At 34.5% G+C, this 72,089-nt stretch overlaps 1 protein-coding gene and 1 pseudogene across 1 annotated transcript; one reads left to right on the top strand and one right to left on the bottom strand.

Annotated features, from left to right (window-relative positions):
• Positions 1-14,055: 14,055 nt before the first annotated feature.
• Positions 14,056-24,351, bottom strand: LOC149557304 (uncharacterized). The gene is made up of 8 exons (XM_089785964.1): positions 24,178-24,351; positions 23,920-24,039; positions 23,453-23,763; positions 22,390-22,544; positions 16,878-17,872; positions 16,496-16,771; positions 15,636-16,313; positions 14,056-14,855 (listed from the first exon to the last, which is right to left on the bottom strand). Exons 1-8 carry the CDS (start codon positions 24,343-24,345, stop codon positions 14,244-14,246), a joined length of 3,315 nt encoding a protein of 1,104 aa, XP_089642090.1. The 5' UTR covers positions 24,346-24,351; the 3' UTR covers positions 14,056-14,243.
• Positions 24,352-27,810: 3,459 nt separating this feature from the next.
• On the top strand, positions 27,811-43,990 carry LOC149557303 (uncharacterized; annotated as a pseudogene).
• The last annotated feature ends 28,099 nt before the right edge of the window (positions 43,991-72,089 follow it).

The following is a 72,089-nucleotide window of genomic DNA, read 5'->3' as shown; positions in this document are numbered from 1 at the left end:
TTGGATACTTGAGTGGTCTGAAATTGAACATTAAAGAAGAGCTAAGTTTTTGGACACCTACTACTATTCATAGATGCCATCAATTAGCCCTATAGGTGGATTAAAAGAATAGAAAAAGGGGTACTCTAACTTAAAAGATAGAGGTAGAGGAAGAAATCATAGGGGTCAAAGAGGAGGATATCAAGGTAGAGGTAGTGAGGAGAGGAACCAAAGTGAGACTAAACTCATTGAACAAATTATTGAAAGCACTCCAAGAGGGGGTTATAATAGAGGAAAAGGTAATCAAGGAGAATCTATTAGAGGTAGAGGGTCAAAGAGAAGTAATTCTTACTTTCCTAGAATGAAATACTATAACTATGGTCAACTAGGCCATCCAACATATAGGTGCCTTGATAAACCTACTTCTTCGAACCATGACAAGAGAATTGCATATACTCAAGAGGATAACTCTAGTGTCAAGGAACCTAAAGTGGACCACATAGAATCAAAGAAAGGTGAAAATCTCATTTTTAGAAGGGTATTGATCAAACAACCAACCCAAGATGAACCTAAGCATATGAGAGCTTTGTTTAGGATCAAATGAAATAATCTTGGAAAGGTTTGCAAGGTGGTAGTAGACTCTAGTTCTATAGAAAATATAATATTAGAGGAGGTAGTCAATAAGCTCAAATCGACCAAGATACCCCATGTGAATCCATATAAGGTAGTTTGGATCAATAAGGGTCAAACTATTTTGGTGAATGAATAGATTTGGTTTGAGTTCTCCATAGTAGGGTATAAAGATAGATTATTGTGTGGCATCTTACCAATGGATGCTTGTCATTTACTTTTGGGAAGACCCTGGAAATTTGACAGAGAGGTAGTGTATAATGGGAAAGAAAATTCCATATCATTTAAGAAGGGTGTTAGAACTTTCAAGATTCAGTCTTTGTTGGAAGGAGATGAACCATGGTCTAAAAATCCTAGCATATTTCTATGTAGTGGGAATGAGTTTATTAAGGATCTCAAGGACAATGGGAGTCAAGGCTATGCTATTATGTTGAAATCCAAATAAGAGGAAAAAATAGTCAAAGAACCACTTCCAGCAGAGATACAAGTATTGCTTGAGATGTATAAGGACATTGTAAGTGATGGAACCCTTTCCATCTTACCTCCTAGTTGGGTGATAAGCCATCATATTGATTTTGTCCCTAGTGCATCTTTACCAAATAAAGTAGCCTATAAGTTCACTTCTGACTAGAATTTAGAAATAGAAAGACAAGTGCAAGAACTCTTGTATCAAGCCCTGATCAAGAAGAGTATAAGCCCATGTATAGTCCCTATTGTAATAGCATCCAAGAAGCAAGGAAAGTGGAGACTATTCAAAGATTCAAGGTCTATAAATATGATCACAATCAAGTATAGGTTTCCCATACCTAGGGTTGAAGATCTCATGGATTGTCTTGGAGGGAAATGTACTTCACAAAGTTGGACTTGAAGAGTGGATATAATCAATTCAGAATTAAGGAGGGAGATGAGTGGAAGACAACATTCAAAACAATAGATGGGTTGTATGAATGGCTTGTGATGCCATTTGGCCTTAGAATTCTCCTAACATATTCATGATGCTCATGAATGAAGTGCTTGAGGACTTCACTAGAAATTTTGTGGTTGTATATCTTGATGATATGCTGATATTCAGTAAAACAAGAGAGGACCACATTAAACATGTTGAGGCTATATTGTAGAGATTGCATGAGGAGAAGCTTGCTATTAACCTTGACAAATGTGACTTTTTCAAGCAAGAGCTTTTGTATTTGGGCTTTGTAGTGTCCAACATATCCTTGAAGATGGATCAAGAGAAAGTTGTATCTATCCTCAATTGGCCACCATCTACTAAGGTAAGAAGTTTTCATGGTTTAGCCAAATTTTATAGAAAATTCATTAAGAATTTGAGTGGTATATGTGTACCTTTGATAGATACCATTAAGGGTGGGGTCAATTCTAAATTCAAGTGGACTTTGGAAGAAGAGAAATCCTTTGAGTTGTTGAAGAAACAAATAGCAACCCAACCTATCTTACAATTACCTAGTTTTGAGAAACTGTTCACCATATAATGTGATGTAAGTGGATTGGTAGTAGGGGGTGTATTGAGTGAAGAAGTTAGGATAGTAGCCTTCTTCAGTGAAAAATTGAATGAAGCAAAGAATAAATATTCATCTTATGATCTAGAATAAGATGCCTTAGTTTAGTCTCTTAGGAAATGGAGACATTATTTGTTGCCCAAGCAATTTGTTGTATTTACTGATAACCAGACCCTAAGCTATATATACAACCAAGAGAAGTTAAGTAATAGGCTTTTGAAATGGATGGAATACTTACAAAAATTTACTTTTATAATGAAGCATAAGAAAGGGAAAATGAACGCAGTAGTAGCTGCATTAAGTAGGAGGTTGTTAACTTTCCAAGAAGTTTAGTTACATAGAATTGGGGTAGAGAGTATCGTGTTAATTGTCCAAGAAGTGTAGAAGCATATAAGGTATGTTCTAATTTTGAGAACTATTTCCATAGTAAGTTATTTGAATTTACCTTGCAAAATGCATTTTTATTTAAGGGAAATCAGTTATACATTCCAAGAGGATCAATAAGAGAGAATCTCATTCAAGAAAAGAATAATGGGAGTTTAAGTGGTCACTTTGGTGTGAACAAAAATTTAGAGTTAGTCCAAATATTTTACTATTGGCCAAAAATAGTCAGGGATGTGACTAGGTATGTTGAGCAGTGCATGATGTGAACAAAAACCAAGGGTGGAATAAGATATGCAGGTTTATACTAACCCTTATTAGTCCCAAATAGGCCATGGGAGTGTGTGAGCATGGACTTCATAGTAGGTATACCCAAGAAAAATAAGGGTTATGATAGTATTTATGTAGTGGTTGATAGATTTAGTAAAATAGGTCATTTCATACCATGCAAGACTACCAATGATGCTATCCATATTGCATACTTGTTCTTTAAGGAGGTTGTGAGGATTCTTGGTCTCCCATTGAGTATTATTTCAGATAGAGATGTAAAGTTCATGAGCCATTTTTGGAAGATGTTACGGAGTAGAATAGGTACAAATCTTTCATTTGGTTCAGCCTACCATCCTCAAATAAATGGCCAAACTGAGGTGGTTAATAGAGTTTTGGATAATCTATTGAGATGCCTAACTAAAAAATATGGGAAGACATGGGATGTTGTTATTTCTCAAGAAGAGTATGCTTATAATAATAGTAGGAACATGAACACAGGAAGAAGCCCATTTCAGATTGTGAATGGGATGCATCCAAGGGGTGTATGTGAACTAAGAGATATAGGAGTGGTCATGCTGAGGACTTCACTCAAACTATGAAAGAGATCCAAGTGCAGGTGAAAAGACTATCCAAGATAGTACATAAACGCTCAAAGCCAAGGTAGATGAGAAGAGAAAAGACGTTTAGTTTTTAATAGGTCTTTATGTCATGGTGTACTTTAAAAAATTGAGGTTATAGAAAGGGGTATAGGCTAAACTAAAAATGAAAAGAGTGAGACCTTGTGAAATCATAGAAAAATATAGAGCCAACGCATATAAGGTTGATTTGCCATCAAATTTGGGTATTTTTCTTATCTTCAATGTACAAGACTTGGTCAATTTCAAAGGTCCATTGACTAAGATTGCTCAAAATAATTAGGAAGTAAGTACTGATCTAGAACCTACTGTGGCACCTTCCCCAACCAAGTTAGAAACTGAGAAGGTTATGGATTCAAGAGTCAAGAAAACTACTAGGCATAAGGTGTACATGGAATACCTCATCAATTGGAGGCATAAACCATATTCAAAGGCACCATGGGTTGCAGAGGTAGACTCCAACAAGGTGGACATCCTAAAAGACCTACTATCCACATGAGTGACATAACTTTCCTTTGTGGGGGAGTATGGTATAGGAACATCTAGGTAGGGCTTATGGAAGACCTAGGGTTCCTAAGTTGTTTTGTCTTGTAGTGGTCCTAGCCCCACCACTAGTGTAATAAGGGGATGCCTAAGGTGAGGTGTGTTAGAGTAGGAAGCCTTAATACTTGTCCTTAGTGAACTTAGTTGCCAATATGCCCACATCAGGTCAAATATGGTATTTTTGTGGTTTTGGTGATAAAAAGGACTTGAGGTCCCTTTTCAATGTTTTAATACCTTAGATAGGCATTTGGTGTAGTTTGGTGGACTTATGATCAATTTTGGATAGCAAATAAAAAATATATAAAAGTAGTCAATGTTGTCATTGATAAAATTTGTTACATAAGTGCAAATTCGAGAAATGGGTTTCATAAATATCTAAAACCATTGGTTTTGAGCCTTGGTCAACTATTTAAGGCTATGCTTGACTTGGTCAAGGGGTTGGTTTAATTTTGAAGAGTGTGTAAAGATTGGACAATAACAAGAATATTCTCAATTTTTGTTTTTTTGAGCATTTGGTGTTTGAATGGATTGAATCAAGCACTATAACCAATTGAAGTGTTAGAGTAGTTCATTTCAAGAATCTTTGTTGTGTCAAATTTTCTAGTTAGTTTTGTAAATACTTTTGTATTCTGCCAATTCATTTGTCTAGACCAAACAACTAGTGAAGATGGGGTCAAAGGTCCTCTTCCCACTGTGGCACCTACATGGGATTTTGGGATTAGGGAGGTGACTCCATGTTCATATTGTATAGTGAAGGATGGGCCCTAGAAAGAAAGGAAGGTATTTTAAGGTGATGCCCTAGGTGAGCCAGAGTTGCATGACTAGGGATCACAATGAGTTGCAAAGGAGATAAGATGGATTGAAGGCATTGATAGCTTCGGTCAAAGCTTGGAGAGAGGTAGAAAAATGAGTATTGAAGTCCCAAGTTCAATGGGAAGTGCTAGTGAAGGATTCTTGGGAGAGAAAACCAAGTTCTTGTTAGATAGGCTTTGAAAGCCTTGAAACCCTAATTTTTAGGCATGTTTGTAGGTCATACTGTACAAATAGTTTAGAAGCCAAATACCTTGGGAATCTTTTAGGTATCTAAAAAGGGTGTATGGATCAAGGTTTAGTTTTCCTCCTTGTTAAGGACTTTTTCAAGTTATTTGGGGTTTTGAGAAAATGTAGGCCAAATTTCTTGTAGCCCTATTTGGGAAGCAACTATTGTGTTTCTCGAAACTCAATTAGGGTTCCAATGAAAAATGTGGTTGCAGGCCTTATGAAGGATCCTAATGAACTCCTAGAAGTCTATATCTCTTGGTGGGGTGATTACTAATCGTGTTGGGGCAGATTGTGGAATTGGTGAAGAGGGAGCAAGAAGGGTGAATGCAAGCCTAGGAAGTGGAATGTGGAGCTATTTTTGTATCCATTTGGTTTTGACTTGTAAAGGATCCTAATGGCCTCTTATAAGTCTATATCTCTTGGTGGGCTGATTACTGATCATGTTGGGGCATATTGTGGAATTGGTGAAGAGGGAGCAAGAAGGGCTAATGCAATCCTAAGAAGTGGTATGTGTGGCTATTTTTCTATCTAATTAGTGTTCACTACTTGAAGGGAGTAGGATCTCATATATAGAATTCTAAGGAGAGTAGGGTCAATGAGATAACCTATTTGGTCAAAAGAATGACCTAAGGAGACCCTAGAGAAAGATAGGGTAGGAGCAAGACTAGTGTTACATCATAATAGGTTGACTTGTAGGGATAATCTAAAATTGAACATGTATCTCTAGACCATAATATTATGTAAGGGGTCCTTGATAAGATATCTTAAAATGGAAGAACCTAAAATCAAACCTTAATCCATCACAATTTTCTAAACTAGGTCATCTAAATAGTTCATACATGTGTATACATGTATAAAGGGGCCCTAATATGATGGCTTAAGTTCAATGAATGTAAAATGGAACACCATTCTATATTAAATAATTTTCTAAGTCAAGTCTTGGTCTCTAGTACATACATGTGTGTTTATAGGGGTCCTAAAGGGACCAATTAAGGAGAAAGCCTAAAATCAAACATCAGTCTATCATAATTTTGCAAAGGACCCTAAAAGAATGGCTCAGGAGGGGAACATATAAAATCAAACATCATTCTAGATCATGTTATGCATGCATAAAGGGATCCTAATAGGATTTATTAAGGGGAAAATATTAAGAGTAGAACTTATAAAGATGCATGCTTATAGGGGCCCTAATAGTCATGGATTAAGGAGAAAGCCTAAAATAGTCCTGGATATAGGGGTCAAGGTATCTCTAGTTCATGTATGTATGCATGCATAAAGGGGTCCCAATAGGACATGTATAAAGGAGAAAATCTAAAATAGAAATTAAATATAACATAATGTTCAAAGGGGTCATTAAAGGATGGATTACTTGGGGGAATACTAAAATTAAACATCAATGTAGATCATAATTTTCCAAACTAGGTGATGATCTCTAGTTTATACACATGGATATTTATAGGGATATTAATTTAGGGCATGACTTAAAGGGATAATCTAAAATTGAACATGTATTGATATCATAATAACAAAAGTGGGGTCTAAAAATATTTCTTAATGGGAGAACATAAAATCAAACCTTAAATCATCATAATTATCTAAACTAGCTCATCAAGAGCTAGTTCATGTACACATAAATGTATAAAGGGGCCCTAAGAGGACCGCTTAGAGAGTGAATGTAAAATGAAACATTGATAAATAATAATTTTGAAGGGATAATATAAAATTGAACATCAATCTATAAATTTTTATTTTCTAAGCTAGGTAGATTGGTGTCTAGTACAAACATTATTGTTTATGGGGTCCTAATAGGATGGATTAAGGAGAGAGCCTACAATCAAACACCAATCTATCATAATGTTGAAAAAAACCCTAGAAGAATGGCTCAGGGGTCATTACACACACACACACACACACACACACACACACACACACACACACACACACACACACACACACACACACACACACACACACACACACATCATGTGTTTGTTTAAAAGGGTCTACACTATATTTTTTAATCCTAATATATCTATGGCATATGCATGTTCAAAATTGAACATCAATCAATCATGAATTTCTTAACTAGGTCATGGTCGAGCTAGTTGATACACATGTATGAGGGTGAGGGATGAATTTAGAATTATGAAGTATGGTGTAAATCTTAATTAGATTTGATTGGGTTTTTTTTTTTTGTTACTAAAAGAATTGAGGTGTGTATGTATATATATATATATCTAGTTGGGATAAATAATTTGATTGCATATTTAATAATGCTAGATATGGTAACTCAATTAGGTTTGGTTTAAAAGTTATGATTTTATTTAGCCTAATCCAAGAGTATGGATTTAATTTGGTCTTGATTATGGTTTGAGATCCAATTTGAATTAGATTTAGATCTAATATGTTGTACAATTAATGTTTAACTTGGTTTAGCATTAGAACCAGAGTTTATTAAAGTTTAGTGTTATAGTTTAAATTGGATTTGTGTTATGATTAGGATTCAATGTGGTTTAGCGTAGGTCTATTATTATAATAAGAATACAATACATGCATATATATACATACATATGTTTAAATGTGTATACATATATCTATATCTATATATATATATATATATATATAGACACACACACACACACACACACACATGCATGGTATTTAAATATATACACATGTGTATGTATATATGTGCATGCATATATAAACATACATGTATATATGCATGCACATATATGTATTTATGTACTTGCATACACATATACATACACGTGTAAATATTTAAATACCATGCATGCATGCATGTGTGTGTGTGTGTGTGTGTGTGTGTGTGTGTGTGTGTGTGTGTGTGCATATTTAAACATGTGTATACATATATACATACATATATATGCATGTACCATAATCCTAAGACCTCTAACCCTACAATTTAACTATAACTAATAAATTGACTCTAGGTCCCTTAACTATTACCAAAACCATAGAACCTAACCATGTGATTTACTAGATCCACATTGTAATATTAAATATATACTAAACCACAGTGAATCCTAATCATAACACTAATCCAAGTTAAACTATAACACTAAACCTTTAAAAACTCTAGTTCTAATGCTAAACCAAGTTAAACACTAATTATACAACATATCAAATCTAAATCTAAATCAAATTGGATCTTAAACCATAATGTATATTTGTGTGTGTGTGTGTGTGTGTGTGTGTGTGCATGGATATATATATAATATTAGACTAAAAACATATATACATGTGCAATATCATAAAATCTAAACATATATTATTTTTTTAAAAAAATTACATGTGCATACATAAAATCTAAGCACACACACACACACAATTGAAATATATATACATGTTAAAAAAGAAAATATACACACACACATGCAGACACACATGTATGTGCACACACACACACACACACACACACACACACACACACACACACACACACACATAAGTGTATATACACAAAATATGTGTCTATACATAATATATATACACATTGTATGTGTATAGAAATAATATATATGTATATACACATACACATGCGTGTGCATATACATACACACACAACATATGCATATATACATGTATATACACACACATATGTGTATACACATATATACATATATATGTCATGCCTGACCACTACTTCTATTCATCAACATTTTAGACCTTTTTGTTTAGAGTTCATTTCTATAGATATGTTGTCTTTCATTACAGAACTTGGTTATATTTTGAGTCATTTGGAACTTGAGACTTATGATGAACACATTTTTTGTTCAAAACTAATTGTTTAGTTTTGAAGGTTACTTAGGATGTTACGATGTGAAACTATAATTGCAAGCTATTTGGGTATCGATTATGTTTATTATGTTTCAAACTTGATATAAACTGCATTTTGAGTTGAATAGATATTAGAAAGAAAGTTTTAGTTGTATGTTCAACTTGTTATTGCAAATACTATTGTGTGTTCATATGCTCTATGTGTTTGAATTTGTCACTATATTTTCATATGTGTGACTGAGAGGGAGTTGAATTATTGCTTTAGTTTTGATTATCTAACTTATATTGACTTATCATTACTAACTACAGTTGGCATTGCATATAGATATACTTGTTTTTGAAAGGGTTTAAATACCCTAAATTGAGATTGGCAAAAACATTTTTCAATTTTCTTATTTAATTTTTTTTATTTTTTATTACCTCTTATTATCAAGTAACCCTAAGTGGGTGTTGAATGCTATGTTTAATGGTAATATGTTCATTGTTTTGAAAGCCAAAATATGGTGGTGGTAATGGGTTTGTTATATGTACTCAGTCTGTGATGTGTCACAGATGGATTAAATGCAAGTAAATGACGTTTTAATGGCATTGGAGGTTTTATCGCCATACTTTTTCAAGCATTGGCTCTGTGGAAGCAATGCCGATAATTTGGCCTCATTGCTCTGCATATGCATTACATTTGTGTTCTGTTACTGGAGTATCAGCATCATGAAGGGTTTCAGTTGGAAAGAAATCCTTGCTTATGAAGTCGAGCAAGGAGATTTCTTAGGGGGAGTTATTTGTTGTTTGATGTTTGATTTTTCATTATTATATTTCATTGTGGAGGTCAGTTGTGAGTTTTGTGTGGTAGCTCTATGGAGATTGCTTTCAGTTGGACATTTTAGGCTTTTGTATCAAGTTTATTTGGGGTTTTCCGCCTACTGTGATTTAAGGTAGGGGGCATTTTCTAACTTAAATCCCTTACTGTTCTTGTAGTGTTAGTTTGTTGAAGAAAATAAGAAATCTGTGGTTAAAATATGCTTATCGATACCCAAGTATGGGTGTATGTAGGATTGGGCAATTGAATTGCCAAGTTCTGTATATATTCATATTTGGATATGGGTAATACATATATTTGCATGCTTTATTGTTTGCATCTAGGTTTAGTTAATGTTTAATATACGGGTTTCCATTTTCAGTTTTAAAAGTCTGTGGTTCTTTGTGTGTTTTGTTTTCGTGTATGTTGTTGATATTTTGTCATACACATAGCATACGATATGGGACACAGTTAAAATAAGAATAGGTTTTGTTTGAGCTTGGTCTTTGGGTAAAATGGTTTATATATACAAATATAAACATACTTGTGTATTCCTTAGAGTCGAGCTGTGTGAGAAATACATGCTCATGACAGTTAGCATGCTCGTGGATTGTGTAATAAAACTTATGTTTTAAAACTTCTATCAAGCTCTGTGAGCACCAATGAATCAAAACTCTCTTATACGATAAAAGTGTGAGAGGCTTGACCTCAGTTTCGAGTTCACTTAAATTTTGAGCTCATGATAGTAATCAAGAGCCGAGGCATTTTATCGAATAGTTAGCATGAAATCTAAATTATGTTAATTAGCATGTAACTGTAGAATGTTATGATGTGATTGTAATATTGTCACTTAGTTGATATCTGTTGAAAAACACTTGGGGTTGTGAACTATCATTGGTTCGGATCTATTTCTCTGACTTAGCAAACTTGTGGAAATGTGAGGTAATTTAAATGGGTGTTTATGAACAAAGGTCATGGATTGAATGACTTGTCGATTGTTATGGTGTTCATATGATATTTGGAAAATTAGATGGTTGCTATTATTCGACACCAGTCTTAGACATTATGATTGTAGAATTTTTTTGCAATTTAAAACATAGTTTAGTTTCTATTTTGTCAACATAGGTATTATGGTTATCAACATATAAGGAGTTGGCAGGGGAACAACCGATACCATGTGTAATCGGGCATTTTGATATGATATGTTTTGGAATTTCTTATGTTGTTGGGATTTTAGTTATCTTATGTTGTTTGGTAAATTGGAACTGGGCAGTAGTTATGTCGAACATGTTTATGTATTAGTAAAAATTGGTTAAAATTTGTAAGCTGACCGTACGTAGAATTTGCAATTTTGGAATTTGAAATAAGATAAATAAAAGCTTAGCATTATTGATTAAGTTATATTTGTATGATAATATTTGTAATGATTGAACAGTTGTTTATTAGAATGCTGTAGGAAACTGTTATATGGAACAATAGGTGATTTTTTTTAACAGTAAAATATAAGTCAGCAGAGGTTGAAATAAACACCATTATATACTAGAACTGAATGGGTTTGAAATATTAACCATATGGAATTTTTATATATATATATATATATATATATATATATATATATATATATATATATATATATATATATATATATATATATATATATATATATATATGAATTGGATTTATTATTTTGATGAAGTTTTGTTTTTTTTTTCCATCTATTATTGAGTTGGAAATTGTTTTCAAATAAAGTTAGTTTTATGATTTTTTTTGATGAAGGTCGTTTAAAACAGGAATATCATATTTACTCTAATTCTATTATCTTAGTCATTTTGAAGATTAATCTAGTTTATTACGATAGCAAGGTTCAATTGTGTAGTATTAAGATTTAGTGAATATCATTAAGGTGATATGTTAGTTAATTATATTTATGAGATCTTAATATTAACGTTTTGTTCCGGTTGTTATAGTAAACTAGGTTACTTTTGAAATTGGTAGAATAAGATGTATTACGACTGGATTAAAGGATGTAGTATCATGTTGTATATTGATTTTATATCTGTTGCATGTATATTCTTTTGTAAATATGTTTGATGTGTATTTTAAGAATAGCTATGATGAACATATATCAGGGTGGCTGAATTTGGTTTATCTTATTTAGTTAATTAATTCAACGATAACTTTAAAGTGAATTGGGTGGGTTAATTACATTTAAAAAAGATAATTGGACTTACCCATGACTTAAACCTATATGGTTAAGTATGGAGAACAAGGCATATCTCTATTCTGCCATTGACAAGTATAATAGAGAATACCGTTATGTGTTGACTATGAGCATACCATACATGGATGCAGAATCTTAGTGCCATAATGATGACACCTCAGTAAATATATGATTCATTTATGGGTTATTCTTAGTGCGAGTTTAATTTTGCATTATTAAGTAAATGTTTACTTCTTGCATATTAATTATGGAACTGCACTATGTTAAAGTGAATCAGATATCTGCATTATGGTTATGTATATATTTGTTCTAATGTGTATACAGTTGGATTATGCTTTTCAACTCAGTGTGTACTAAGCCCCCTTTTGCGTTGTGTTGCATCTCTGTGTGTTTTTCCAGGTGCTTCAAGTTGTTTAGTGAGTAGCTAAGGATGACTGTTGAAGTTACTTTTTGATACAGCATTTAGGGTCCCTATGTTGGACATAGGTGTTTAAGAATGATGTTGTACTTCATTATTGTACTGAACTCTATATGTATAAGCATATTAATGGAAACATATTTGGATGATATCATCTTTCATTTTGAGGTTTCTAGATTGAGAGTGGTTCAATCTTTGTACTTGATCTTGTAATAAGTTGAATTAAATAAAAAAATTATTGCATTCATTGTACTTGTTATTGGTTTCAAATTTTTTTGTTTTTTTTTTTTTTGTTAGTGGTAGTGTTACAATATATGCATATATACACACAATACTGAGGTTTGGGGGCCCCAATATTATATAAATCTTGTTGATGCCTTAGTTTTTCAAAAAGTGGGAGAGTTAGGGCCTAGGAATTGGGGGGTAAACTCCATGTATTTGTATATAAGTAAATATATTAAAAATACTTGAAAAAAATAAAAATATAATTAAAAACTTTACAAAACTCAAAAAAATGAAAAACACCAACCTAGATGGGTAGCTAATGTGTCGTATGGTTGCTCATGTCTACTTCTAATTGAAACTTGTAGGGGTGACTGCAACAATGACATGTTGTGGGTTAAAAAATTAGTTTTTAACCCTGACTTTGCCCTAAATACTTTTGATTGAAATTACCTATATCAGTTACTTTTTGAGCATTGTGAGCATTGTGAACTTGCAAGTTATGTGTGCTTGATTTTTGAGTATTAATAACTAATTTAGTTTCGTATGCTCAATTTGTAAGTACTCAAGACTTATTTGGTTATGTGTGCTCAAATTTTGAGTGTTGAAAACCTTTTTAGTTAGAGATTTAACCATATTGAGCAATATAGCATAGTTTTATAGGGTTTTCACACTTTTCCACAAGGGCGGGCTCATTTCAGAGGTATAAACAAGGGGGACATTTTAAAAACTTAAAAAATACTATTATAATTTTTTAAAAAAATATTCAATAGAAATTTTAAAAAAAATAAGTCATGCTTGTGATGGAAAAATTAAAAATCACATTTTAAAAAAATAGCTATTAAGAATTGGGCAACAATAGCAAAATTTGAAAGAATGAAGAATGATAACCTAATAATTAACTAGGAACTAGGTCATCCATAGAGTGTGCATAAGTTGAATTACATGGAAAAAAAATTGACCATTTAATAACAAAAATGGAGTTCATTCTTCTAATCACCTAAAATTTAATCACCTTTGCATTAGATGTGTTTAAAAATAAATGGTGTTCATGAAAAGATTTGTGAGATTTGTGTATGAGTATCTTTTCTATCGTCAAACCTCTACACTTGAACTAATAGTTTGAATAATGATCCTAAAACATGCTAAGTCATGTAGTATGCTTATTATCTCATCATGATATTTATGCTAGCTAGTGATGCAATGGTATACCATAATGTTTGTCACATAGTCATAAAAATAGTTAATAAAGTATTTTAGATGGATAAAATGACTTTTACTTTATCACTTTCTACAAACTCTATTATGTACATCACATATTTTCAATTAAAGTCAATAATTGTGTTGGGCCTAGATCTAAATTTGAATTTGAGAATAAAAGATGTATTTTGAGACCACTTATTTGATTCAAGTTCATCTCTATGTGGCCCACCTTAACTAAAGATAGCAAATGTTCAACCTATAAGCCAATTTGAACTCTCTAGATATTTGAAAATTAGATCAAGTTAATTGTTGACTAACTTACCAACTTTTATATTAAAACATGTACAAATTATTATGTTTAAAAGAAATATACAAAACTAGATTTAAAAAAACAAACAAACTTCAAACTGATCATTTATTAAATAAATCCAATGCAATTGGAGAGGGACATATAAAATATACCTAAATATGCGAGGTCTCACCATGTTTTATTTTTCAAGTACCTAAACCCAATTATCCATTAGAATGGAATCTTAGGCATCAAAAGAAACTTTACTTGCGAAATTCAAATGTTTCTAGAAGTGTTTCAAGGAGACGAGTTGAGCATATGGCAAAGAGTAAGGGGAGAAAGAAGTGCGGTATGGAAACTTCCTCCCTCTGTGTAATCTGTGAGAGCACCAAAACAATGTTGATCCGCACCGTTGGGGTGTATCAGGCGTAGCCTTTCCACACACTTTCGGCCCTCCTCGTTTACCCGCATGCTTGTGCCCGCGATGAACGAATGGCACTCCTCCAAAAGCACTGGTCGCTCTTCTCCAAACCCAGCATATGCACAGTACCCAAACAATTGCCTCGTTTTCTTGTCAGGAGCAATCAATGCAACTGTGCCCGGCATTAAGCCTTGGAGTGTTTGGCGGACTGTCTCATCGGTTTGCTCCACCGCTCCCACATACACGTAGATGATCTCGAAGTTTTGGCCTATGAGTTTTTCACTCTCTTTCCTGAATACCTGTAAAGCCGCATTGTTACAGGGCAAGGATAGATTGCACATTGTCAACAAGAATGCCACTTTTGCACCAGTGGGTGGAAAAGAGGATGGAGTGGCGCCTTCCATCAGCCTCCCCGCCTCATCCACAAGGACTAATCTTCTCTGCCCATGAAGCAATGTTGTCGATATCATTTCATTCAATTCGGACCCCTGCAGTGCAGCGTAGCACAAATATTAACTATAAACTCTTTTTTATGCTACGGCCTCAAGAAATAATAAAGAGTGCATTCTATTAAACAATAGAGAAAATTCCTAAACAATAATGGTGTTAGATTATAGTAGTAGTGATCAATTTGATAAAATTCTTTGGAACAAAGCGTATATAGTTTTGAAAAAAAAACAATCTTTTAGAATGTGAATGGAGTGTATGTAAATAACAAAAATAGATAAAAAATGATATGCAGATATACAGATTTTTTTAGAATGTTAAAACCTTCTTCTTTCACTTGTGATTTACAATGATCGGATATATTGAAGACGGCATTTTCTGAAAACTACTACTCATGGCTCAAAGATGATTTTTTCTAACAGAGATACTAAAACTATTAAAAATTATTTAATGTAGTATAATTAAGTAATAAAAATTGTTTCAACCAATACGATATTTTAATGAATTCATCATTAAAAAGGGCGCTGGCTAATCTTCAGACAAAATGTATCATAGATTAAAAAAGTCAAACATGATTTTTTTTCAGATTCACAAAAACACAATGAAAATTTTTCAAAATTTTTGTTGTTTTCGATCACAAAATATCTAGATCATGAAGATCAAATGTTAAAAATTTCAAAAAAATTCATTATGTTTTTGTTTTTTTGAAATTTAGTCAATGATATGTTTTATAGAGAGGATAGCCACATCCATTAAAAATTTGGTAGAAGAAGAAAATAATTTCCATAACTCATTAAAATTGTGTTCATTGAAGAGCTTACCAGCTTGTTGCTGGAGTAGACCACCAAAGAATGCTGCTCCTTTATTTGATACCATCGATGTTTCAACTTGGGAGACCTTCGTATATTCAGAAACATAAGGCTCTTCAACACAACAAAGCTGTCTATTGCCTCTCCTACTATTTCTGAGCACTCGAAAACATCTATTACAGCCAGAGACTGCAGACATTCAAAATTATCACAAAGCCTCTTGAGATTTTGACATTTCTCTAATGAGAGATAACTAAGGCTCTTCAGCTTTCCAAACGATTGAGGTAGGATTACCAAACTTGAGCACAAGCCTAAATCTAGGTTTTCTAAATTAGACAAGTTCCCAAAGCTTTCTGGCAAACTAGCAAGCTTTGAACATCCTCTCAGCTTAAGGCGACGCAGGCATTTAAGCTTGCCAAAGTTGTTTGGAAGATTTTCCATGTCACACCAGTAGATTTTCAGCTCCTCCAAGTTAGCTAGATTGCCAAAGCTTTCAGGCAACTTCATGAGATTTTTGCACCCGTTTATTGTGAGATAGCGTAAAGATTGAAGTTGGCCAAATTGAGTGGGTAGATGGCTGAAGGTCGAACACTCTAAAAGCTTTAACTTCTCTAATAAAGATAAGTTGGTGAAGCTTCTGGGGAGTTTAAATGAGCTATTCAGCTTCATTAGACGCACAGATGGTGGCAACTGCAAATATGATTACCATTTAAGATTAGCCCAAAAAAGTATAAGTAGAACAATTCATGGAAACAATAAACTTTGAGCATTATTAAATTTCCCTGCACATTGTGCTAATTTATTATAATTTTGCATGGAAACAAAAAGCTTGAGACCCTTCAGAAATGAAAAATGAATTCCCATCTACTTGCCTCAAAATCATCATTATCTTCATTTGATAAGTTACCATGGAAAAAGGCCAGTCGCTTATACTTGCTGCCATCGATTGGCAAAAATGAATCATCCTTGTTGAAGAGGTGGAGAAGCCTTAATTCTTTAAAACTTGCCTTGCATTGTCCTTCCACTATCCAACTTTTTCCCAAGCTGAGAACTCTTAAAGACTCACTCATGAGGTCCAGATCCCCTGCTGCAATTTGGATTTTCTCCTCGTTATCTGAAAGATATATACCTTTAACATGTCGAAGCCTCTGCATAAACATTTGCAGTCACACACAAAACAAGGAATGCACATTCAACTTGTTATGAGAAGAAAGCAAGCAATCCCAATAAAGATGACTCATATAACACAAGTACCTGTTTATCTTCGAAAACTTCTTTTAATGACTGGACAGATGTAATTCTCAGGGATTTGGATAGCCATCTCGCCCGTGCTCCAATAATATCGTGCATGGTCAATTTACCTTCCTCGGAGCTCTTAACAAGTGCAGCATCTTGCAAAGCTTTTAGTTGTAGCTCTCCAATAATGTAACCAACCTCCTGCGTTTTCCAATTCTGAAAGAAGTGAGCAATGTCAAGAAACGCTTCTTTGTAAGAAGTCTCCTGCAAACTGTCATAAACACAATTGACTACCCTCTCACTCAATTCTCCTTCTCCATTCTGCAATGTCTCATTGAGAAAGTTGAGCCAATATGTCACGTTACTACCATCTGTTAGTAAATTAGACCCGACCATTTCTAATACAAGTGGAATACCGCCACAACATTTCTCCAGCTTGTCAATAGATGAGTGTTTCTCTAATTTTGCATTTGCAACCCCTAAAGCTTTCTTACACAGAAGCTTTTTGGCATCTGGGCTTGACAAAATATCTACCCAATATTCACAACGCTGAATAGCTGAGTGCGAAATGAAGTTAGTCTCATCAAGTTTCCTGGTAGTTATAAGCAATCTGCTCTGGGTCGGAAGGCAGGAGAGATCCCCTGGTAAAAGCTTTCTTAGGTCACTTGCATTAAGAGCGTTATCTATAAACACAAAGACTGGCTGATTTGTTGTTGACCTGAAAATCTCAAACAGTTTTTCTTGGCCCTCCACATAATCCCTCAATTCGATGTTTTTCGAATACAAGTCTCGTAGAAGCTGCTGCTGAAGAAGTTTAAGGTCATGTGGGCTGCAGTTTTGGTCCATATGCAATCTGCAGAATTTGTAGCCAGGGAGGAGGATTCTGTTGTACACTGCAGTAGCAAGGGTTGTCTTACCTATTCCCCCCACTCCATAAACAACAACAGCTTTCCTTGATTTATCATTCAGATCTAGAAGCTTCATGACCTTATCTCGCGCCTTGTCTATGCCAACTGTAAAATCAAAGTAAACAAAATTTATATTGGTGACAAACTTGAATCTGAGCCAAATATATATCTGTGAGCAACTAGAATGCCAAAAACATGAAAAGAAGGAAAAAAAAACAATCTGTGAAATTGTGTATATTCAATTTCATTTCAATCGGTGTATAATAGGTTGTTCAGACGAGAACTGAGAAATGGAAGCAATTAATTAGTGAACGGACAAATATCTTATAAGTGTTGAATTGAAGGCTAAAATCAACTTACGTGTAATGGAATGTCTTTATATATGTTGTTGTATGATTGTAAAAGTTCACTGTGGATGTAGCTACAATTACGGTGAACCACAATAAATACTGGTGCCTTACTCTCTTGTGAATTACTTCAGTGTTTCTGTCTTTTATTTTCATTCTTCTATGTGTATAATTGGTATCATAGTAGGTTAGAGTTGCTGGTTGGAAATTCGACGATTGAATTTTCTGAAGATGGAATGATAAAAAATAGAGAAATTTGATGGAAAATAATTGGTTTGTGGAAGGTGCAGATGGAATCTCTACTGATTAAGCAAGATCTGCTTGCTTGTATTAGAAGGCAAAGCAAAGAAGTCGACAACAATGTCAGATGAAGACTAGGTAAAGATGGACAAGAAAATAGAAGCAACAATCAATCTTTCTTTGTCTAATAATATTTTGTTCAATGCTTCAACTGAAAAGACTCCTAAAGATTTATGGGAGAAATTGTCTTCCGTGTATGAAATGGCTTCAGCATCTAATAAAGTCTCTGTTCTGAAATGATTATACAATCTAAAAATGAGAGAAGGTGGAATTATTTGAAATCAACTTAATGAACTTAACACCTTAGTTATTCAATTAACATCAGTGTGTCTCAATTTGGATTATGAGATCAAGACCATCCTATTGTTGTGTTTGTTATCGAACAGCTGCAAAGGAGTTGTGATGACAGTAATTACCATGGTGGCTGTCACAATTAAACTAAAATTTGACAATGTTGCAGGAGCTCTTTTGAGTGAAAACATGAGGAGAAAGCATCAAGAGACTTCAGCTGGTGATGTTCTAACTATGGTCAGCACCAAAAATAGGGGAAGAGCTCAAGATAGAGGAAACAATCATAACCAAAAACCATCTAAATTTGTCAAGAGATCAAAGTCGAGAGGTAGAAATGGTGAGTGCTAGTTTTGTGGAAAGACTGGACATTCCAAGAGGAATTGTTTGTCTTAGAAAAGGACAAAAATAAAAAGCGCAGAACAACGAAGCCAATACAACCTATGAAAAGGATGATGGTGTCTTAGTCATTGCAACATTTAACACCTCTTCAGATTCATGGGTGTCAGATTATGGAACTTCTTTTCATTCTAGATCTTTTGTACAAAATATTTTACAAACTACCAAGAAGGGCAATTTGAGAAAGTGTTTCTAGGAAATGGCAAGGAATGTGAGATAGTCAGAAATGGTGATGTTATCTTGCATCTCGAAGGAGGCTAATGGGTGTTGAAAGATGTTCACCATGTTCCCAAATTGAAAAGAAATCTGTTTTCTACCAGTCAAGTTTTCACATGAGGCTGCCATACCTTTTTCCTTCTGGATTCTTGGAAGGTAACAAAAAGCTCCATGGTTATTTCCAATGATAATAAGGTTGGTAGTTTGTATCTTTTTCAAAATCCTATTGCAATAGGAGCTTCTATGACTGTTGTGAGTGGTGATGTGGCACGTTGGCATTAAAGGCTAGTCCACACAAGTAAGAAGAGACTTGAGGTTATACTCAAGCAAGATTGACTACTAGGTCTCAATCAACAAATTTGGAGTTTTGCAAACATTGTCTCTATGGAAAATGAAGATGGGTCAACTTCTTAATAGATGGACATAATAAGAAGACCACCCTATTGGAAATAGTGTACTTCTTTGCTCCTACTGAGGTATCCTTTTTCGCAGCTGCAAGCTATTTTGTTACTTTCCATGATGATTGTACTAGGAATGTTTGGATTTATATGATGTCTAGGAAAGCTGAAGTATTTTCAAAATTCAAAGTTTTCAAAGTCCTTGATGAAAACCAAAGCAGTCATAAACTTAAATGCTTGAAGACAAATAATGGAGGTGAATTTTTTTCATTGAAATTTGATAGTTTTCCATAGATAATGGCATTGAAAGGGCGAAAGTTGACTCCTTTGACCTGCAACAAAATGGGGTGGCAGAAAGGCTCAATAGAACCATTCTTGAGACAACTCAATCTATTCTTTGTAATGCTGGCTTAGACAAAGAATTTTTAATTGAAGCATGTCTTACAACAATGTATTGAATCAATCAGAATCCTTTATCTCACTTGGATTTCAGAATTTTGAAAGAGGAATGACTGGGTAAAATAATTTGATATTCACACCTTCGATTTTTTAGTTGTCAAGCCTTTGTTCATGTTCCTCAATAGAAGAGGAACAAGATGAATCTCAAATTACATAGTGTGTATTTCTTAGATATTGAGAAGATCAATTTAGCTTTAGGCTTTGGAGCTTAATTGATAAGCTTATTTTTAATGGGACTATATTTTCAAATTTGAAGGAAGAGACATATGTTAAAGAATACATTCTCTTAGCAGATGTCATCAATAATGACAATGACTTTCCTCCCATCCCCACAAGGCAATATCGCTACAAATCCTCAGCCCATGTCTTCTTTACCCACCTTTGATTTAGCCCGAATTCCAATTTCATCTCCATCCTCTTTCACCTCTGCATCTTCAAGTGATCATAACACTACCAATAGAAGTAATGACTCCAATGCACAAACATAATTCGTCATTAAGGAAGAAACTGATCTATGTCTGCCAGTGGTTCCCCACTCTCTGTCGTGGCTACCCCTTCAAACACTCTATTCAAACGCCGCTCACCAACACCCATGACAGAGGATGAATGCAGGGCACCTTCATTTCAACCGCCCACATATGCAACAATAGTGGACCTGTGGATGAATTAGGAATCACAATTGGCTGTACACATCAGCAGGAACGAAACCATTCCCTAGTGAATTCCACTTGATTAGCGCATAGGTAACAGAGTGATAAGGACTTGGCTTAGTGAACCCACACTCCCGTGTCAGCACAGAATGGAGAAAACATTGGAAATATATCATGTGCCATTTAAGAAATTCTCTAAATCATCCTTTAACCGCAATGTTTGGGATTTTATTCCCACCATGGTGACTGGACATGCACGAATTGTGAATTCCACACAATGTATGGAAAAGGGAAAAACTGAATTGGGAAACATTATAGTATTAACACGTTGGCAGCTAAATACATTCTTGCCCTTTGACCCAGTGGGTCACTTGGATGCCACACACAACATGGACTGCTCATTTCCTAGTCGTTCTATCTTTGAACATGGAGGTCATCCCATATTCATTTTGGATATTATTGTTGTCGTATGGAAAGGATTGGAATGAACCCACAAGTCCAATCAAAATATAATTTCCCTAAAAGTAATTCTTCTAAAGCTTATGGCATAATAGAATAACAATATATATTTGCAATGCTTAAAGGTCTTGGTTATGGACTCTTTTTTTTTCCGGTTCATTTTGTCCAAATGTTTTTTTGTTGATGCTTCATCTTGCATAACCATAAATGGTTGCCAGTCCCATATTATGGTTTCCCATGTACCCTCATATGCAGTTTCCCCTGTACCCTCATATGCGTCGGTCTTTGGTTGTCCTTGTCCATCCTGTGGTTGCTTGCGTGGAGATAATTCTTCTTGGCATCATTTGGAGACTCCCATTCACAAATTTTCAGGATCCACATTCACCATATTGCCAATACTCATTCCATAGATCAGTTGGCCGTCAACTTCCTCGTGGATTGCCCTCTATGTGGCCCATTCGTAAGCACACAAACCCTTGTTTGGCCATCTACGAGAGGTGGTTTTGGATGACCTTATAGATTGAGCATCTTCTAAAGGGTTTTCCAAGTTTTCTCTTCCCATTTCTTTATAGAGGGAAGAAAAAGAGAATGAAGATGGGAATGCTGATGGTTGAACCTCGCCTGATCTAGAGCCCAACATTGTGCAATCTTGGGATTGGAAGGATGAATTAGTCCTTTCTGTACTATTGATTATTGCTCTTGTTGTTTGATGGAATTTTCCTTTATGTTTTCTTCTATAGTTTCTGTTACATGATTCTGCCCTTTTATTTTTTATGATAATCTGCTTCAAGACTAACTATTTCTATGGTCCAACTAAGGCCACGCAAAAATTAAAGAACTACTTCTTCCTCCCATAATATTTTTTTCTTCTATTTCTTATGTACATATGTTTCAAATTTAATATAATTGTTAGGATCTATCAAAACTAAAATAAAAATTATACTAGATGGCATATATTCATTTATATTGTCCTAACATTACATTTGAATAGGGTTAGTAATGCATGTGGGAGTTGCCCACTTGCCATGGTAAATTTGTACCAAGTTTGTGAATGATTAATCAAATTGTTGTTTTGATGCAAACATTAATATAGATATGTAAAGTACCTGCATCCGGATATGTGCCTTGTGAAGGAGGGAGATATGTAGGCCTCGCTTCCAAAAGAGCCACAAGAGATGCCAATATGAGATCCGGATACGTATGCCCCAGTTTAGATTCAAAGCTTTGCAATTCATCTGCATCGACGGTAACAGAAAAGAATCTACAACACACCAAAGACAAGCGAAGTCATATCCCATCCATTAGCTACATCATTCAACAATTCCAACTACCTTACATTTCCATTGGTTAAATTGAATTTTGATGGGGCTTCAAGGGGTAACCTAGGCCTCTCAGGGGGTGGAATATGTTTTAGGAACTTTCAAGGAAAGTTAATTCTGGCAAATGTTATTCTAATTGGGTTAGGCACTAATAATCAAGCCAAAGCATTCGCTCTTCTTAATGGTATTCAAATGGCAATTCAGCTGGATTTTTCAGAGATCTATATTGAGGGGGACTCTCAACTCATAATTCAAGCTGCTCAACAGAGATCATGTTAGAACTGGAAATAATAGTATATTCTTCAAAAGTGTTGGTCGTTGTTGGGCAAGTTTTGCTCTTATGTGATCTCCCACACATATAGAGAAGGTAATAGATTAGCTAACTACGTGGCAAATATGGCAATTGATAAAGGTTATGTGAATATTGTTCCTAATTCTGAAAATTGAGTTTTATTCCCTGCTCTCTTTCACATTGTTGATCAGGAAGATACCTCTCTACTTCATCATTCATCCATCTTGGCATGACAGGGCTGTATATATACTTCTACTTTGGGGTTGGCTTTTGGTGCATCTTGGTATTGACAGTTTAGCAACTCTATGTGATTAATCAGCTGTATGCTCATCTCTATGAAATGTGACTCATGGTCAGTCATAGTGATTGATTGGAGTGCCTAATCAGTATTCTGAACTAAAGTTATAAAGGTTTGATATCTATTATGAATTATGATGTAAACACTTCTTTAATATTAACTAATTTATAGATTCTTTATGCCTTCTGTTACGAAAAAAAAACACACACAATTCCAACTACCGTGAATGCTAGCTATAATTTCTGCAATATATATTATACCTGGAAAGTTTGCTGGACTTCATTTGTGAGATACACATAATTGCCCCTTTCACAATAAACTTTAGGACGTCATTTAATTTCTGCTCTTCCTGTCCTAATTGTTCACCTAGTTGCATTACACGTTTAGCCAGAGCAAACATGTATTGTAACAGCCTTAAACACTGTGTCCTGTTGGTAGAGATTTTATCGATTCGTTTGAGAACATGTCCCACCAAAGAAAACCCCACCCCTGCCAAGTGAATTTTACTCGCGTCTTTCAGCACATCAATTACCACTTTGCGTGCTTCACGAGCCAGTGTGTTCTTGAAGTCCTGCAAAGCCACGAGAAAATTTACAAGTTGAAGAATGGTATTATTTTTTTCTCATAAATTCTGACTGTGTAAACATTATTTATTAAGATTTAATTTTTAGATTAAAAAAATCAAAATTGACTAATTTTTTCAAACTTAATTTTATTAATTCAGCACATTATCACTATTTTCGTTCATGTCAGCAATTATCTTGTCAGTCAATCGGCTACCATCCTCGATAAACTTATTGACGGCAGCAGAGACAACAATATCTCTTCCAAACGTGATCTCGCTCCCCTGTAACACAAGTAGGATCTAATTATTCATTGATGAAAAACAAATCTAGCTGAACAGACTGGTAGTTAAATAAAACTCTTGTACGCATGATATATCAAACAAATTAACAGGTAGACCAAATTAAGAGCCTTGATTTACGTTGTGATTGACGATGTTTCTCAAGAGCTCATCAATGAAGGAGATCAGTTCATTCAACTGAATCATTTCCTCGATAACATTATCATTAACCACCGGATTAGCAGAAGGCTTCTCGTTTTGATCTATCGAAGAAGAAGAAGCGGACGCAGAGCAGCAAGCGTTGCCCATTGTTAAAAAAAATATAATTGAGAATGAGAGAAAGATCAAAGGGGTCCAAGTCTTTATAGACTTCAAGCAATTGTATTATACTAAATTGAGTTAGGAATTGTCAATCGTTGAACTTTTCTCTGCCAACGTTAGATTCCTTTGGAAAATGTATCAATTGGCAAGCGCCATGGTTTGACTTGGTTTTTAATGTGTTCGATTTTTCGCTAGTTAATTTGAAAAGTAGTATCTCTATAATGGTCCGGTTCGCCCAGAAATAAAATAAACAAACAGACCAGACAATTATGTTGGACCAGACAATTATGTCAGCTCAAATTAAATTAAGTTGGACCAGACAATTATTCTAGCTCACCCGAAAATAAAATGTATTACGATTTAAAAGATTGTACGGCACTTCAAGAGAAACAAATGGGGTTGCAAGCTTTGGGTTTAACTGTGGAGGAAACTCCGTAGTTAAGCGTGCTCAGGCTGGAGTAGTACTGGGATGGGTGACCTCCCAGTGCTTCACTCCTGTGAGCATCACCCCTGTGAGCATCACCTAGATCCAATGAGTGCTAAGTGTTCCATTTATTCTCATGAGAGATGGATTCATGTTGAATCGCTACTCATGAAACATGGGTCATCGAGTTTGACTCAAAATCACACAGTTAAATCCTGATATTCACATCACAAACTTCAAGCAATTATGTGCATCTTGAATATTAACATTTAAAAAAAAATATTCATTGACTTTTTCTCTCCGCGTAGGATTCCTTATACGAAAATATCTCTGAATTGGCAAGCGCAATGGGTTGACTGTGTTTTCAATTTGCAAGTTGCAATAGTTTTCTGTTTTATATTGATTATGGTTGCTGATGACAGATCGCTTACGCACACAATCTAGAAATCAAAACCTAACTCGATTTGTTTTTACGTAGAAATTATATCAATGTAAAAGTCTTTGCAGGGTGGAAGAAATTTCCAGCCCTTTCCTAACACCTACTAACTTGGTGACAGAGAGAGCATTTAATTTTAAAGAGAAATTTCGTTGGAATTAAATAAACTTCAAGCAATTATGTGCATCTTGAATATTAGCATTTAAAAATAATAATATTCATTGACTTTTTCTCTCCGCGTAGGATTCTTTATACGAAAATATCTCTGAAATGGCAAGCGCAATGGGTTGACTGTGTTTTCATTTGCAAGTTGCAATAGTTTTCTGTTTTATATTGATAATGGTTGCTGATGACAGATCACTTACGCAGACAATCTAGAAATCAAAACCTAACTCGATTTGTTTTAACGTAGAAATTATATCAATATAAAAGTCTTTGCAGGTAGAAGAAATTTCCAGCCCTTTTCTAACGCCTACTAACTTGGTGACAGAGAAATCATTCTAAACCTAGAATTACATATTTATAACTCGACGGTGTTCTGAAAGCTGAATGCTAAAACTGCTTCACGAGACATCATCTATGAGGAGCTAAGGCCAGGGAGATCGACTCAGAAGAGGATCACACACCAAGTATTTATGACTTCTTTTAAAATCCAGCCTGTAAGAAAGTCTTTAGTGGGTTCTCAGAATTAACTACTCGGTCTAGGTAATTAGTATTGAACAGCCTTGGCTCTTTTTTCTCCCAAAGATTCCGCTACGGATTAAATTTAGTGATGGACCGTGCATTTGATTTGATTAGCCATCCCAAACATCCTGCCATGGTTAGAAAATCATAGATATTGGTATATTTTATATAAATCAACTGCAATCTCTACAGTTGTCTTATGGGTGCATCAATTTCAGATTGGAAATCCATCTCATCTGTAGTGAGAGTACCATTAGAACTTGCTGGAAGCCCAATAGCCTCACCCTTATGCAGAACTGAGGATTAACTCTGTCCTCTGTCTTCTATCAGACACATCTCCCAACCCTTCATCTGCTTCTTTATCTACTTTTACATCGAACTTCTTCTTCATCCTTTTATCTTCTTTAAAAACATCTTGTTTGTCCCAAACTTTTGATCTACGACGACCTATGTGAAGTTTTCCAACTGCAACATCTGGTACACTTTGAATGCAAATTTTTTTTGAATCCTCTAGTCTGAAGCTAGGAATAAGAGAAGCCATACCATAAAAGGCCAACACTAAGTGTTTTATCACCAGTCTTGTCCACCATTGCTCTCTTCTGCAATTCTTTCATGACAACTTTCTTATGTTCAGCATCACCATAACCTGTGCTCAAGAATTGTATTAAGCTCAGATAATGGGCTTTAAATTTTTCTTTTCCTTCAGCTTCTAGTTTATCTTCCCGGCCATCTCACCAATGAGCATGGTGGATTCTTTTTCTCTTTGCATGCACACCCTCTCTCTTTACTGAGTTTAAGTTTCAAAAAATTCGTTAATGATAGAATTAACTTCACTGTCTTCCATCTCTTCTCTATTCTCAGCTTAGTTCTAATACCAATTGTAAATATTAAAACAAGCAAAAAAATATAGAATAAACATAAACATCAACATTCTAACAAGGAATTCTTATTAATGCTTAACTGATCCAATTGCACACAATAAAAACTCTAACAAGGAATTCTTATTAATGCTTAACTGATCCAATTGCACACAATAAAAACTCTTCAAATATGAAGAGAAGTTGAAGAATCGGGCGATCGTTCTAGTTCATACCCCACCAACATTATCTTAAATTATAAGAAACAAAAGGAAAAAAATCTTAATTATTTAACCAATGATCAACTGATGAAAATCAAAAGATACAAAGAATGAACTCTATTTCACATGTTTTTATAAAGGTCTTAACAAATTAAAGAAGCTGCTAAAATTAACGATTTACACATACAATACATAAAAGTTCTGAAACTGTTTTCATATAAAATTCTAATTTTAGGAAAAGTATTTTAAGTCTGCAAAACTGCAGTTCTTATGTAATTCTCATCACTCACAAAAAACATGTAATGTGGAGAAAAATTCACACGCAATTAAACTTAGACTAGTCACAATTCATTAAGAAAAGAATGTAACTGTTATGACTGATCCAATAACATTCTGATGCAACTGTTTCTGACAGAAAATCAGCTGCATCCCATACAGTTTCTTAAAAGACCTCTGGCGGCTGGCTACCAAACCACCTCTCCTTTTTCTTGCTATAAGTTAACTGTCTAAATGAAATTTCGTAGGATGACCTTCCAAACCCTTTCCAAGATTAATTTTTCTAAGAAGATCATGTTAAAATTTTATTTCTGCAATAAGCTCCGTTCTCTTAGTGTCTTTCGAATTGGATTGTATTTTTAACTATTTTAATCAATGATTTCAGTCTCTTGCTCATCAAAAATAAAAAATAAAAATAAAATTTTATCTATGCAATTGCTCCTATCCAGCTTCAAATAATTATAATTCTAACATCCACAACTCAATCTTTGGTAAATGAATCTATTCTATCTTACTTTAGACTTAAAATTGTTTTTGTGAACCAGAGTTGCAACGATGAGTTCTGAGACGAGGAGCGAAGCTTTACGAAAGAAAGGAAATGAAATATTTGCTCAAGTACGTGATGTCCATTATGCACCTTTTATGCTGAGGCTAAAACTGGGCAAAGCTATTAAGCTATATGAAGAAGCTCTGATGGCTGCTGGCCAAGATAAGAGCGAAAGAGCTTCCAGTTATAAAAATCTAGCCGCGCTAAATTGGTTCTGGGGAAAATCAGAATGGAAGATATACATACAAGAGTCCCAAGGAAGCAACGGAGCTTTGGAGCCAATTCGGGCTGCCAAAGAGATGATAAAAATAAGAGATCTAAGATTTACTAAGATCTGAAATAAGCACAAATACTTGGCAATGGAAAAAACAGAAATAAACAGTTAAGAGAGAAGCAACTTTTATTCATCAAACTGATTGCTACAAGGCTATGCAATGGCCTCTATATATAGAGAGCCCATGAGATAAGAAGATGATTCTAGAGGATAAGGTGATAAGGTTGTATGACCTAGTATCAAGGAGGACATTCATATCTTCTTAGGATAATGTTGTATGACCTAGTTTCATGGAGGACATTCCTATCTTGTTACCAATTTAATAGGAAATGTGTGGCATACTTGTTGTTTGGTTATAACAGCATGATTGTTGACTATTTCTAACATCCTCCTTTAATTTCTACCACTAATGATAATGTATGGGAGAAATTACAATAAAAAATATAGATAGGAAAGGTCCCGGCATTCAGCCTTGTTAGGTACCTATTTACAACAAAAGAAAGTGAGGGGAACATGACATGACTATCCCCCCTTAATGTTCACCTCAATCGTGCCGAGCATGCCTCGTAGTTTTAGAAATTTGGCCTCAAGCATACTCTTAGTAAATATATCTGCTGCTTGGTTTTCACTTGGACAAAAGAGAAGATTAACAAAATTTGCTTGAACAAGATCTCGAATATAGTGAACATCAATCTCAATGTGTTTTGTTTTAGCATGAAAAACAGGATTATTTGCAACTTGAATAGCACTTTGATTATCACAATACAAAGGAGTAGCTGAACTTTGTGCAAAACCAAGCTCAAATAAAAGGTTGCGAATCCAAACTACTTCCTTTCCAGCTTCTTTTGTTGCTCTATATTCTGCTTCACATGAGGACAATGATATAGTAGTTTGTTTTTTGCTGCTCCATGTAATTGGACCTGACCAGAGCTGAAAAATATAACCACCAGTAGATTTTCTATCATCTATGTCACCTCCCCAGTCTGAATCTGTGAAGCCAGTCAAAGAAATTGAAGACTTGTAACTATAATGAATGCCATAGTAAATGGAGCCACGAATGTATCGTAAAATTCTTTTAGCAGCCAACCAATGAGTTTCTTTTGGTTCCTGCATAAATCTAGATACCAAATTGACTGCAAAACAAATGTCTGGTCTAGACTGTGTTAGATAAACCAAGCTACCAACAAGCTGTCTATATAAAGTAGCATCCACCTTCTTGGAAATACATTCTTTAGTAAGCTTAATTCCAGATTGAAAAGGAGTAGGGGCTGGCTTACATTCAAGCATGTTAAATTTATCTAAAAGATCTAAAGCATATTTTGCTTGAGAGATAAATAACCCATCATGAAGTCTACTAATTTGCAAGCCAAGAAAATAATTCAGTGCACCCAAATCACTCATATGAAATGCCCCTTTAAGATCTGATTTGAAATCACTAATTAACCCAATATTTGGTCCAGCTATGAGTAAATCATCCACATAAACTGCAACAATAATAATTTCATTTTGCACTCTCTTCACATAAAGATTTGGATTTGATTTACATTTTTGAAACCCATGAAGCTGAAAATACCTATCAATCTTCTCATTCCATGCTCTTGGTGCTTGTTTAAGCCCATAAAGTGACTTCTTTAATCTACAAAAGATTAGAATATTGTTGATCTACAAAACCTGGTGGCTGATCCATATATATTTCTTCATATAAATCTCCATTTAAGAAAGCATTTTTTACATCCATTTGATGAATATGCCACCCAAGACTTGCAGCCAAAGAAAGAATAATTCTAACTGTATTCATTTTAATGATAGGAGGAAAAGTTTCTTCATAATCAACAACCTCTTTTTGATTAAATCCCTTAGCAACCAATCTAGCTTTAAATTTTTCTATAGCACCATCTGATTTAAATTTTGTTTTATAAACCCATTTGCAACCAATGACATTCTTACCTTTGGAAAGTTGCACAAGTTCCCAAGTTTTATTTTTCACCAAAGCATCATATTCTTCTTCCATAGCTTGCTCCCATTCTTTCTTCCCTCTAGCTTCCTCATATGATCTTGGGTCATTTACTTGTAATACTTTGGCCATGAGAGCACTACCATTCCTCCCTTGGATCTTTGAGCCTTGCCTATATATTTCTTCAACACTCCTTGTCTTTTGGCTAGCTATAAAGTTATCTTCTTCATCATTACTACCTGTAGAAAATGTCTGATTACAAGCATTAGTTGTGTTGTTTTCATTAGTATTTTCATCATTTGTAGAAGTGCACAACTCATCCTCATCAATGTAGTCTCCATTTCCTCCTAAAATATCTGAAAAATGAGAAGCATTTGTTGTTGTAGAGTGAGAAGGAGTGGCTATAAGTTGTGAATGCTCATCAAACTTCACATCTCTACTAAGAAAGACCTTGTTTGTTGTCAAATCATATAACCTATAAGCCTTTCATTCTTCACTATAACCCATAAACAAACATTTATGACTCTTTGGTTCTAACTTTTCCCTTTGTGCATCAAGAATGTGTGCCCAAGCAATACACCCAAATACTTTAAAATATCCAATGTGAGGTTTCTTACCACTCCATGCTTCTTCTGGGGTGATATTTGTGAGGGCTATGGTGGGGATTCTATTTATAATATGTGCAGCACAAGAAACAACCAAACCCCAAAATTTATTATGCAAACTTTTAAAATGCAACATACAACGAGCCATTTCTAAAAGAGTTATATTCATTCGTTCAGACACCCCATTTTGTTGAGGAGTATAAGGAACTGTTCTTTGCACCTTAATACCATAATTTTCACAAAATGACTCAAAAGCATAATTGCAATATTCAACCCCATTATCTGTCCTTAAACATTTAATTGTTTTGCCACTTTGATTTTCAACTAATGCGTTAAACTTTTGAAATACTTCAAACACTTCTTTTTTTCTTTCAAGAAAATAAACCCATACTCTCCTGCTATAATCATCAATAAAAGTGAGAAGGTACCTAGCACCTGAAAGTGAAAGATATCCTGGTTCACATAAATCACTATGAATAAGTTGCAATGGATGATTAGCTCTCCATGCTTTACCTGAATCAAAAGAATCTCGATGATGTTTCCCTAACACACAACCTTCACACACACCTTCACAAGCTGAAATTTTTGTTAATCCTCTAACCATATCCATTCCAACCATATCTTGTAATTTTCTATAATTTAAATGTCCAAGTCTAGCATGCCAAAGTTGTGACATATAACCAGTCTGAGCAATAAAAGCATGAGAGAGTGTATATTTATCATCAAGAAACCCCACAAATTTAAATAGATTCTCTTCATGATCAACTCTACCAATAGAAATTATATTGCTTGGGTCTTTTCTATCTCTAACAATAACTTGATCAGCATTGACAACAAACTCATATCCAGCTTGAACTATTTTGTATACTGAAATAAGATTCACCCCTGACCCTTTAACCAATAAAACATTTTTCAAAGACCCATGTGTTACATTAACAATTCCTATTCCTAAAACTGGAAGTTTCATTTTATTGCCAATAGAAATTTCTTGATCTGAATTCTTCCCTTCATAAAAATCAATAAACAAAGATCTATCCCCAGTCATGTGAGATGATGCCCCTGAATCTAAAATCCATTCTTTATTAGAATCTGAAGCAAAGTATCCCCCTTTAACACTAGATTTACTTTTGGGTGTAGCAATTACCTCCTCATTTGATTTCTCTTGCCTTTTTAAAGAGATAGCTACGAAACTATGATTATCCTTCTTTCCATCCTTAAACCTTTCTTGCTTGGGCTTATATTGTTGCCTTTCATTGTCCCTCTTCTTCAAACAAAACTTCTCCATGTGATTCTCACCTCCACAATACCTGCAAATAAAAGGCTTTCTTCCAGCTTGCTTTTCTGCACCATCATTTCTAGAAAAATGATTAGAACCTTCATGATTTCGAAATTTATTATTTCCTTTCCAATTCTTTTTTCCATCATTTCTAAAAAAAATTACTTTTGGTTGTATATGCATGATTCTTCTTAATATGCCCTTCTTTAATAAGTTGAACTTCTTCATCTAAAACAGATTTGCAAAATTGATCAAAAGTTTGCTGGGGGGTATTGGGATTTAGTTGAAGAACCCTTTTTCTTGATTCCTTAAAAACTTTATATGGATGGGGAAGCTTATTTTCAACCATTGCAATCAACTAAAAATCCTTTTTTGCATATTCAACACCTATTTTTTTTAGCTGAGTATTTAAAAAAGTAACTTCATTGAAGTAATCAGACATTTTTTCAAAATAAGATGGATCTAAATTCATCAATTTTTCTTCTATACTAAACATGCTAGCCATGTCTGCATCTTTATAATCTTTTTCTAAAGTCTCCCACAGCTCTATTGGGTTATCAATATCAACAAATCTTCTATTTAGATTGGAGCTCAAAGCTTTACCAATAATACCTCTAGCTTGCTCCAACTTACATTTCCACAACTCCTTTTCTTTATCAGTTTGTTGAGGTTCCCCAATTTCTTTATTTACTATCCTCCATAAAGCCTTCTCTCTTAGAGCATTCTTGATTGCAATCTTCCAATCTGTAAAACCACTTCCATCAAAGATAGGCAAAACTTCATTTGAAGAACCCATGTTAGCAAAAAGATCAAGTTCAAACAAATCTAGCAATACTCCAGCAGCATAACAACCCTGCAACCAAATATCACTCCAAAAAAAATCAGCCCTACAAACAAACCATTTTCAGCAAACTTTTTGCCTGCAGCAAAACCCTCTAGCAATATTTCTAGCTGAATTTCTAAATAAATCTCGAGCTGAACATGGCTAAACCTTGCTCTGATACCATGATAAAAATAAGAGATCTAAGATTTACTAAGATCTGAAATAAGCACAAATACTTGGAAATGAAAAAAACAGAAATAAACACTTAAGAGAGAAGCAACTTTTATTCATCAAACTGATTGCTACAAGGCTATGCAATGGCCTCTATATATAGAGAGCCCATGAGATAAGAAGATGATTCTAGAGGATAAGGTGATAAGGTTGTATGACCTAGTATCAAGGAGGACATTCATATCTTCTTAGGATAATGTTGTATGACCTAGTTTCATGGAGGACATTCCTATCTTGTTACCAATTTAATAGGAAATGTGTGGCATACTTGTTGTTTGGTTATAACAGCATGACTGTTGACTATTTCTAACAAGAGAGAATACCAAAGTCGCTTGAATTTTATATACTAGATATTGAATTAGGGGAGTCTGGTGCTAAACCAGAAGCATGGCTAACATAGGTTCAAGAGACTATATTCAACAATTTCTTTGCTTGGGTTGAGGAACAACTTGACACTTACAGTGTATGCTTTCAGCCCATACTAATAAATCTATGTGCACATATGGTTAGTGCACCCAACTCCCAAGTGAAAAAAGTTTTGGCTAGTATTTTTTATATGAATCATGTTACATTCATCTATAATGAGGGTTTCAAATACATTATCAATGAAGATGGAGGAGAAGAGAGAGATGTTCTAGAAATCGATTGCAAACATTGTTTGAATGCAATCAATGAGTGTTATCTGCCATTAAATAAGGGAGAGAGTATTGTGTATTCCACAGATGATGATTTGATAAAAGAATTTCAGGATCTCAAAGAGAAAGTTTTGCTGCATGAATATATATTTGAACCTATACAAGCCTGTTGTCAAGGAGATGCACTACTCGAGAGAGCTTTGTTTGATGATGAAGCAGTGAGCAAGGAAGTAATGTGGGATGCCATTGATTGGTATAGGCATTCTATTTCACTCATCAAAGAGAAAGATCCTGAGAATGATGCTATTGCCCTCAGCCGAATTGGTGAAGTATATTCATCTGTTTTAAAATCAGAAAAACTTGCATATCCTTATCACTTGGAGAGTACCAAAATTGCAGAAGAAATCATGTGTCCATGTATAAAGACTCTCAGTGGTATAAGTACTTATTTTCCAAAGTACACCAACATCAAATTTGTTGGAATATTCAAATAGGAAGAATGCTTCTGAGAGGGGGGGGGGTGAATTAGAAGTATTGTATATTTACCATTAAAACTTTTTAACTGAAAGTAGATTGCATGCATATAAACATATCAAACAATTATGAGATACACATAAGCATCACCACATAACACTTGAGATTTTGGTAATCCAGAAACCCTCCAGAAATACGAAGGTAAAACTGGGGTGGGGATGATACCCACAAAATTTACTGCAGCAATAAGGTTTTAACCACTTCTGATGGTCTTCCCTGTTAAAGGCTTTACACTGTATCAATAGTGGCCTGGTTAAAGGATTTCAAACACTTTACATGAAGTGTCACCTTGTTGAAGGATTTAATCACCTATTTAAAGGATCCTACAAAATAGCTGTTAAGCTAAACTATCACCATAGGGTTTTCATTCTAATAGAATTGCTAGAGAATATTAGGTATAATAAACCTAATAGATCACAATCCTTCGATTGCTGAATACAGGCACTTGATTTGCTATCTCTGATCTTGATCCTTTGTGATATGATAATCCTCACTCTGAAAATAGTTTTCCTTACACACCCTTGTCCATACTCACACATTTACAATGAAACTTCATCTTCCTTATAAAATCATTCGAGGATTTAGGGTTAGGTATGAATCTACAATCCATATTTAATCTTTGCTTCTCGCTCATTCCTTGCACTTTTTCTATTGGTTGCATGCCTTCTCCATTTTTCTTATTGGCTACATTTAGATTGCATAGGAAATACAAAATATTCGATCTTATCATTTAATCCTTCGAGATTCGTCACATGTCGTCCTATGAAAATGGTTTACATATGAATCAATGAAGTTATAAACTCATATGTACATTCTGTGTTACTCGGCTCTTGCTGATTCCAGATGCTTGGCACTAATAACAAACTGGCTTACTCAGCACTTGTTTCATTTCTATATTTCTCGGCATCATCTATGACTCAACACTTGAATATCACTCGGCACCTATATCATGCTCAGCACCTAAAGTCATTCGGCACTTGAACTTCACTTGGCACCTGATCTTCACTCGACACCTGAAGACTACTCGGCACATGAAGATCACTCGACACATGAAGTCTTTCCTGACTTGGCTCATGTTGTGGCTCGACATACATGGTGTACTCGGCTCCAATATAGAAAGTGGTTAAGTGTATTGGCACTCAAGTGTCAAAAACCATTATGAGGTTAACAATCTCCCCCTTTGACATGAGTGACAAAAATACTTAACTGACCTTATGAGTACATTAACTAATTTTCTCAGTATATATAGAGGTTTAAAAAACCTTTAATCAAAATTTGTGTAACTTACAATATATACCTCAAAATTATTGTAACTCCCCCTGAGTTGGTTGTGCCATTATCTGTATATCATGCTCTCCTTGGTTTCCTTGGTTTTGTTTCCTTATTCTCTCATCATTCTCATGCATCTTATAGTATCTCCCACTTAGTTAATAAGATATATATCTCCCCCTTTTTGACACTTATCTCCCCCTTTTTGACACTTATGTCAAAGGGTTTTAAGGGTTAAGACCATATTTCACCAAAAATGTGTTGTTTACCTCCATAATCATCCTGAGAGTTGCATCCCAATTGTTCAAAGCAATTTCTAGTGACTTGTGTTGGATGGCAGTCTCTGCAGCAAGATGAATAAGTCCATCTAAAGTAGAAAGATTAGGATCTTTCTTGAGAACAATTTTTGCATAAACTTGTTCCTTATGGAGTATTTCCAAATGTGGGGTAACAGAGGACTGGAGTTGTATCAGTTTTGCCTTGATATTAGCCTCTTCTACTGTTAATACAGCTATTTCTTTCTGAGTGTGAAGCAATTGAGCAAAATGCTTCTCACTTTGAGCTGGATCATTTGGTAGCTGTATGCTTGAAATGTTTAAATATCTCTCCAAGCTCAATATCTTTTGGCTTGTCTCCTGTGTGAAGTATGAAAAGTCACACAACTTTTTGTACAATGAGAATATATTCTCAAGTACTTTTTTCACTTTGTCTATTAACTTTTCCAATTCAACCTGGGAAAGCACAATTTGTCTTGATATTTTCTCATTTACTTTTCCTTGGACTTTCCTTTTAGACCATTCTATAAGCTTTGCATTTGTCTCTTGGTCTTCATTTGTCACCTCTTCAACAATATCAGATAATTTCTCCATAATATGCTTTGACTCATCTGGTGACTACAAACTGAAGGCATCCATAAAGATGTCCTTAATCTCATGTAGTGTTTGCTTTTGTTTTTACTCCTTCCTGAGTATCTCTTGTCTCTTTCTCCTATTTAGTGCTTCCTGCACCTCATTGATTTGATCAATGGTTATTGTTTTTGAGTCATAGCCTGGTATGACTATCTCCTCATCTAATTCAGGGTCCCCATAGTGAAGTACCCTTGCAAATTTTGTAGTACTAGATCCTAGTGCAGATATTTGCAATGGCTGTTGTGAAGGAGTTCTCGAGGTAGGCAAATTTATCAATGTTTGTATTGCCTCCTGCTCTTTAGGGGTTTCCATTATTTTCTCCTCCTACTGTCTACTACCTTGATCAATTATGGTAATCTTAGGAAGTGCACCTTGTGTTTGTGTTGTAGGATCAGATGTAATAGTTTGTCCTGTTTGTTCTATTCCTTTTTCTACAGCTGCACTCAGCTTCTATACTATGGTGTCAACTATGCCTGTTGAAATAACTGTTGGCATTTGCGGTTGACCACTAGTAGCTGTAGAGATGATGGAAGGTGGTTCTTGTGGATTCACCTTATCTATAACTATGCTTTCTACTTGTTTTTGTAGTTCATCCATGCTAACCAATACTGGATTTGCACATAATATTGCTTGTTGTGTAGATTGGTCAAGGATTCTTTTGAGATCTTCTACAGTTAATGGATTGATGTTCTGACCAGAAGTTTCAGGAACATCAATAATAGTTACAGTTTCTGCAGGTGTGATGGGTACATGAGGAGGGCTAGAGGGTGGCAATTGTGTGTTTTGCACACTCTGGTCTGGTTGCTGCTCTTGCTCAGCTGTTGCTGTTACATCTTGTTTTTTTGTCTCTTTCTCCTCTCCATTTTTCTTTTCTTCTTCCTTCTTCTCTTCTTCTTCTTTCTTTTCTTCTTCTCCTTTCTTTTCTTCTTCTTCTTTCTTTTCTTCTTCTCCCTTCTCTACTATTGTCTTCTCTTCTCTCCTTCTTCTCTCTTCTGGTGGAGCAATAGCTTCTTCCTTGTATTCTTCCTCAAGAAAATCTTCAATCTTTTTGTACAAGTTTTTCCATGATTTCATTGTTCTTTCAACAATTTCTTCCATCTTGTTTTGGAGAATGAAGAATGCCTTGTACTTAGGTGTAAACCTATTATTATGCCTTTTGACTGCTTTCTTTATTTTTTCCTTAGTCAAATCAGGCAATACGCTTGCTAGGGTTGATTCCCTCATCTCCTTCTCCATTTTTAAACAAAAATGCCATTTGTCTTCTACAATTTTAGACAGTTCATTTGGCAATTGTCCATCTAGTTCAAGTGGAGTGTACTTGAACTGTGCCATCATTCCATAAATCGTTTCCTTTATCCTATTCTGTTCTTCTTTAGTAAACTTATTGAAATCAACTTTATTTATATCACCATTTCCAATCTGTTTACATATTACATCAAATGAAGAATGGCTTACCTTTTTAGATTGATCTTCTTCATCAGTATCAGGTTGAGCCACATATCTTCTTCTTTTCCTTGGCTCTTCGTGTGTTTCCTTGATTGGTTTCTTCTTTGTAGCTTCCTCTTTAGCCTTTTGAGTGGAGGCCCTTGTTGCAGCTCATGTTGTAGGCTTTTGAGGTGATGGCATGGAAGATTTCTTTGGTTTTTGTTGAGCTGGAGGTTGTTCTATTGCCTTTCTTTTCTTTGACTCAGCTTCAGTTGGTGCTTCCTTGGATTCTTTTTCCTTTGCACCTTTCTTCTTGTCTTCACCTAGGCCTTGAGTTAATTCCATTGGGCCTTGTTCTTGTTCATCTTCATCATCATCATTGTCATCTTCTTCTTCTTGTGCTTCAGCCTCAATTCCTTCAACAAATTTCTTCTTAATCTTCTTTAACAATTTGTCTTTCTTCATTAATGTGGAAGCAGTCTTTAATTCCATATTTATTTTTGATCTTACCACATCATAAGTGCCAAAATGTGGAGCACTTTTATCTGTCTCTTCTGCCAATAATGCAGTTATTGCTACAGATGCCTCATCAACATTGATTTCATATCCAAATGGCCTTAGCCATCTCACTCTTGGAATTGCAGCTTGAATGTAGGTGAACTCAATATCAACCAAGAAGCATATATCATTAACATGTTTTTCTACTAAATAAACTGGTATTCTCGCCCTTTGCTTCATGGATTTCTTGAAATCTTCAAAATAACTTGTCATCAGGATATCAAAATTTTCTCCCATCTATTCTATATATTCATTGATTTGGGCAATGATAGTTCTATCATTCCTCCATGTAACTTTTCTGAAAGAGGGAAACTCATTTTGAACATAAAAGAATATACAAATAAGAATTGCTTCAAATTTGCATTGAGCACCCTTTGTCCTTCTTATGGCAGCTAGGTTTTCAGTAATCTATTGTAGTTGCAGTTCTGCAAGATCATAAGTATGATCCTTTTTCACCAATTTGTAACCTACATCTACTGTAATACATGGCACACTGTTGAGTCTGCTGGATTGATAGAACTTACGGGCAATGACTCTAACAACAAACTCAACTAGAGTATCTTGAATGGTGTGAATTGTCATTCCTCTCTCATTCCACTGAGCACTAGTGTTCTTTTCAATAACCTCCTTCGATTCACTTCTCAAGGTTTTGAACCGATCTAGGGTAGAGTACCCAGTTACCCTATGTATGATTTCTTTGGTTAATTTGATGGGAATATCTTCCAACCACAAACTTCCACCATGAATTCTACTTAATACAAGTTTAACCCATTCTGTCTTGAATACGGTGGGAAAGCTCAAAACTCAAGTCAAACCCTTTCTTTCAACAATTTTGAATTCATCTTTTAAGACTCCATCTACGCACAATTTCTCATAGGCTTGCCTTATCTCCATATCTCCTAGGGCTCCTATCTTACAATTGTAGCATCTTCTCACATCTTGAACCATTACAACTTTTGGAGGTATTTGGGAGAGCTGGGTCATTTTTGTATGCAACTTCAGGACTGGGATAAAAATTAGGTTGCTTGACCTCATTGGACACTAATTGAACTTCAAATGACTCTTTGTCCTCGATTTTCTCAGAACTTGACACCATTTATGCAAACTAGGGTTTCCTTTTTACGAAATACGAAATTGTGTAGCTTGACACAAATGAAAAATACCTCAAGATCGATGAAAACGTGTTGAGAGATGTTGCAATCTGCTTGAAATGTTGGATTCTCTGCTATGAAGTTGCTCTGCTCTGTTTCTCTTCTTTTCTTCTTTATCACGATGAGGAAAACTGATTGGAATCGTGATAATATACCCTATTTTCATCGTATTAAATGCTCAACTGCCAACTCAGCTTCTGAAGGATTTTAACATTACTCGGCTTGTACTGTATTTCCACTTTACTCAACCTCCATTGGAGTTAACCAACTCAGCATCAGTTATCAAATCGATCACTGTTAGGAACTTGGCATGTGTTGGAGTTTAACTCGGCATCTAAAGACAGCTCGACAACATCATTTAGATTTTGTCTTGACATCTTGTCTCATGTAGATTTATACTTTGCATTGCTTCTTTGTCTTGGGACTGATGTGTGATATAACTTTGTATATCAGTCCCATATACTTCTCATGCTTAGTTTGATGAAGTGTGATCACTTGACCCATTGGGTGAAGTGATCCCTCCACTTGATGTGTTGCATTCATCTTTCTTTTTCCAAGTCTTATTCATTTGCCCCCTTATCTTTTCGACATCAATCTTTTCTTTGCCCTTATTTTCTTCAGTTTTGGGTGCCTTTGACCTTGTAGGACAATTTCTGCTGGTATGACCAGTTTTCATACAACTAAAACATGTGGTTTGATTCAACCATCTTTTATAGTTCCCTTTGAAATGTGTTCTTATGCAGTTTTGTGGTATATGTCCATATTCCTGACAATAATGATAGCTATACCTGGTGTTGTAATCCTAGTGATAGTGACTTTCATTTTCTTTTGATTTTGCTGGTTGATTTGATGTCCACATAGGTTTTGATCTGCATTCAAATGCTCTATGTCCATACTTCTTGCAATTATGATAGTGTCCATCAAAATTTTGTGTCCTTATAACTATGGATCTGCAATCTTGTGTCATATGTCCTTGCATGTTGCACAGTAACTCTTGCTCTTGGGTGTATTTGGCTGATTGAATCTCCTACTCCTACAAACATTAGTAGTATGCCCCTTCTTATTACAGTAATGACAAGTGGGTTTTGAATTCTTACCTATGTCATCTTTTTGCTCAACACTCTTTGATGATTCTCCAACTTCAATGCTGTTGTATCCAAGTCCTGATGTATCATGGGCGAATCTTGGGGATTTTAGGAACTGTTCAAAATACTTGATGGCTTCACTTGACTTGTTGAGATTCTCTGCTACCTCTTTTTCTCTGTTTAATTCATTCTGCAGTTGTTAATTTTGCATCTTCAAAGTAGAGATCTTAATATATTTCATATTGAGTTGATGATGAAGGTTCATCATTTGGGCAAGTGTATCCATCTGCATGTTTGAGATCCTTGTTAATTCAATACATTTTTCTTCAAGTTTGTTTGCAATATTTCTTTTGTCATTTTCCATCATGACTCTATCCTCAACTGCTCTTTTCTTTTGTTTAGTGATTTCACATAACTTTATGGCCTATGATTCATGTTCCATCTTGAGAGATCTTATCTCCTTTGCTTGAACTTTGTTTTTCTCTATCAGTTCTTCTATTGCTGCATTAAACTCTTTAGTGTCTCTATTGGAACATAGTTTTGTGGTATCAATCTCCTTGTAGTTTATATCATTTTCAGCTATGGCTATATCCTTCCTTCTCTTCAAAGATTTTCTCAATTCTTTCCTTGCTTCCTCTACTTTGTGTAGAGCCTGTTGCACATCAATCACTTGATTGTCAATAATCTTCCCAAGTTTGAAGACTTCCATCTTTAGATCTTTTTCTTCAAGTTGTTAGACTTCTTTTTGTGAGAACCAATAGCTCTGATACCAATTGTTGGAATATTCAAATAGGAAGAATGCTTCTGAGAGGGGGGGGGGGGGGTGAATCAGAAGTATTGTATTTTTACCATTAAAACTTTTTAACTGAAAATAGATTGAATGCATATAAACATATCAAACAATTATGAGATACACATAAGCATCACCACATAACACTTGAGATTTTGGTAACCCAGAAACCCTCCAGAAATAAGAAGGTAAAACTAGGGTGGGGATGATACCCATAAAATTTACTGCAACAATAAGGTTTTAACCACTTCTGATGGTTTGCCCTATTAAAGGCCTTACACTATATCAATAGTGACCTAGTTAAAGGATTTCAAACACTTTACATGAAGTGTCACCTTGTTAAAGGATTTAATCACCTATTTAAAGGATTCTACAAAATAGCTATTAAGCTAACCTATCACCACAAGGTTTTCATTCTAATACAATTGCTAGAGAATATTAGGTATAATAAACTTGATAGATCACAATCCTTCAATTACTAAATACATGCACTTGATCTGCTATCTCTGATCTTGATCCTTTGTGATTTGATAATCCTCACTCTAAAAATAGTTTTCCTTACACACCCTTGTCCATACTCATACATTTACAATGAAGATTCATCTTCCTTATAAAGTCATTTAGAGATTTAGGGTTAGGTATGGATCTATGATCCATATTAAATCTTTGCTTCTTGGTCATTCCTTGCACTTTTTTTATTGGTTGCATGCATTCTCCATTTTTCTTATTGGTTGCATGTAGATTGCATAGGAAATACAAAATATTCAATCTTATCATTTAATCCTTCAAGATTCGTCAGATGTCGGCCTATGAAAATGGTTTACATATAAATCAATGAAGTTACAAACTCATATGTACATTTTGTGTTACTCGGAACTTGCCGATTCCAGATGCTTGACACTAATAAAAAATTGGCTTACTCAATACGATGAGCTCATTGACCCTGCTCTTTTGGTTCTCTCTGACAATGTGCATGAAACTGGTTTCAATTTCCTGAACAATGCAAAGAACAGTTTGATTGACAACTTTCGGTCCATCAAGTGGATTTTTTAGGAAATTGAGGCTCTGAAGGACAGGAGCAACCAACCCAACAACTAGGGAACTGACAAGGACCAGGATGACAGAGGAAGAAATGACTAGGTGGGCAGCCAGGAGAAAGACAGAGGTTAGGTCTCTAAAGACCATCATGATGACAGGATCACCCAGCTTGAGTAGAAGGTCCAAAGACTAGATTTGGTCCACCAGATAATCACCAAACAGATTGTGGACACCCTTCACACCTTGAATGAGAAAATTGTCAATCTGGGGGACTCTAATGACCACTAGCCTTGAAAGGGAAGAGGAGCAAGAAACAGAGCATGGTTACAACTGGGATGTTCTTCAGAAAGAGGCTAGTGACCAAGCGAATCAGGGGAACCAGTTGAATACTCCTACCAGGAATCAGGTGGTTAAGGCCAGCCAAAAGGATAATGTTGCTGCTAATATCTTGCAGGCCATGGACATGGGTAATCACTAGCTTGATCGCCTATCCTTTTCTTTCTATCCTTGAGTCACTGGCTTCGAGCCTTACTTTGTCTCTGGCCTTTTGAGGCAATTTTTTGTGCTTTTCTTAGACTGTTTTTCTAGCTCTTTTTGTGGTTAAACTTTGGGTTCCAGGATCCCTATAAATCTTGTTTTACCTAATAAAAAAAAAATTGGCTTACTCGACACTTGTTTCATTTCTATATTGCTCGGCATCATCTATGACTCAGCACTTGAATATCTCTTGGCACTTGTATCATGCTCGGCACCTAAAGTCATTCGACACTTGAACTTCACTCGGCACCTGAAGACTACTCGACACATGAAGATCACTCGACACCTGAAGTCTTTCTTGACTCGGCTCATGTTGTGGCTTGGCATACATGGTGTACTCAGCTCCAATATAGAAAGTGGTTAAGTGTATTGGCACTCAAGTGTCAAAAACCATTATGAGGTTAACACAAATTAAACAAGAGGAAAATGAAAGTGCAATGAAGTTTGAAGAAATAATCAATGTAATTAAAAAGGAAGGGGAGAAGAGCTCTGAGTTATTCTTGAAGTTCATATATCAGGAGCACAAGCATCTAGACCAAAGGAAGAGGGATCCAATGGGAAACATTGATACACCTGTGTTGGCAGCATTAATTTCTCCCTCTACCTTGCCTGCCATGGTATAACTGCACCATCGTTAATAGCTGCAGACAAATAGACCACACATTTTCCATGTGCAGTCATCCAAGCATTGACCAACACACTAGCCTCACCGTCTAGCATTTTTTTATAAATACAATGAACTAGGCTTGTGATCAGCAGAGCCCATTTTGGGTTTCTCATTGTGGATCATGAGTGGGTAGAATGTTGTAGCATTCTAAGGACTTGTAATAGATTTTAGTTATGCATGAAGTGTTGTAGCACATTGTAATAAGTCTTTATATTTTACATATTGAACTGAATGCTTATCTTTTAGTTGGTGTTTGTCTTTGATCCACTCTATCCACCTCTTTCAACCTGATCATCTTAAGGCGGCTCTTTGAAAAGCTATACGTGCATACCATCCTGATACTAATGGTCGCTTTCATCAGCACTGGAGGATTTTGTGTGAAGAAATTACAAAACAATTTAAATTGTAAATACAAAGCATTCAAATAAATAGACCATCAAGTGTGTTCATGCTAACTCCACTTTAAGGTTGAATATTAGCAATGGAGTTGATGTTGTGGAATTTTGGTTGTCAATAGAATTAAGAATGCTGAGTTAATGGTGAACCTAAGCTTTGAAATTTTTCTTGTACTTCCTCTGGTTTGGATCTGCCGAGATGTTCAAGAGTAGCTACATTTAGCTGATTTTTTTTTTTTTCATGGGGATGTTAGAATTTTCTCTTTATGATGTGGAATGGAACTCCATATCTATTGACTGCAATTTCCTTTTTAAACATCTAGAAAAAAAAAATATATATTGATTCATATATTGTTCCTTGATTATTGAATGCAACCCTTCAGAATGTTCCATATAGCATAAGAGCTATGTTTTTATTAATATATTCTTTCCATTATTCTTATCTATATTTTTATTTAAATTTGATATTTTGTTGAGAAAATTAGATTTTTTTTTTAATGGATAAGAAGTTCAAGTAAAGATTAATACTTATTACTGTTGTAATTAATTATTCTTTTTAATTGTCAAGTTCAAATAGATTTATCATTGTGTTGTTGTGTTATAGACTTTCCTTTTTTAAGTTTTATTATTATAAACTTTGAATTTGAAAAAATATTTATAAAAAATATGAGAAACTAAGTTATATCAATTATTTGTAGTTAATTAAGAAATCATGACACTTTTAAGAATTTAGTCATCAAAGATAAAATATTTGTTATAATTTAATGATCCAAGTTAAAATATTTTATTATTGTATTCTACAGGCCATACATTTTATATTTTATATTATTTTCCAAAATTCCACCCAATTCTTCAAAAAAGTTGTTTGCTATTATGTAATGACATCTATAGTAAAACATAGAATGGTGAATAATTCATAGAAAACATTCCAAGTTAGTAAGAGTTGAGATTCCTTTCTTAAAAGGTATGGAATTGTTATGAGATTAACCATTTTATGATCTCAAGTATAAAAAGGTTAAGACCTTGTGGCCCATGTTTACCCTTATATTTAGTTTCATTTAATACTTTTATTTACTCTTTTAAGGGTTATCCACTGATTGTTTTCCATGCAAGAGAAAGATTCTTCCAACCTATTATACGATTAAAACTAAATTCCTATTCTATTTTTTAATTATTGGAGGTCACCCCTAAAAATGGTTAATTTTTTGTTGACATTTTAAAAAATAATTTTAATAAATATCATGACATGTGGTAAGTTTTGGGCTAATACCTATTTTTTCCCAAAACTTTTATAACATTATTAATTTGTACATGATAATTATGGGTAATTATATGAAATCTTATTTTGATTTAGGAGAACATGTCATGTCAAGACATAATTATAATCCTTCCACATTATTTTAAAATGTATCATACATAGATTTCAAGAAATAAAACATATTCAAGGATACATAAAATAAGCATAACAATAAAATTTATTAGATTCTCCAAGATAAACTCCATAAGTTTAATTAAGTTTCTATGGCAATATAGACTTAACCTACACAAAGAAAACATAAAATTATGATTTAATGGTGAATATTAGACTATCTTCTATTTTCTAGAGTACAAGGTGTTCAAGTTTTAGTTTTATTCTAAAAAATTGAAAATAATATTCAATTGTATATTTAAGTAGAATTCTCTTTTATTTACTTTATACATTTAATTATTGTAGTAGATATAAATTATCAATCCATAAAGACATAGATCTTTTATTTAGATTAAGTTGATTATGTTTATGTTTATGTGTATGTTTACCTATATTATTGAATGGGCCTACTTGCATTTTGAAAACCTTATTTTCTTTTACATATTGGTGAGCTAGATCCTAAAAGAAGGTTTTAAATATTTTATTGATATATAGTAAGTATGTATTTTCAATATTGTTAATAGGATTTACATAAAATATGATAGGTTTCTAGAGCCTTTTGTACCAAACCAAAATATAATCCTCCTAAGATGACAAAATGGAAATTATAATTTTTAAAATATCAAAACATCCCCACCCTAAGCATATACATGATACATAGTATTGGGACATAAACATAAAAGGTTGATGCATGGTAAATTAGATAAAATAAACCTCATTATAAATTCAATCTTCTAATTCAAATTATTGTTTCTCACATGAATTTTTGGGATGCTTCCTCACCACATTGTGCATGATGACTGTAGACACCTAAAAACCTTTAGAAAATAAAGTATTTTTATTTTCTAAAAAAGTTCTGATGACATCATCATTTATTAATTAATTAATTATTTATTTAATTAATTAATTTTTATGCCATTAAATCCCTTTATCTTAATTAAAAATATTTAATTAAGGAATCCCTCCCAAAAATGTTTAAATCTTATTTAAACATTATTTCCTTATTTATTAATTATTTAATTAATAAATTGACCAAAAATCCTAAAATAAATAAAAAATTTATTTTTTGCCCAAAACTTGGCCAATTTCCTTATGACCAATAACCTCTTCCAAAATCTTCTAATCCTTCTTTAATTTCGATTAAAGGCTAATCCCATCATTTCCTACCCCTAATCCCAACTCAAAATATTTAATTAAAATTAAATATTAATCCTCATGTTTATTAAAAAAGTTTTAATAAATATCTCCTCAACCCAAACCCTTGAAATAAATAAAACTTTATTTATTTCCTAAAAATCTAATTTATCCTCACCCTAAGAAGTTCTAGACTCTTCTAGAAAGTCTTCATCCTCATCCTAGGAAATTCTAGACTATTCTAGAAAGTCTTTATCCTCATCCAAAATCTAGACTCTTCTAGAAGATGTCTTTAAACCTAATCCTAATCCCCTCCTAACCTTGTCACATTCCCTAAACATGGGTTAAAACTTACTAACCCAAGCCAAAGTTAACAAATATCTCTTCCTTCACCCACCCTCATTAAATGCCATCCACTTGCCTATCCTTAAGCTAATCCTAAACCATCCTAATCCATCCTCTAATCATTTGCACAAGCCTAAACAAGCTTAAAACTTTCCTAATCAAGTCCAAGTCGAAATTGCTCTCATCACCCTCAAAATATCTCAACCATAAAACTTTATGAAGTCCACTAGGTCATAAATGACTCTTACAAGCCCTTTTATTGCTCTTACAAGTCATTATGAGGGTTTTTATGAAGATTTTATCCCTTGAGCCTCCTTTGTTGACTCATCCTTCCCCTTTCCTCCATCCTCTCACCATGTGACATGTGTCACTCTTTGATTGGCTATAAGGAAGCACAATCCATGTGCTCTCCTCTCATGCAATCTGAGCCCTCCATAAGCTTTTTCACATCCTTGCATCCTAGCCCTTGATCCCTCAAGCCCTTTGCCTATTTAAGGAATCCTCTCCCAAGTCATTTTAACACAATCCATGAAGTAAAGTTATAATGCTATTTTGAGATCCAAATCCATACTAAAGCCATCTATCCACACCAAAAAATCACAATCATCCATTGAAGCCTTTGGAAGCATATTGAGCATACATCCTATCTTTTTAGACAAAGCTACTCAACAAGAGAGCTTCTCATTGAGAGAGCCCATTAATGGCTCATATTTTCAATTGAGAGCTCATCTTAGTCTATCTTGAAGTTTATGAATTTTGTTTAGTTTGTAGAAGCTTTATTTAAATTTGGTTTCTATTAGCATACTAACATTGCTCATATACATTTTGGCACGCCCGGTGGGACCCGGCATGGGTCATCTTCATTAGCTTTTTTAGTCAAATTTTGTATGTCATACGCTGATTTTAGCTAATTTTACTTATTTTTGTGATTGGTAGGATTGTATAAATTGGTTTTGTAGGTCCACATGAGAATGAAGAAGACAAAGGAACTCATAATCTATCTCATAGTGTTTGCAGATTTTTCAAGCTTATAGGTGGACAAAGCACTTGGAATTCTTCTTCCTCTTCTTGTCTATATTCTTCTTATTCCATCTACTTCTTCTTCTTCTTCTTGTGGGAGATCTTGGCCCTTTTTTTTTAAGGAAGCAAAATCATACACACTTCTTTTTAGTGCTTAAAATGAACCCCCAAATCATACTCAAATCCATTAAAAAATTAAAAATTTGCAAAAAAGAAAAAATCTTTTAACAAGTGAAACTAAACCAATCTAATCATTTGCATCCTTGCAACATCAAGGTTTTAGATGCATTCATGCAAAGTTAGGAATACTTCATTTTTGGGAATTTAAAAAGAACTTCAAGTTTCCATTTTAAAAGGTTCAAAATCAACACTAAGTGCACATGAAAGTTCTTTTAAAAATCTCATGAAAACTAAGAGTCCTAAAATTTTTGTTATTTGTTCCAAACAAATGTCTTGTTGCAAAATCTTGAATGTTTCTTAGGTTTTTCATGCATCAAAACAATCTAGGAATATCATTTTTGGGCTTAAAACATGCAAACTAGAACACAAAATCTTGAATGAAAAGCAAAGTCCAAAGAGTCATTTTCACTTTTGAGTCCAAAACAATCTTGAATGATCTAAGGTTAAAACAAAGAACTTCAAAGTTCTTAAAACAACATACAAAATCTCAATCTTGAATGCTCAAAGAAAAAAAATTGAATGTTTAATCACTTGTCTTTGAATGCATGTTGCTAAAATCACTCTTGAATGCCATGGATTAAACTCAATTTTTTATTTTTATTTTTATGAATGCATGATTAAAACAATAAATCTCAATCTTGAATGCCTAACAATCAGTGAACATTGCATGATTTGGATGCATTTTCAATGACGCTCGCATTTCTTATGTTGACGATCTCTCGACTTTCATTATACTGACGACGCTGTCAAATTGGAATGAACATTGTATGCCATAATCACAAGTGTCTTCAATAATAGCTTACAAAATCTAAATCATCAATTGGAATGAACGCGTGTCTTTTAAAGCCAAAGATCATGTATGTGGTCTTGTTTTACACTTTTTAAGAGGCCTGCTTGGGGATTTCATCACCCCTTGGGATGACCTCAACTCCAGCGTTCCGACGGAGTATAAAAATTGGGAGGTGAATCCAAAGACACCTCTCTTGGGATCAAAATTTTGTCACTCGGGCTAAGCCTCAAGGAACTTTATACCCTTGAGAAGTGAAAGAGGAGAAGTGGGTTACCGCTCCTCTCGGCTGTGTGACATCTTTTTGGTTTCATCTATGGATTTGGGCCTCACGTACCTTGTGTATATCGAGGACTCCCTAGCTAAACCAAATTTCATCCTTGTAGAAAGCTTCCTAGGATGTTGGTGTGTTTGACGTGCTTGCTCCAAAATTTTGTCTGCTTGTTTGTTCATGGCTTTTGAATGAATGTTTGCCAATTTTGGTCGAAATCCCAAAAAAGCAGTAATCTCCCAGCTCAAGGCATACTTAGCATAGTCACTGCCTCATCAGAAAATCATCCAAGCTCCCCCGCTGCAACCGAATCTATCTAGTTCCTTTCTTTAGAACAATCCCAAATCCAAAGTCTCTCCAAATCATCCCCCCCAGCCAGCTAGCAACCCAATCCAAAATCACCCAAGCCTTTAAAGAGTTGTTGTCACTTTGCCAAAATTTGCTATCCAATCAATCTATCCTACCAATCAACCAATCTCACCAAGGTTATCCCTCTGACAGAGCATTGTCTAGGGTAATCTAGCTTGTTCACTTGCATCCCTCATCACCTTGAGCTAAAGGTTGGGATCCACAAGTGGTCAATCTCATGTCATGCCCATAGGATCATTAGTCTATCCTCAAGTTGACACAGCCACCACCAAATCTAGCACATAGGAAAGCAAAACTCTCACCTTTTGACAACATGCCCTTGAAGTCTTCCATCCATAGGAAAGCCAAAAATCTCCAGCCAATTCTCCTTAGGTCTGTCATGCAGCTTTGACTCTCCCTAGGAAATCTTTCATCAGCCAATCCAAAATCTGTGCTTAACCCAAATCCAACCATGAGCTTCCGTGTTCATCCATATGCAAGACCCCATCCCCATCAAACTCATCATCAAAGCATGAAGTACCAATCCTATCATGATGTGTTTGGTCGCATTGTCCTTGCTCCTACCACCTCCTATTCCAATGATGATGAAAATCTTGTTGACTATGACGGGTATATTGAAAGCCTTAGAAACATTCCCCCAAGCATCCCCCAAAATCCAAGAGTTATTCCAAACTATCTAGTCATGCCATCTGATATTCCAGCTTCCCCTCCATCACCCCATCAACCAAGCTTCCAATCTTCCACCCCCATCACACTAGCTATTCCTGTCAATCCACCTCCACCTTCGACACACGAGTCTCCAAGAAATCTCCTAGAGGAAATACAAGAAAATTTGCCTCCAACAGTCGATAAGCCATGTCATCTAATCCAACCATGTGAAGTAGTCAGTGATGAAGCTTCCCCATCTATAATATCACCTCCATCTCCCATAGCTATCATCCCCATACCATCCATCAAATTGCTTAAAATTCTTCCACTTCCCGCAAGCATCAAAATCCCACCACCTATCAAATCCCTCCAAATCCTATCCACATCGCCTCCAAGCATTTCCCAAATCTCTCGTAATGACCCTTATGCATCCATCTTCTACTCACCCATCTCCACTACTGAATCTCCCATCTATCCATCCGCTGCCTTTGAAGAATCCATCCCTTCACCTCCTATCACACCATCCACTCCAAACCAATCCTATCAAGATCCTACCCAAAAGCATGTTGACATTCCCCAAAGCATAAATGAAGATATCATCGTACCATGTCTTCCATCCATAGTGCAGTCACCATCTCCTCCATCTCCAAAACCTCAAGCCATATCTCCTCCACTACAAGATATCTTGTCATCCCACCAGCTACATCAAGATCCTATCCTTCCATCTCCCCCGCTCCATGCTTCCATCTTACCACCTATCCAAGCTATTCCAACATCTATAATCTACCCTCTTGGTTCACTTACATTCATCCATGGTGGCCCTCTCTCAGCAAAAGAATTAAGAACAATATCTCCCCATTGAAATACACCTAATAAATCACTTCTACCATTTTCTACAAGCAAAAAGTTTCCTCAGCTTGTTCAAATGCTCAATCGATTGCATTATCAAGGTCAAGGTTTAGGACCACAAGAGCAAGGAATCAGAGAGCCTATTATTGCACAAAAAAATCTAGGATTTCATGGTCTTGGATATGTATCCAAAGGCTCACCATCTAAAGGTGTTGGTACACCACACCCCCAAACCAAGCCTATCTCCAAGCCCACCATGCAAGCCTCCCATCACTCCTTCAAGAAATCTTATGTCATCCCCCCTCCACCATCTTTGCAACCCAAAACAACCTACCATATCCCCCCTTCATCCGCTAAATCCATTTTGGGTCCCTATGTCCCAAAATCTACCATCCTCCATCCTCCTATCATCCATCATAAAAATCCTATTCCATCCATTCCTATGCAAGATCAACAAAAGCACATATCAGGGAACATCATCCATCATCATCCCCCTACATGCTCTTTCATATCCTCTCCATCTCACAAAGCTTCTCCTAACCATCTTCCCAAAGCTTACCACAGCAATGTAAATGCCAACTTCAAAATGCATAAAGCTAAAAATCCACATCCTAGGCAATCATATGTCTATTCTAAAAGACATACTCCAAAAAGGCAAAATCCAATCAAAGAATGCAAAACAATGCAAAAGCCTATGAAAAGAAAATCCAAAACCATGTGGATCCCCAAGAAAAAAGTTGAAACCCAATGCATAATGGCATCCACCATTGCTAATCCCCCATCTAGTGACTCATGTCCGCTATCTCCTAACTCCATCTTGGGTGCCTATATCCCCAAGCACGCTTCCACAAATCCTCCATCATGCCTGCATCTACCATCTATCCCCCATATGCTCTTTTCACACCCATCCCAACATGTGCCAATGTTTCTCTTGCAAGCATCCCCATCTCATGCTCCTTTCCAACATTTTCATCCCTCCATCTCCTACCATCAATCCCATCTAATCCGATCTATTGCATAAATCACACATCCGGTGTACCAACAGCTAGCAACAAAATTGAACATTCCAATAGCCAATGAAAAATCCCAAAAAAAAAAAAAAAGCCAAAATAGCTGAAGAAAGCCAAAATCATTCCAGCTAAGTCCAAAGTCAAAAAGTCAAAAAAAAAAAAAAAAGTAAAGAAAAATAAAGCGTCCACTGGTGAAAACTTGGCAATTCAAGCGCCTTGGACAGGTACCATGATGAAAACTTGGCAAACAAGCATCATGCGTAATCTCACCATCCCCAGCTTAGCCTATCAGCCTCATGCTTTTGGTCATCTCTTGACATCCAACTCCATCTTCCAATCTATCCACCTATCCTCCACCCTCCATCTTCCATCTCACACCATCCACTTATCTCCTGTAGCTTCAACCAACAATCCTAGCTATCATCCATCTCCCTAGCCCCTTCAGCTTTTTCCATCCTAGCTTCAATCCTATCACATCCATCATAAGACCTCCTTTCGCATGTTATCTTCTGATTGGGGGGCACTATAATCCTTGGAGATCTTGTCTTGTCCATCCTCCCTTGTCATTGGTATCTAGCTCTAGGCTATCCTCATGCAAACCCAATGTCATCTCTTTATATCCATCATAATCCTAGCTATCTACCATCCTATCTAGCCATCTCATCCTGCTCCTCTAGCTATCCTTGGTCACAAAATCTCTCATCATCATTGGATGCATCCTTCCAAATCCATATCTTTTGCTATCACCCGACCCTTAGCTTTCACATCTTGCACAACATTGAACCATCCCGCTATCCTATCATCCTGACCTTTTGCCTGCTTGTAACTATCTTGGTCCATTAGCTTGTACCATATCTTGATTAGCTCACTTGTAAATATCTTGGTTTGTCAGCTTGTACATCCTCTTTAGCTTAGTACCATTGTATCTATCCAGCGTTCGTGTCAGTTCATCCTTGATCAGCATCTTGCACCCATCACACATCTTGGTTAGCTATTCCAATGCATCCTTTAGCTAGATTTCTTGTCACCAAAGTGTTATCTTTCTTATTTCAGCTTGCCAGACGCATCACTCATCCAAATCCACCAGCTTAGGTGCTCTCCAATAGGTCCTTGCAGGATATAGCTGTCCTCATGTCTGATCTTGGTCCGTTAGTACCTCGTCCTACCCATCTCATTGGCAAACGGTTCTCTTTTGGATTTTCGCTTTCTTTTGATTTGGACTCTTCCCTATTGGGTCTTGAAATATCTTTTCCAAGCAATCTCCTTATTCCCTCCTCAAGGTTGCCACGATCTTCCATATCATGGTATACTGTGAATGGGGCAATCAGAGCGTAAGGTCTTGATCATGTCTTTTGCTTGTTTTCTTTTTTGCTTGTGGGTTACCCAGTGTCGTTTCCACACTGCTTCATCTAGGATTCATGTGTGATACTGGGGCAATCCTTGCGTGTTTGTTTTGAGTCAGTTCGTCAGTCCTCTGGACAGTTGGTGAAAAGGCCTTGATGTTCTTGGTAACCTTGGTAATTAACCAACAGTCCTATAGCAAATCTAGTGCTCAACTACTTGGTGGTACTTCTCTTTGAAGTATCCCCTTGCTAAAAAAAAAAGCTTCAATTGTTTCCCTTCATCTCCATCATCCCCCATCCATATCCAGCATCTGTCTCTCCTACCCCAGCTTATGCATCAGTATCTCTTTGAATCACTCATCACTCTTAGCTTTAGGGATCCACAATCCTAGTCTTAGGGATCCACCAATCCAAATCAACCCACCAAGCCTCATCTTTCAAGATCCACAATCCTAGTCCTAGGGATCTCCGAAACCCATCTCCCGCCAATCTAACTCTTTGAAATCCTGTTGCATCAGCTTTATAATCCCCTCATCCATCTCCCTATCCTAGATTCTTTTTTATAGCACTCCGCTCCTTCATCCTCCACCTTCCCTAAAGTCTTAAGCTTGCTTCCTCTTGTGCATCTGATTCTCCTTTATCATTCTCCCATAGTGAGAGTTTGAGCTAATTCAACCCCTTCTCTTTGCCAATTTGAGTCTCCTTGCTCATCCGAGATTTCTTGTACTTTTCAAGAAGTCGTCGAGCCTCGCTTTCTCTCCCCGCCGCCTTCTTGAGGGGGCATCTTGCAGTCCATTCTCTCCTCTTCTGCTCTAGCCTTGGGCATCTTATTTTCTTATCTTTGATGCCATGCCACTTGCGGCATCACATCAAAGAGGGGCAAAATGTAGACACCTAAAAACCTTTAGAAAATAAAGTATTTTTATTTTCTGAAAAAGTTCTGATGACATCATCATTTATTAATTAATTAATTAATTAATTAATTAATTATTTAATTAATTAATTATTTAATTAATTAATTAATTAATTAATTAATTATTTAATTAATTAATTAATTAATTAATTATTTAATTAATTAATTAATTTTTATGCCATTAAATCCCTTTATCTTAATTAAAAATATTTAATTAAGGAATCCCTCCCAAAAATGTTTAAATCTTATTTAAACATTATTTCCTTATTTATTAATTATTTAATTAATAAATTGACCAAAAATCCTAAAATAAATAAAAAATTTATTTTTTGCCCAAAACTTGGCCAATTTCCTTATGACCAATAACCTCTTCCAAAATCTTCTAATCCTTCTTTAATTTCGATTAAAGGCTAATCCCATCATTTCCTACCCCTAATCCCAACTCAAAATATTTAATTAAAATTAAATATTAATCCTCATGTTTATTAAAAAAGTTTTAATAAATATCTCCTCAACCCAAACCCTTGAAATAAATAAAACTTTATTTATTTCCTAAAAATCTAATTTATCCTCACCCTAAGAAGTTCTAGACTCTTCTAGAAAGTCTTCATCCTCATCCTAGGAAATTCTAGACTATTCTAGAAAGTCTTTATCCTCATCCAAAATCTAGACTCTTCTAGAAGATGTCTTTAAACCTAATCCTAATCCCCTCCTAACCTTGTCACATTCCCTAAACATGGGTTAAAACTTACTAACCCAAGCCAAAGTTAACAAATATCTCTTCCTTCACCCACCCTCATTAAATGCCATCCACTTGCCTATCCTTAAGCTAATCCTAAACCATCCTAATCCATCCTCTAATCATTTGCACAAGCCTAAACAAGCTTAAAACTTTCCTAATCAAGTCCAAGTCGAAATTGCTCTCATCACCCTCAAAATATCTCAACCATAAAACTTTATGAAGTCCACTAGGTCATAAATGACTCTTACAAGCCCTTTTATTGCTCTTACAAGTCATTATGAGGGTTTTTATGAAGATTTTATCCCTTGAGCCTCCTTTGTTGACTCATCCTTCCCCTTTCCTCCATCCTCTCACCATGTGACATGTGTCACTCTTTGATTGGCTATAAGGAAGCACAATCCATGTGCTCTCCTCTCATGCAATCTGAGCCCTCCATAAGCTTTTTCACATCCTTGCATCCTAGCCCTTGATCCCTCAAGCCCTTTGCCTATTTAAGGAATCCTCTCCCAAGTCATTTTAACACAATCCATGAAGTAAAGTTATAATGCTATTTTGAGATCCAAATCCATACTAAAGCCATCTATCCACACCAAAAATCCACAATCATCCATTGAAGCCTTTGGAAGCATATTGAGCATACATCCTATCTTTTTAGACAAAGCTACTCAACAAGAGAGCTTCTCATTGAGAGAGCCCATTAATGGCTCATATTTTCAATTGAGAGCTCATCTTAGTCTATCTTGAAGTTTATGAATTTTGTTTAGTTTGTAGAAGCTTTATTTAAATTTGGTTTCTATTAGCATACTAACATTTCTCATATACAATGACATGCATTAAGTTAAAGGCTAGGAATTATTCAATCTCTTTTATTTTATTCAAGAGTAAGAAACCATATTCTACTTTACTTTGATGTTGAAGGATACTACTATCCTTAGATTTATCCATAAATAGATACTATACAATTGGGGATCACTAAATAATAATAAAATATATTTGGAAGACTAGGAATGCCAAATCCAAAATGAGAAGTCATTACATTGATTTTTGTTAGATTGGGTTCATCATTACGCCAAAAGGTTGATCTATCAGTGCCCTATACAACCACTCAACTTATAACTTACACATGAGGTAGTTAAGTCCTTTTCATGAATCCTGAGGGTGTTGGTGTAAATAAGTATTTACCATTTAAACTTTACTTAAGTTTACTTAGGTTAATGCATTATTTTATTATTTATTAGTTAGACACCTAGGAGTATGCATACTCATATGATTTGTCTTGTTGACAATGTAGGTGTTAGCAACTCTTTTATGCACATGGTGTCTACAACACATGAGTTAGCATCTAATTTAAGCACATAGTGTCTACAACATCTCTATATGAGATACAAATTGTCATACTTATTCTCTCATTGATGCATGTACATTCATGCACAATGGAGGATAATCCACTTCTAGTGGATGTTTGCTTAGTTGTTGAGCTTATCTCTTCACTAACTCTTAGACATTCTAGAAGCATTCTAGAGGCCTTTATATATAGGCACTCCTAGTGTGTATGTATATCAATTCATTTTTTATATTGTTATTCTAATCATACTTTATTGGTCCATTCTGTGGTAGTGCTTAAATTCCTTGATCTTGGGTGATTTTTTCCTAAGGAAAATTCTTACATGGTATCAAAGCTGAGGAAATTTCTCTTCACATAGCCATTGAAGACCATTTTCTTGTTTCACCTCTCGGAGGACCTCAACTTAGATCTAGAGTATCATAATCATTGGGAGTGTCTAGAGCCAAAGTGAACATTGCCATTACATTTGGAGTGTCGATTCAGTGAAATTTTACTATAAATTTGCCTACCTTAGGCCATAATCAATTTTGAGGCAAAATTTTTTTGCAAACCGACATCTGAAGGCCTGATTTGCAATATTTAGTATGATCATTTTCAGATCTATTCAATTTATTTTTGGATCTGTATTTTCTTTGTAATTTCCTTTGCAATATTTCTAAATTTTTTTTCAAATTTTTTTTAAGGCCATCAAGCCTTTAGAGAAATTTTTTTGTAGGAACTAGGTGGTCAATTCCTAGTCCCTATAGAATATTCTTTAGAATATTTCATTTACCAATGGCCATTACCACAACATAGTGGAATATTTTACTGCAATAACAAACCGGCGAACAATTTTGGTACTTCATATCCTGTTGACATTCACAACTTACGACAGACTTTATAACATCCAGCGACTTCACTTTGTTTACCTTCCGTGGCTTTGTGTTTTTTAAACACATTTAAATCTATAACACAGTGGATGTGGGACTAAATTCCCCACCTGTCGACAACCTAAGACTCCTATCGGGGATAATAGACATCGACCAACCTCTCACTGACAGTTCTGTGCTTCGCTAGCCACTTCTGTGGCATTTGATTTCCACTGGCGATTAGGCTTGGTTGGCTTCTCTTTTCCCAACAATTGACTATTCAACACAGTTCCCACTAGTGGCCGAATAAAATTCCTAGTGACTAGCCCTTCTACACAAATAGATCCATGCGGTGCATCAATGACAGCTCCACAGCCACGTCACCCTCCATGTTGGCGATTGGCCACATAAGCAACAATAGATAGCTCAGTGACAAGTCTAACAACACATAGACCACATGGCCCCTTCTAGCAGCCCTGTCAGTAGTCATACTAGACACATGTCTTCCACCTTAGGCCATACAATTCTGTACATCCATGTCAGTATCCATACCTACCACATCATCAGGGCGGCCTTTTTCACTAACATCAACTTTTTATGAGCTTAAAATTGATAGCTGTCTGATTATCATCAATAGGCCAAATTTCACTACCATGATGACCATTTAGATGTCAAATTTAACCCACTATTTTGCTAATCAAACCCCTCTCCATGTATTTAGTTTTGATTTGACAGTCCAACTTTGGGAGGCCATATCTTAGTCATTCAAACTCCAAATTAGGAGCATTTTTTTTTTGATTTTAGCTAAAATTTCTTGATATTTTTAGTGGTGCTATTATTTTCTAGTTTTGATGTATGGATTTATTAGAAATTACATCTTTTGGCAACTGTACTTGTTTAATCTTGCATTTTACAACTTCAAATGCTCCGTACGAGCTCATTTGGACACATTTTTAGGCTCCATTTTTTTAAAAAGTGCATAATTTTTCATCTACTTTCCATATATACAATCTAATTATAGGCTTATGTGGACAAAAATATCACTTTCAGAATTAGGTCCTTTTTTGCATTGTATTGTCTTGATTAAACTTCAAAATTGTGGTACATTTGAGCTACATTGCTAAGTACTAGATTTGAACTCCAAGAGGAGGTTGTAAATAACCAAACCAGAAGTCCAATTTTTTCTATTTTGACAAGTGGCCTATTGTAAACGCACTACATATAATATGCTAAAAGCATCATTTTTGGAGGGTTTCTTTGATTGAGTGAATAGTGGGGGTGTGTCTTGTGTTCTTGTGTCTCTTTTTTTATCTTGTGCTCTTTTAATTTTTTGCATCATGGGTTTACCTAAAAGTCCACTTCTAACTTCACACAATTATACTACATGGAAAGATATTGTATGGAGTAGACTAATGGAAAAAAGGTTTAAATCTATATGTTGATGGTACAATTGTAAAACTCACTAATGTTGATGCACAAGTTGATTGGAAAATTAAAGACAACCAGGCATTGGGAATTATTCAAAGTTGTGTTCATAGAGATCTCTTCTTCCACATTTCTAGCTTTAAGGATGCCAAGGGTGCTTGGGAGAAACTTGAAGGGTTGTACAGTAAGGTGGATGAGGAAAAGGAATTCCAAATTGAGGATGATCTACTTCTACTGGATCCTAAGAATTTTGACACAATTCAAGACTATGTCAATAAAGAAAATGAGTTGAGAGAACTACTTAAAGATTGTGGTAATCCCATGAAGGATGATAGATTGATTCATCACATCTTAAAGAGGCTACCTTCAGAGTATGCATCTTTTGTTTTGAGTTGCAACACTCATAGGTTGACGATGGGAAGTGCCTTCACTAAGCCTTCATTTGATGCATTTGCAAAAATGTTGATGTTGGAACAATCCAAGTTGATAGATGTGAGAATTCTCAAGTCATCCAAGTCTACAGTATTGGTGGCTAGTAATGAGAACCAATCAACTCAAGGTGGAAAAAGTTTAACCAACAACAAGAAAAAGATGTGGAAGCAAAAATCACAATTAGTGACACAATAATATTCTTCCTCATCACAATACAATTCTTCTTCCAACAAGAAGGGAAACAACAAAAAGAAGGATAAATTATTTTGTGCATACTGCAAGAAACCAAATCATGATGAGCATCATTGCAAGACTAAGATAATAGATGAGTTGGAAAACTTACTTAGGAAGAACAAAATCAATGTACCAAATTCTTCCAAGGAATCAAATCCATCCACTTCACAGGGAAAAGGGCAAGCATTTATGGAAAGTTCAAGTTCTTTAGGAGAATGTATTCTTGACTGAGGTGCCTCATATCATATGGGTTCTTCAAAAGGACAATTTTCTTCATTGAATCAGTCTAAGGCACCTCACATCTTTGTAGGGGATAATAAAAAAATGGAAGTTGAAGGAAAAGGACAAGTTGAGATGGAAAATGGAGAGTTCAAAGACATTCTCTACATTCCTAACCTTAGCTCTAATCTCCTTTCAATTTACCGAATCACTCACTATGGAGGTGGCAATAAAGTTGAGTTCCTTCCTTATTCAGTAATGGTGTGCAATCTTAAAGATGATTCATTGGTTGCAGTGGGTAAAGTCAATCATGATACAAGGCTTTATTCTTTCTCCCACTTTCTACCTAAGTCTCCTTCACATGCCTTGTTGACACATTCAAAATCACAAAGTAAATTATAGCATGAGTGGATGGAAATCTTTCCTTCTTCTATCTTCATCAAATTAGCTCAAAAAATATGGTCACAGGTCTACCTACAATCAACTTTTCTATAGGTGAATGTTCAACTTGTTCAATGGATATGCATCTAGAAGAGAATTTTAACAAAGGGAAGTCTTTGAGACCATCAGTTGTTCTTGAGTTGGTTCACATAGTTCTAGCAAGCCCCTTTTTAGTAACATCAGTTAGCAAGGGTTGTTATGTCCTCACTTTCATTGATTACTTTTCATACTACACATGGGTCTACTTTCTTGATCACAAGAATGAAGTATTTGATAAGTTTCTAGCCTTCAAAAATCATATTGAGAAGCAATCACGTAAAGCCATCAAGGTTCTTCATATGGAAAATGAAATTAGATATGTGAACTCAAGACTTAGAGACTTTTGTCAACTTGAGGGTATTGATCTTCAGAATCCAGTAGCATTTAGTTCACAAAAGACAAGTGTTGTAGCAATGAGGATTAGAACTCTTAATTCAATGGCAAGTTACATGATTCAAGCTAAGTCTCTTGATCCATCACTAGAAGTCGAAGTTATAAGCAATGCCAATCACATACTTAATAGGTATCCTCATAATGTCTTAGTTGGAAAGACTCCTTTTGAGGCATGGTGCAGAAGAAAACTAGTTGTGAAACACTTCAAAGTTTTTGGTTGTCCAACATGGGCACACATATCTTCAAGGGAATGCAAGGCACCACCACCAAGGCCTTGTACTTTCATTGGATATAATGAAAGTGTTAGGGGATATAGACTTATGGATCTTGAGACTCATGAGATCTTCATAGAGAGGAATGTTTGCTTTGAGGAAAGTTCACCAAGCTTATCCTCTAATACTCTCCATACTTCATACATTGTAAAAACTAATAGTGACAATAGTAATAGTAATTCAATAGGTTCAGATACGGGGGATCCTATTGAAAAATGTAGAACAAGGTCACAACATCAACACATTCCACATGCATACATTACTATAGTGATAGGTCCACACAATTCAGTATAGTTGGGTACACCTTGTCTTCTAGTTCCAGAATCAGGGGATGATTACTTGATAGACATTTTAGGTTTGTTTGTGGAGTCCTACAGAGCAGATTTGGGAGACATCATTGATGATATACATCTTCTCTTTGATGAAGAAGATCCTTCTTTAGTTGTTGTGAGGGAATACTTTGACCCTCTTGTCCATTCTCTACATGATCACTCTTTCTAGGTTGATATGATTGTGAATCCTTATGTACAACAGTTGCAGGAGGTCTGTTTATCATTTGAGGAGATAGTTGGTTCTTTGGGATATGTTCTACATCCATCCTTGCTAGATCTGAACTTGTTCTTTTTAGTAGTGTTGGAAGAGGTGACCGTCAGTATTGACACATGGACAATTAAGCAGCTTTTAGAGACACCATTCATCTTTAGGATTCTTTCTACACATTGGGGAAGCATCTCATATGTACCTATGATATTGTTTCCTCCTAAAGGGAGGAACATTATTCAATAGTCATGGATCAACTTCTACATTAGAGTATCTATCATTGATTGACATTATTCATTTTGGGGAGGGGGGGGACTACTTCCTCTTCTCTCTTATGGGGGGGGGGGGGGGGGGGGACCTTTTCCTCTTCTAGGATTATGTTCTTCTCATACTTCTCTATTGTATATACATGATGTATGTCGTAATGGGGGGGTCTTGATTACTCCATCCATCCATGCATCTTGTTTTTCATCTCTATTTTTGCGGAAGAGTTTTTCCAATGAGGTTTTCCCTCTTTCTCCACTTTATGAGATATTTATTTGTCTTTTGTACATGGGTACCTAACATGACCTAGTAGTTGGGACCCATCATGCATTTTCTTCCTAGCTTTTGCGAGCTTAAGTGCATTACCCTAAGTTGAACTTAAGGGGGGGTGTTGGTGTAAATAAGTATTTACTATTTAAACTTTACTTAAGTTTACTTATGTTAATGCATTATTTTATTATTTATTAGTTAGACACCTAGGAGTATGCATACTCATATGAGTTGTCTTGTTGACTACATAGGAGTTAGCAACTCTTTTTTTCACATGGTGTCTAAAACACATGAGTTAGCATCTAATTTAAGCACATGGTGTCTACAAAAGCTCAATATGAGATACACCTTGTCATACTTATCCTCTCATTGATGCACGTACATTCATGCATAATGGAGGATAATCCACTTCTGGTGGATGTGTGCTTAATTGTTGAGTTTATCTCTTCACTAACTCCTAGACATTCTAGAAGCATTCTAGAGGCCTTTATATATAGGCACTCCTAGTGTGTATGTACATCAATTCATTTTTTATATTTTTATTTTGATCATACTTTATTGATCCATTATGTGCTAGTGCTTGAGTTCCTTGATCTTGGGTGATTTTTCCCTAAGGCAAATTCTTATAGAGGGGAACGCTGAAATTTTTCCCAATAATCTCCTCCTTAGTGTTACCCAAGGCTTTGAGGATTCAAACTTATAACCAAGCTCTGATACCACTTGTTAGAGTGTGATTTCTCTTGTGCCAAAATATCAACCTATTAGTACCTGATATAACCACTCAACTTATAGTGCACAAGAGGTGGTTAAGCCCTTGTCATGAATACCAAGGGGAGCATTGATCATTGTTAACAATATCCATCTCAAATATAAAATAAATTTTCGCCAATGCATTGAAAAACTCTATTACCCAAACCTTCAATTCTCTTAGATCCAAGAGGGAATTCATAGGCATAGATGGAATATTCATATTTATTTGATAACTTAGCACCCAAGAGAAAATATTTTTTCCTCACATCATTTTGATGACCTCTAGCATAAGTCCATTTGGTCCTAGAGAAACTACCTTCATACATTAATTAGTAATAAAACCAATGTAATCCATTTGTGTAAAATATGAATCCATCTTTAATCTAAGATTTTTGTGAGATTTTGATAGAGTAGGAGCCTCTTTGGTACAACTTACTTATTGTTAAAATATCTTGAGGTCATGACTTTGCATTATTTTAACAAAGCTACTTGATCTAGCCTCTCAATTCCTTTCGGTAATAAACTAATCTTTTATGGTGTCCTTTCATCATTCTTTATACTTCCTTTTCCTTCCTTAGAAGTACCCACATAAATATGGTCAAGCAATACCCCTTTTGACATTCTCTAACATTGATTAATTAGTCATTTCCATTCCCCTTCGTATCTCTCTTTGCATTCTAGCATTTTTTATGTCTTCTTTATTTTCCATTAGAGATGGTAATTATTCTTACATTCTCATTTTCAATTATTAACTTAATATCTCTTGATTTCACTTTTTATTTTTGACTATGGTGATTTTTTTCCTTTTGTATTGAGTCACATAATGGTTAAGTAAATTGTCACATATTTTACTAGGTTTCTTTTAACATTTTTGCATATTCATTTCCTATCTCCATAATTTCTAACCATGTCTAATACTATAGACATCAAGATTATAGGGATTTGATTGATCAATATCCCCTATCATTTTGATTTCACTTCTTTGTTTGGAAATAGTTATTAGATTTAATAGTTTTCCTAGTAAAAAATAAATAGAAATAACTAGTAGAATAAATGTTAGCAAGAAATTAAGGGATATTCATAAGAGTTATATACCCAAAGGATTTCTTTGGCTAAGTCTATTTTCATATACTCAAACATATTGAGGAAATAAAGATCTAAGCATTATATATCCTTTCTTAATTAAATATATTTGAATAAAAGATCATGTACACATGATAGAGTAGAAATTAAAGGTTTCTATATTCATTATAAACATCTATCATACTCCTTATATCACTTCTCATATATATTTCCTATATTGCATTCGTTCTATTACTTATGTATCTCTCATATATTGTCTTAAAAATTTACTTATATCTAGAACATGGGACATAACCCTTAAGTCACATTCTTAAAGTATGACCTATCCTCCAAGATTCATATTTTAATATTAGTTTCCTCTTTTTCATTACATATCTATAGATTAGTGTTTGTATATGATTTTCTGGAAATCACTTTGATGTGTTAAATTCTTTTTTGATCAAGACTCATCAAATAATTATCAATATAATGTGTTGGTTTTTGATTTGACAGAATTTCAAAAACCTTTTACAATGTCACAAAACCTAGGAGTTAGCTAAACACCATTACGAGCATTTTGAAAAGCAAAATAAAAGGACTAACTGACAAGACGTTGAGGTCTTCTCCACTTTGAATTCTACAAGATTCAGGCAGGTTTACCTAAGAATTCATTGTCATTTACTTAATATTAAAACTCTCAACATGAACTCCATAAATAAAAAATGATGTAGCCTTCTTTCTTCTAATTCAATAGAAACATAGAGATGATAACTAGCTATTTTATCAAACCCTAAGCTCTATAAATCAAGTATAGGCTGATATTTTTAACTTCAACAAAAAAATATTAAATAATTGATTGATATAAATCTTTTGCATTATGTAAGGTATGTTGAGGTTGATGAAAGATCAGCCCCACATCTCCCAAGAATCACTTGCATGCAAACACCTATCACAGAAAGAGAGAAGCAAAAGATATCAAGGCTGGAATTCCCAACTCCATATATGAGACATTCTTGATGAGAAAAAAAGAGAGATTTCTTATTATCAAAAGTGAATGCATTAATTACAAAGAGATCAATCCTTATAAAAAGAGATTAAAACCATAACATGTAAAACCTAGATTGCATGATAATAACTAATAAAAGAATTAATTATTATATGCCTAAAGTGTAGCTTAAGTAAACTAGAGATAATAAGTGAGTTAATAATTAAATCAATATGATTAATTAATATAAGAAAATAATTTATTACTTTTACACCCTCCTTAAGATAAACTTAGGGAGTAGCTAAGAACCAATAAACTACTATTGAAAGGAAATTTGGGTCTCAACAACAAAGCCTGATGAGGTACCCAAGCACAACCAAATATCTAAAAATAGAAGAAATAGAGAAAAACACATGGGAAAACCCTAATTCAAAAAGAGATGGAAATAACATGCTGAAAAGAACTAGTGAAGGAATAAGGAAGCCTCCAAACTAGGGAATGTCCTAGAAGATAGGAACAAAAGATGATCATGAAGAAAACTATTGATGCATGAAGCTGAAAAACGTTGCCAAACCATTGATTTGAAGAATCTCCATTATTTAGAAAATGACTAGGTAGAGAAGACTAAGTCTAAAGAGTTGATCAGTTGAAGATGGAAGGTATCTTCATGGCCTCCAAAAATAGGAATGAAAGAATGTCTATATGGTAAATGATCCATCTTGAATAGTCCAACCACTATAATCACCTAGTACATAGGATCAAATATTGAATACATAGCACACTCCACTAAACTAAGAAAGCAATAGAGCCAACATAACCCTGCTATAATGCTCAGAGGTGAGACATGAACATTGAAATTGAATATAATATCTCTTGTATAAAGAAGAACTAGGAACATTGAGAGTGCAAAAGAAGTACAAACACCTATAATGGCATGTGTCATCGACACATCATGAGGCTAATATCGTGGAAGGAATACTCACTTGAAAAAGGAAGATGGTGAATATAGTCAACATGAAACCCCCCAAGGCACTTTATAATGTAGTGTTAGTATTAAAAAACACAAAGATGTATAGGATCCCAAAATGCAACAGAGTGACACTTTATTTTAGTGCATTTGCAAAATACTACAAAAGCATAGTAACAAAGACCAAAAGAGACATAAGGATGACTCAGGATATAGTACAACCTATGAAAAATCATCTGAAGAAATAAAATCAATCTTTAGACTTGAAATGACCAAGATATCCACCAAAATGCAAAAAATAAAAAAATAGAATGGTATGTGTTTCTAGTAGAATCTGGAAAATAAAATGTCTAAAGATATGTCTCTTGGAGTGCAAAATAGAATGTTTGACTTTGACTTCACAAGCTGAAAACCAAACAACATTAAAAGTACAAATAAACTACACCATCATGATGGGCTTGGAACCAACTTTTCGACAATATCTCATTTGTGAAAAATAGAGTTTCGATGAGCAAGTTATGGCCAAAAACCCAAATATAGGTCAAAAAAGTGTTGGAAAGACAAAATAAAAAAATACTGCCTCAGGATCCATGCCAAATGCCTTGGAAAATGTGGCCACCAATACCAGCAATTACCTCAGGAAGTGTATCAATTTCATACCAAAACTATCTTGATTTATGTGCTAAAAATCTTGATTTACGTGCCAAAAAATCTTGATTTTCATATCAAAAAATCCCAATTTTTGTGCAAAAAAATCAATTTTTGTCCCAATAATCTCAATTTATGTACCAAAATCTCAATTTTCATGCTGAAAATCACAAAATCATCACCTCGAGAAACATGCTCAATCTCAGAGCAATATATTTTTTTGTCTTAGAATCTGACTGTATCTAAATTGGATAAAATTTAAATGAAAATAGAGGTTTTTGGGCACTCTGTGTAATGCTACAATATAAGCAATAATATAGAAACAAAGAACAAGTACAATGAACATAACAATTTTTATTTTTTAAACAACTTAATACAAGTACAAGTACAATGATAAAGCCACTCTCAATCTAAGAACGTCAAAATAAAAGAAGATGTCATCCATTTATACATTTGCATTAAGATACTAATACATATTGAGTTTAGTACAATAATGAAGTATGATATCATTCTTAAACGTCTATGTCCAACATATGGACCCTTCAAGAACAAATTCTATTCTAAAAGAAACTTCAACAATAATCCTTAGCTACCTAATAATCAACTTGAAGCACCTGAAAATACATAGAATTGCAACACAACACAAAGAGGGCTCAGTACACATTGAGTTGAAAAGCGTAATCCGCCTGTATACATGTTAGAATAAACATACCCATATTCATAATTTAGATATCTGATCCACTTAACATAGTGCAATTCTAAAATTAATATGCAAGAAGTATACATCTACTTATCAATGCAAAATTAAACTCGCACTAAGAATATCCAGTAAATGAATCATATATATACTGAGGTGTCATTGTTATGGCACTAAGATTCTGCATCCATGTATGGTATGCTCATAGTCAACACATAACAAAATTCTCTATTATACTTGTCAATGATAGAATAGAGGTTTTCCTTTTTCTCCGTACTTAACCCTTTAGGTTTAAGTCATAGGTAAAGCCAATTATCTTTTAGTATGTAACTAACCCACCCAGTTAATTTAAACATTTTCACTAAATTAAATAACTGAATAGGATTAACCAAATTCAGCCACCCCGATATACGATCATTACAACTATCCTTAAAATACACATCAAATAGATATCTAAGAATGCATATTCAACAGATCTCATATCAGTATACAACATAACACTACATTCTTCTTCTATTCGAAACTCATTTTGTGTTGCCAAATTTCAGAAGTAGAACTTAGACCACTATAACAACAGAAACAAATACTATAATATTAAGATCTCGTAAATATAACTAAACTGACACATCGATTTAATGATATTTATCGATCTTAGTACTATACCATTTAATCCTACTATCATAACAATCTATATTTATCTTTCAGAATGACAAGATAGTAAGATCAAAGTACAAATGATATTCTTGTTTTAAAATGAATTTCATCAACATATATCATAACCGATACTTTATTTGAAATCAACTTTCCATATCAATAGTAAATGGAGAACAGTTTTGATACCCAATAAATAACAGAGTATAACTTTTAAAGTAAGAGGATTCCAATTCATTTCAAACATTATAACTATATTAGAATACTTCATAAAAAAATTTAAACACCATTTACAGTTTTCTCCATAATCAGATTCAATCAATGTTTGAACAGAGGGTCAATAACAATGTTTCCATTCATGTTTAACTATACATCTAAATTGCTATGATTTCAATTCTACTCACAATCAAATTTCTGGGTTTATAAAATCTTAAAATAGAAACATTACACAAGGTAACTATCAGCTGAAAATATGTTTTCTCATTATAAAAATATTCCCTTTTTAAACTACAACATCATCATTCAACATCACTTAACCTTTCATATTATAATGACCAACTTCAAACTTTGCCTTTTTACAACAACTAAACAATTTCTTGAATATAAAAGAGTGAATTAATGCAACTGAGGAGTCGTTTATTGTCAAGTAAGCATAGTTTATTATTAATTCAAAGTAAATTGATTGACAAAATATTACTGTTTGATATCCGATAACCACAGATAACCAAAGTTTCCACATTTTCATGCGGCTGTTATAAATGGTTATGGATAGATTTATAACTTATTCAAATTAGAAAGTGTTTGGCTGTTACCTAATGATACTTGTTTCCAAAGTCATAGATATAACAAAAGTATTCTATTTCAACTATACAAAAATAAATTCAACAACATTTCAATGTCAATAATTCTATAATAGCTACCATAACCAAAACTCATTCCCTTAATTCGATGATAAGCTGTAACTCATCTTTCAACATCACATATCAATTAAGATATGGCTGTTCATTCAAAATCCATGAATTCACAAGTTCATGCCAACTGATTACCAAAATGTCAATGTCAAATATTTACTGCTGACTATTAACATACTCATATGTTCTTGTACCAAAATTGATGCTATACAGATTTCCCATCCAAAAGTATTGACTGCGAACAATATAATGGTTGGGCCTAAAATTCCCCAAATCTGCTAAAGCTGACATAGTCTACATAATATCTAAATCTTTACTTCACGTAAACTGTTCAAACAATAACTGTGCCTTAGACTTCAAGAAAACTATTTGATATTATGACTAAACCCTTAGTCCATGCAAATTTATAAAGTCATAAGCACGTATTTCTTACTGGATTCAACTTGGTGAAACCACATGTTTGGGACAAAGCTCGAAATATATGCATACAACGATTCTCAAAACATTTCACCATACTTCACATTCAAGTATGGATATGTGCAGACCTGCACTATACATAGTGCCCAAGTTTGCATATATCCATGCTTGAGTGTCAAATATTCACCATTTAAAACTGATACATGCATATTGAAATAAAAAATGCAAATTGTAAAGAGAGAGAGAGTAGGGTAAGAAATTGCCCCTACTTGTAAATTAGTAGAGGGTATATGCTCAGCACAAAGCACTTCAGCAACTCGCCATCAGAGCCAAAACCCAACTCAAATCCACACTTCCAAAATGCCAAACAAATAAACTTGCTTGAAATAGAGGATAAAGTAATCAATAGAATAAACCGAATGCAATGCTAGTGAATGATTGGTTGTGTGAAACTCAATAGTGCTTGGCCTCATAAGAAAGTATCTCCTTCCACCCAACACCCTTCATGTTGCCGATTCTTTAGCAACAAAACATAAGTGTTATGCTTATGTAGAGCAATAAGGCCAAATTATCGACATTGCTTCCTTAGAAACCCAAACTTGCAAAGGTATGGCGATCAAAACCTTTAGTGCAATTAAGGCCTCATTAACTTGCATTAACTCAACTGCGACACTTCACAGGGTTGAGTAAATATGGCAGTCTCAATGCCACCGCCATGTTTGGCTTTCAAAAAAATGAATATATTACCTTTTACATAGCATTTGAAACCCATTTAGGGTTGCATATTACATAAGAGGTAATTAAACCTTTAAAAATAGAAAATGTTCATGCCAATCTCAACATAGGGTATTTAGACCCTTTTAATAACAAGTCAATATAAGTCATATAATCAAAACTAAAGCAATAATTCAATCCCTTCTCAATCACACATACGTAAATACAATGACTAGTTCCAAATACATACATCATATTAACATACAAATGTATTTTCTATGTCAAGTTAAACATACAATATATAACTTTCTTTCCAAAAACATACAAACACAGAATGCAGTGTACAATGAGTTTGAAACGTAATAAACATAATCGTTACCCAATCAACATGCAATTATTTATATATATATATATATACCAATTTTAAATCATAAAATCCTAAGTAACCTTCAATGCTAATAAAATAGTTCTAAATAGAAAATATGTTCAACATAAGTCTCGTGTTCCAAAGGACAATAATATAACCAAATTCTATAGAAATAAAAGCATAACATTTTAAAGGAACTTATAACGACAAAGTCCTAATATGTAGAAAAATTGAAGTAGTGTTCAGGCATGACACTCTGAGCTCAATGGTGATGTCCATTTGGGCTCAAAGTGACTCAAAAATCAATGATCCCCAAGATTGAATACAAAATAACTTTGAAAAATGAAACTCTTTGAAAGAAAAAACACATATCTAAAATCCAAGCTAGACCTCTCATAAACAGAGCAAAGACATGCACATTTGGAGCTATGATACCATGTTGAAGTTGATGAAAGATCAAATGCATAGCTCTTAAGAATCACCTGCATGCAAACACCTACCACAAAAAGAGAGAAGGAAAAGCTATGGAGATTGGAATTCCCTACTCTATGGATGAGATATTCTTGATGAGCAAAAAATATAGATTGCTTATTATCAAAAGTGAATGAATTAATTACAAAGAGATCAATCCTTATAAAAGGAGATCAAAACCCTAATAGGTAAAACCTAGGTTGCATGATAGTAATTAATAAAAGAATTAATTATTATATGCCTAAAATTTAGCTTAAGTAAACTAGAGAAAATAAGTGACTTAATAATTAAATCAACATAATTTAATTAATATGAAAATACTTTATTACTCTAACATCCTCTTTTAAGATAAACTTAGGGGGTAGCTAAAAACCTAGAAACTACTACTGAAAGGAAATTTAAGTCCTGGCAACAAAGCCTTATGAGGTACCTAAGCACAAGTAAATATTTGAAAATAGGAGAAATAGAGAAAACCACATGGGAAAAACCTACTCCAAAAAGAGATGGAAATAATGCTAAAAAGAACTAGTGAAGGACTAAAGAAGCCTCCAAACAAGGGAATGTCCTAGAAGATAGGAACAAAAGATGATCATGAAGAACACCACTGAAGCATGAAGCTACAAACACTACCAAATCGTCGATCTAAAGAACCTCCACTATTTAAAACATGACCAAGTAGAGAAGACTAAGTTTAAAGAGTTGATCAATTGAGGATGGAAGGTATCTTCATGGCCTCCAAAAATAGGTATGAAAGAATGTCTATATGGTAAATGATCAATCTCTCTAAAATGCATAGGTATCTAGCCACTACAACCACCTAGTACATAGGATCAAATATTGAATACATAGCTCACTCCATAGAACTAAGAAAGCAATAGAACCAACATTTCCCAGCTCCATAGATGAGACATTCTTGATGAGAAAAAAGAGAAAATTGCTATTATCAAAAGTGAATGAATTAATTACAAAGAGACCAATCCTTATAAAAGGAGATCAAAACTCTAATAGGTAAAACCTAGGTTGCATGATGATAATTAATCAAAGAATTAATTATTATATGCCTAAAGTTTACCTTAAGTAAACTAGAGATAATAAGTGACTTAATAATTAAATTAATATGATTTAATTAATAACAATATACTTTATTACTCTAACAAGGTATCCCAACTAAATTAGCTTATACAGATGGTCACTGCCTTATTCATTGGGCTATAACTCACATGGAGTGCACTCCTATTTTTGCACCTTATCCTGAAACTTTGTGAAAAGGTCATCAATATTCATTTCTAGATCTCATACTTATCATATCTTCAAATGAAAACCAATAAGTTCTTCCAAATCTGCATTAAGAATTTACATAACCCATTAGATTATCACAAAAGAAAAAAGAAATATAATTCAAAATGAATTACAACAAAAAATTAATAAACTTTACTATTAAATTTTAGACAATAGAATGGAGACAAGTGAAGAGACAAGATTTGGGATGAACAACTAGCTTCTGTATTTGTATTAATTTCTTTAAAATTGTATACAATCAAGTGCTTATCCCTATCACAAAAATAATACTAGTAGACTAGTGACTTTTAGTTTTCATATTCTATTCTAGAAAAAAATTATAATATGCATGGATAGACTTAGAATTTACAAACTTAGTGTAGCAAAAAGAAACTCAAACCCTCCTATAGCCTTGGAAATTCACTTATATAGTTTGAGTTGTAATAAGATTCAGGTCTAGAGGGAAAATGATA

Source organism: Cupressus sempervirens, chromosome 5 (assembly GCF_028749045.1).
Source record: "Cupressus sempervirens isolate cs-2001-9-10 chromosome 5, ASM2874904v1, whole genome shotgun sequence".
Lineage (NCBI taxonomy): Eukaryota > Viridiplantae > Streptophyta > Pinopsida > Cupressales > Cupressaceae > Cupressus > Cupressus sempervirens.
This window is presented reverse-complemented; position numbering and strand designations above follow the sequence as displayed.

What these genes read in the sequence shown, in the direction of transcription:
- LOC149557304 (XM_089785964.1), bottom strand. Translation starts at nt 24,345, where the DNA reads ATGGGCAACGCTTGCTGCTCTGCGTCCGCTTCTTCTTCTTCGATAGAT. An exon ending in AAGTCCAGCAAACTTTCCAG is followed by an intron (nt 22,545 to 23,452) that starts GTATAATATATA and finishes GGTGTGTTGTAG; the next exon opens with ATTCTTTTCTGTTACCGTCG. An exon ending in TCTACTCCAGCAACAAGCTG is followed by an intron (nt 14,856 to 15,635) that starts GTAAGCTCTTCA and finishes GCTGCACTGCAG; the next exon opens with GGGTCCGAATTGAATGAAAT.